Source organism: Ananas comosus, linkage group 9 (genome assembly GCF_001540865.1).
Source record: "Ananas comosus cultivar F153 linkage group 9, ASM154086v1, whole genome shotgun sequence".
Lineage (NCBI taxonomy): Eukaryota > Viridiplantae > Streptophyta > Magnoliopsida > Poales > Bromeliaceae > Ananas > Ananas comosus.
Window position 1 is genome coordinate 9,668,674 of NC_033629.1, and position 72,089 is coordinate 9,740,762.

The 72,089-nt window shown below is 35.0% G+C and overlaps 3 protein-coding genes across 4 annotated transcripts in view; 1 reads left to right on the forward strand and 2 right to left on the reverse strand.

The window, feature by feature from the left end:
* LOC109715190 (nucleobase-ascorbate transporter 11) overlaps positions 1 to 9,363 on the reverse strand; it is a 16,036-nt gene extending 6,673 nt beyond the window's left edge. Inside the window, exons 1-7 of the mRNA XM_020240082.1 lie at positions 8,539 to 9,363; positions 6,964 to 7,061; positions 6,702 to 6,872; positions 5,455 to 5,555; positions 4,872 to 5,007; positions 3,613 to 3,663; positions 387 to 674 (exon numbers count right to left, since the gene is read on the reverse strand). Coding sequence (XP_020095671.1) covers positions 387 to 674; positions 3,613 to 3,663; positions 4,872 to 5,007; positions 5,455 to 5,555; positions 6,702 to 6,872; positions 6,964 to 7,061; positions 8,539 to 9,274 — 1,581 coding nt within the window. The 5' untranslated portion in view covers positions 9,275 to 9,363. The remainder of the gene's footprint in view (positions 1 to 386; positions 675 to 3,612; positions 3,664 to 4,871; positions 5,008 to 5,454; positions 5,556 to 6,701; positions 6,873 to 6,963; positions 7,062 to 8,538) is intronic.
* Positions 20,039 to 29,482, reverse strand: LOC109715616 (ceramide kinase). Of its 2 annotated transcripts, none has more exons than XM_020240724.1 (13): positions 29,228 to 29,482; positions 28,400 to 28,558; positions 27,503 to 27,670; positions 27,311 to 27,403; positions 27,115 to 27,207; positions 26,255 to 26,510; positions 26,147 to 26,173; positions 25,592 to 25,679; positions 24,557 to 24,706; positions 22,234 to 22,335; positions 21,466 to 21,816; positions 20,931 to 20,997; positions 20,039 to 20,469 (listed from the first exon to the last, which is right to left on the reverse strand). In XM_020240724.1, the coding sequence occupies exons 1-13, from the start codon at positions 29,333 to 29,335 to the stop codon at positions 20,332 to 20,334; spliced, it is 1,800 nt and encodes a 599-aa protein (XP_020096313.1). In that variant the 5' UTR covers positions 29,336 to 29,482; the 3' UTR covers positions 20,039 to 20,331. The 2 variants fall into 2 exon arrangements, 1 of the variants encoding a protein (XP_020096313.1); XR_002217706.1 differs by having other exon boundaries at positions 20,332 to 20,469; positions 20,931 to 21,056.
* Positions 67,503 to 70,523, forward strand: LOC109714974 (photosynthetic NDH subunit of subcomplex B 3, chloroplastic-like). Its single transcript, XM_020239745.1, has 4 exons — positions 67,503 to 67,733; positions 69,762 to 69,824; positions 69,920 to 69,982; positions 70,245 to 70,523. The coding sequence occupies exons 1-4, from the start codon at positions 67,638 to 67,640 to the stop codon at positions 70,290 to 70,292; spliced, it is 270 nt and encodes an 89-aa protein (XP_020095334.1). The 5' UTR covers positions 67,503 to 67,637; the 3' UTR covers positions 70,293 to 70,523.

Consider the following 72,089-nt stretch of genomic DNA (forward strand, 5'->3'; position numbering starts at 1 on the left):
AAGGAAGCCAACACTTACTATGAATTGCTCTAATCAAACAACACTTAGATAGTGCTCCAGCTATGCCAAGCAGGCCCTAATCCAATAAGGGGATTCGACTATGCTACAGGTCTGTTGTTTGATGAAGCATTACTTGATTAGTGCTTTTAGGAGAAGCATCATACCAAAATCCCCCTAACAGCTTCACTTTGTAGCAAAAGCAAAACAACCAAAATTGGATATTTCGCTTTGAGGGCTCAGAATCCTATTTTAGCTTCTTGACACAATAAACACTCCGGACACACATTTTTTTGTCAATTATTGCTAGAAGGGAACATGGTGGAAAGCGAGTCCCGAAGCAGACCAGAAAGACAATAAATTAAAAAGCTGCTTCTGAAGTTACTCACAGAGTCTACCGACACAACCAGTGAAACAACGACCATAATCATAGAGGTCTTGAAGTGGAAAGTCGGGGAGCCCCACTGGAAAGGATAAGGAATCCGAACCCACGCGGCAGTCCTCCATGCATTAGAAATATCGGTTCGACAATGCCTCATAATATCTGCACGCCTTCTGCATGAATCTAATAAGATATTCGAACTAGGTATGTTTGAGCTGCAGCCCTTGTAGTTGTAAGCTCCACCAGCTGTCAAAAAGAACGCATACGCCCATATGATAGCAATACTAAGGGGAACCTGCAAGAATGTTGGAAACCATAAGCAACAATTTAAAATATTCAGCCCTCCAAATCATTCATTTGCACGTATGTGTGTACCCCTTATAAAATCTGAATTTTCATATATATATATATATATAGAGAGAGAGAGAGAGTGTGTGTGTGTGTGTGTGTGTGAGGCTTGTATGCTTCTAGAAGCACAAAGCGTTCCGTGCTTCCAAATCGTTTTCGATGTTGGAACTTTTGAATCGATGATTGGCTCCGTTAGACTTGATCTAGATTATTTGAAGTACCTAGAAAATAAATTTTGTGATTTTTCGATATCATCTGCCTAGTGATCGAAGGGGCTCAAAATCAATAATTTTAATGGCCGTGGTGAGCCGTTTGCAAGTTTAACGGTGTAGAAATATCCAAATGATGTAAAATTTTAATAGAAAATTCTTTATACTATATAAAACAAGATCAATATCTTTGATCTAAAATTTTAATGTCATATCATCATATTTTGTAAGATTTTTATTTTCAGCCGTTAATTTTGAGCCCCTTCGATCAAAATGGTAGATCTAACGGCGGAAAACTTGGTAGCACCAAGTGCTTCGTGCTATTAATAGCATAGTAGTCGGACTATATATATATATATATATATATATATAGTGAGAGAGAGAGAGAGAGAGAGAGAGAGAGAGAGAGACTCCTATACTTTCAAAAGTACGGAGGCCTCCGTACTTCTAAGTTGTTTTCGATGATGGGATATACGATTCGGTGATCAGTTCCGTTAGACATGATCTACGCTATTGGAACTATCTAAAAAGCAAATTTCATAATTTTTTGACTTTATTTGCCTAGTGAATGAGTAGCCTCAAAATGAACGACTGAAAATAAAAATCTCATAAAAAATATTTATAAAAGACTCAAGTTTCAAATCAGTAGTATTGATCTTGCTACTGATGTTAAGTAGAATTTTCTATTAAAGTTTCATATAATTTGTAATGTTCTACAATGTTGAACATAAAAATGTGCCACATCAACTGTTAAAATAGTCATTTTTGAGATATTTTGATCACTTGGTAAATGATGTCGAAAAATTATGAAATTTGTTTCTAGATAGTTCCAATAGCATAGATTATGCCTAACGGAGTCGATTGTCGAATCGGATATCCTATTATCGAAAACAACTTACAAGCGCGGAGGCTTTCGTACTTTTGAAAGCACAGGTTATCCTTCCACCATCATTGTCTTTCTTATTTGCCCTTAAAGTCAGGGGCACAAAAAGTATTTCAACTTTTTGTCTTTTCCAATATACCCCTCTAGCGTAACCAACCTTTCTTATTTGCCCTTAAGTTAAGGGCAAAATTGGCATTTTAATTTTTTTTAATTGTGATAGATATTTAACTCACGTTTAACTCAGGTTAACTTAACAGGAGATAACTGCGGGGGTATTTTGCAATAATGGTGGAACATATGAGGGGCATTTTAGAAAGAAAAAAAAAGTAGGGGTAGATCGGATATTTCCAGACGCATGAGGGGTATATAGGCAATTATCCCATATATATATATATATATATATATATAGTATTGATCTTGCTACTGATGTTAAGTAGAATTTTCTATTAAGGTTTTATATAATTTGTAATGTTCTACAATGTTGAACGTAAAAACGTGCCACATCGACTGTTAAAATAGTCATTTTTGAGATATTTTGATCACTTGGTAAATGATATCGAAAAATTATGAAATTTGTCTCTAGATAGTTCCAATAGCATAGATTATGCCTAACAGAGTCGATTGTCGAATCGGATGTCCTATTATCGAAAACAACTTACAAGCACGGAGGCCTTCGTACTTTCGAAAGCACAGGAGACGTACTCTCTCTCTCTCTCTCTCTCTCTCTCTTTCTTTATATAAATATATATATAAAGAGAGAGAGAGAGAGAGAGAGCTAGGCTGGTATACTATCGGTAGCACAGAGTCCGCGCTACCAAGTTGTTTTCAACGATGTGGCTTCCAAATCGACGATCGGCTCCGTTTGACTTGATCTACACTATTGAAAGTATTTGGAAACTAAATTTTATAATTTTTGGGCATCATTTACCTATGAAACAAGTAGTCTAAAAATGAACGGCTGAAAATAAAAATCTCATAAAAAATGATGATAAAAGACTTGAATTTAAGATCAGAAGTACTGATCTTATTCTAAATAATGAAAAGAATTTTCTATAAAAATTTCATTAAATTTGGATTGTTTTACACCGTTAAATTCACAAACACATCATATCTACTATTAAAATTGTCAATTTTGAGACCTTTTGATCACTAGCCAAATGATATCAAAAAAATTATAAAATTTAGTTTCCAAATTCTTTTAATAGTGTAGATCAAGTCTAACGGAGCCGATCGTCGATTTGGAAACCGTGTCATTGAAAACAACTTGGTAGCACGGAGACCTCCGTGCTACCGATAGTATACCAGCCTAGCTCTATATATATATATATATATATATATATATATATATATATATATATATATATATATATACACCCCTCAAATTCAAGTTTCTTAAAAGCATACCAACATCTTAGATTGGGAAGTTATCCAATTCACAGGGGATGATGTTTTCATATCAAAAGAAGTTTTGCAAGAGGGGCATTGTTGTATGTACAAGGGTATATATGTAAGCCACTGTTTTTCAGGAGTATATATATGTAAATTTCTCAATTAATTGAAGTTAATTATGTTGATAAATTAAATAGGCTTCTATGAATATAGGTAGGGCAAGGAAACACATGTATTGGCCAATATAACGAAACTGCAAGATATAATACATACAATCATATAATGATATATGTAATTTGAAGGTCAAATTAGCAGATGCCTAAAGAAGTAACATAGGCTAAGCACGTCAATGTTTGAAGTACAGATAGCAAAAAGAACTAGCAAAGAAAAGGACAGAGAAATACCGCATAAATTAGAAATATACGATGGCCAAATAATGAAATTCTTCGAAGATACTGCAATGAGAGAAGAATGTTGTATCAACATAGAGCATTTAATTATACAATTCAAGAATGAAAAGAATAAGTGGGTATTGGGCCTAGCTTATGGAAAGTGATTTTTGGGCCAAAAGTGATTTTTCTGCTAATAGAACGTTTGGTAACCTCTTATTCAAAATCTAATTCTGATTTTTTGAATAAGTTTTCAGATTTTAGAGGCCTAAAATCAAAAGCAGCTAAAACCTGCTTCTTAAAATCTGATTCTAATTTTGGACTCAAACTCCAAATTTTAATTTTAATTTTACATTAAAATATTAAATTTAAGCTCAAATTTTTAAGTTTTAAATATTAAATTTCATATTTTAAGATTTAAATTTTAAATTTCAAAATTTTAAATTTTAAATTTAGATATTAAATTTTAAATGTAAAATTTAAGATAAACTTTCAATTTTGAAATTTTAAATTTTAATTTTTAAATTTTAATTTTCATTTTTCAATTTTCAAAGTTTAAATTTTAATTTTTAAATTTTATTTTTAAATCTTAAATTTTATTTTTAAATTTTAAATTTTATTTTTAAATTTAGGATTTTAAACTTTAAATTTGAAATTTTGAAATTTTTAAAATTTAAAATTTTTAATTTAGAGTTTAAATTTCAAATATTAAATTCTAAATTCAAAATATCAAATGTCAAATTTTAAAATTTAAAATTTAGATTTAAATTCAAATATCAAATTTTAAATTCTGATTCAGATTTTTAAATTTTCAAATTTAAAATTTTTAATTTAGATTTTAAATTTCAAATAATAAATTCTAAATTCAAAATATCAAATGTCAAATTTTAAAATTTATTTAGATTTTAAATTCAAATATCAAATTTTAAATTCTGATTCAAATTTTTAAATTCTAATTTTAAATTTAAATTTAAATTTAAATTTTGAATTATTTTAAAATAAAATTTAGTAAAAACATTTATTATTTGCCGACAGCAAAAAAATATTACCAAACAGCTTTATAAAATTAGTTTAGAAAGATCGTTTTTCATCTAGACTTAAACAAACGCTCTACAACTTTTAACCAAAATCAATTCTGCAGAAATCACTTCTCCAACAGCCAGGCCAAACAGTAACCAATGAAAATGATACGAATTCTTCAAAGATACTGTAATAAGAGAAAAACCACACAGTATACCATTGAACTGGAGTTTTATTTTTTGCAAGTTACTTACCAAAGTGAAAATAAGAACTAATACAATCAGGGGAATGCTGATTTCTACGCAACTACCAGCTTGAGGAAAGCCATAACTGAAAAAAGCCAAGCCTACTGCAGCTACAGTTGGTGCTACCACCACTGGATTTATCAATCTGCAGCACCATCCAAAAAAAAGGACAAAAAAAAAACCTCAGAACCAAAAGAACATTGAACTGAAATTATACATGACATTAGACCACATCAGTTCATCTAAATGGATTTACATAGTAACTAAAATGGTTGCAACCAAAAAGATACTTCGTCAGTAGGAAACCTTAAAATTGAAAGGCCTGGAATCATAAATAAATTTGTTAGCAATTTGTACAGTTATTCACATGTGAATTTCAAGAACTTTCCTTCGCTTAAAAGAGTTTAAATCACATATCGCACTCTTAAAGTTGCACGTGAAATAGTGAGTCAGATAGAAAGCAAACATCCGGGAAATATTAAATTTGTTTATTTTGTTATTTAAAAGAGAGTAAAATTTAATATTTATTTTAGTATTGGAATTTTGAAATGTTTGGCCTATTAGTCAAATTTGATCAGGCTTTATTAGATACCTTAGAAGAAGTGACATAAGACCGCTGTATCCTAAGATTGTTTGAAAAACTGAACCAACAATTATAGCTCCCTGTAATTCCCTCATAATGTGCTTGAATTTCTGCAATTGATTAAAAATTTATTAAAGGAAAAGGAATAACAAGTTTACAAGTTTAATCAGCTAAAAAACAGCCAAAGATATCCATGTATAAGACCTAATATTTTACAACCAATTGTAAGTAGGTACGAAATTCAACATCCAAAGGTAAAAATGAAATCGCTAAGATCAAGCATTGTCAATCTACAGGATACACATTTGTGCACCAAAACGATGTCATTATTATATGGTTAAAATGTATGGAACCAAACCCCCCCCACCCCCCAACTATATGGCATTTTGAAACAACACCCTTAAATCTAGTTTTGATTTTCTTAAATTGCATTTCTCGAGTTGCTAAGTTAAAGGTTTTTCAAAATTCCACGGTTCTATAAGCTGTTAACCATTAAGTGTTCTATTTTTAGTAGCTAAATAGTGGTTAAAACTATTAAATTTGATGAAACCATTGATGAATATTATAAAAACCCCTAATTTAATTCACTATCGTCACTCAATTCTAAAAAAAATCAAAAGTTTCAAGTTGAGGGGGCCATTTGAGAATAGGCTATAGACGATAGTTAAAGGGATCTCCATACATTTTAACTTTGCTATGCAAAAGATGGATGTCGGATTGACGATTGAGGTAGAGACAGAGATTTAATCCATTGAGTTATGCTGAAGGGATTTAACCCATTAAATATATATGGCTGCGATTGAAACCATGATCTCGCAGAATTGAAGGATGTTAACCGGCTCAGATGCAATATTAGCAAAAAGAGCGATCTGATAGCAAAAGGCATCATGAGTTCTATTTTCACTACCTAAATAGCACTAAATATCACATGAGTACCAGCTCGATTATAGACTAGACGCCAAGATACAGAGAGTAGTTCTAACAACAAAAAGAAATAATTCACATTGTTATTAGACAAAAACTTTACACTTCTTATTGTTTTCTTTTCTTCCTCAAATCAAAGCTTGCTACTGTGAAAAATGGTTTCATTTAAACATTTATTGTTGTTACCGATATAAGAATTATCCCAATCCCAGTGAAAGAACTATCTCTATCAGACGAATATAAATATCCAGATATGTAGATATGTAGACGCATATTAAGAGGAGAGGAAACTCGAGATGCAACACAAATCAGTACAGCAAATACAGACTTACATTTTCACTGAGATTTCTGAATTCTTCCGAGTTTATAATTACCAAAGCAGGAGCTAAGTACACAAATGAGCTTCCCTGGACTAAAGGAAGCCTGGAACCTAAAAAAGAATGAAGTATTGTTGTGAAGCCTGAAACCAGTAGCATGGTGGAAATGACGTTCGCAGTCTCCTCCTGTCACCATAAAAGAAAATTAAATTCAAACTGATGTACTACAATTTGAATTTGAACTTATATTGGGACAACCACGAAGGAAAGGTCTTACATCAGTTCCACCCATGGCTGGTACCATTATCAAAGGGATGAAAACAAGCGAACCAGCCAATGATAAGTAATGTTGTAAACCATACAAAATGAGGGGCACTGCAGATGGAAGAACAAATGCCAATAATGGTCAGTGTTGAGAAAAAACATTTGCCATCTACTTGAAACATTAGAACTTATTCAATGTTCAACTATTTTCAAAACAAATTACTTATTATTCCAAATTCAGTAAATCAGAAACAATATCCGAAGTTTGGGAGAAGGTTTATAGATAGTTTATAAGGTAAACTCCATACCACCTTCAAGATTATATAAATTTGCAAAAAAAAAAAAAAAAAAAAAAAAAAAAAAAACCTTCTTTTGACATTTTTGTCCGCTTATTTCACTACAAAGCGCTAATAGCCTTTTTACTACACTCACCCAAAATTTCTGGCACAGCCAAAGCAAAAGCTTCCAACTGGAGCTTCTGCCTTTAGCACCTAGAAGCTCATTTTAGCTCCAACACAGTGAAACCTCCCTACTTCAAAGAGTAGATATGCAATTTAAGAAGCAAGAACTCTTCTGCACATCGAGAATATTAAATTTCAACTCTAGCAGCTCAGTTTTTCTTCAAGTTTATCAACCAGTCCAATTCAAAGAACCCAAGAAGGGAAGAGCAACTTTTATCAAAGATTCAAATAAAAATGAGAATTCTGCTCCAAGAAGCATGCCATTAAATCTAAGTAGATTACAAGATGAAATGTTAAATCATTATGGATTTGTGGACCCGACAGTATGGATGTAACGATTTAGCAAACTTCCCTAGTACAAACTCAGAAGATATAAAGAGAAAGGTACAAATGTCCAGGGGTACTTCAACTACAGGCCAATTAGAAATTGACCCCTCAACTACTCTTCCATTGAGACCAAACTTTTATGTTTTCTGATTTGTGTAAATCATAAGATAAAAAGAGAAAGGTAAAAATGTCAAGGGGTTACTTCAACTATACACCAATTAGAAATAGACCCCGCAACTAATCTTCTTTTATTGAAATCAAACTTACATTTTTTCTGATTTGTATTACTATCATCAATTAGTTGGGGTCTTTGTCAAATTTAATGACAATTCTATTAATACAGTTGTTCTAAACACTTTTTCAGCTTATGGAATTGTGGAATTGTTAACTGTTAATGGCTGATAGCTAACCAATTTGGCAATTTCATTGAATGCCCAATTAAATTTGGGGAAATGACCCAAATCAAAATAAATAAAAGCTGATGAATCTATTAGAAGGCTCAGATCCAGCCCAAAATCTTAAGCCTGGATACCATATTAAAAGGTTCCGAGCCTGCAAGCCAACCCAAAAACTTAAGCTGATTGGTAAAAAAAAAAAAAAATTGAATCACAGTAACTAAGAGTCATCATAGTTACTGATCCTGATTTGCATCCAATATGGGACTATATGTTAACAATGCCAATCAAAAGAAAATCAGTATGAGGGATCTATTTCAAACTGGCATATAGTTAAGTGTGTTCTCCATACAATTTTTACCGGTAGTAAAAAAGAGCAACCCAAAAGAAAAGGAAAAATCTTACCCCACCCTGGATTTTCGGTGACACCACATCTCATCCCAGGAGAACTACACCCAGAAAAATTCTCAGCCTCCTGAGAATCCGGAAAGAAGCCGATCTCCACTCTCCTCTCGTCGTCTTCTTCCTCTTTTCCCAACTCCTTCTTCACCTCCTCCTCCTCCTCCTCCTCCTCCATCATTGCCCGCGGAGCCGCCGCCGGAGGTGGCGGAGCAACTCCGTGCCCCCCATTTTCACGTAATCTACCATTCAAGCCCTCATTCCTAACCCTAACCATCGGCTCCTCCTCCTCTCTCTTCCTCTCCTCCTTCTCAGCGCCCACCACCTGTTTGATCTCGGGCCTCCTCCGCCCCGGCGCCGGCTCGATCTCCGCCCGCCCGAACAGCCCCTCCCCGAGGAGGAGGCGCCGCCGCCGGCCCCCAGCTCCGGCGAGGCCCTTCTCGAGGTCCAGCGCCGGGGGCCGCGCCGGCGGGGGAGGAGGGGGAGGGGGAGGGGGCTCGTCGGGGTCGCGCTCGCTGGGGGCGGTCTCGCCGGAGAGGTTGGGGTTGAACCCGGTGCGCTTGGCCCAGGATTTGAGCTCCCTAGGGTTGTGGTCGGTGTTGGGGACGAAGGGCTCTATCCGCGGCTGCCACGGCCCGTGCCCCGCCCCCGCCCCCGGGCGCGGTGGCCGAGCCTTCTGGGGGCCGTCGCCGCCGCCGCCGCCATTGCCGAGACCCTTGGAGCTCGATGTTCCTACGTCCATTGCCGAGGGAGAGAGAGAGAGAGAGAGAGAGAGAGGAGTGAAGGGGAAGGGATAGGGAAAAAGGTAGGAGAGTGGAGTTGTAAAGGCGAGGGGAGTGAGAAAGAAAGAGAGAGAGAGAGAGAGAGAGAGAGAGGAAGGTGATGTGTCACTTTCTTCAGTTTAATCCGGTGAAAATTAAATTTGGGGGTTTCTACTTTCTATAGAGGAACTACTCCCTGCACCTCGTGCACCATACGTTTGCGCGCATCATGTTGTTACTTCATCGGATTTGGAGTCCTCAAAAGTCATAACTTCAAAAAAAATAAAAAATAAAAAAAGCAAAAAAAAGAAAAACTTCAAATACCGCCCCTGTGATTTCGCACTTTCTCACTTCAATACCCTATAATTTAAAATGTATTAATTTAGTACCGTGTGGTTTTAATTTTCTCTTTTCGTCAGCTTCTTCATTAACATTTCGTTAAATTATATAAAAAAAACGTAGATACCCCACCTAGGTTTATTGAATATTCACTTTAATATTATTTTAGTTTTTACTTTGTCACTAATTTTACAAAAAAAAAATTAGTGACGGGAATAATAAATAGAGAAAAATAAAATCATGGGGTACTGAATTGATACACTTTAAACCACATAATACTAAAATAAAAAAGTGTGAAACCACAGTTTGAAGTGTTTCCAAAAAAACACCCCTTCTCTCATTGTTTGTCATTTGTTCGTTATTTTAAATTTTAAATAAATTTTTTCATTAAAAAAAATATAGAACAAAGTGATGGATCGCTCACAATTTAAAAAATTTATCATTCATCATTCGGCTGGAGTATATTGTAAAGTAGCTAACTAATAATAGCAGCAATCTAAAATAGTTTCGCCAGTATATCAAATTACATAAATTAATATTTTATAAAAATAAAAAAATGACAATGATTTCACATAAATAATTCTGTTTGATCGATACATAAAACAACAGCATATATTTAAATAGACACATAATATTTTAATATAGCAACTTAGTATTTTTGCTGATTTGTTTTGTATTACTTAATTTTTAGTTTTCAAAAAATTATAAATTTCAGTACATAAACAATTTAGATGGTATCAATCGCATTTATGGAACACCCAATTCGAGAATGATATTGGGCCCAGAAAAAGGTGCGGTGCGTAGATGTAACGGTGCACCGGGTGCACGCAAAAAATAGTTTTTGGTGGGTTCGTCGTGGGAGATGCTGTGGAGGAGACGTTGAAAGAGGGTGGTTGGATTATTACGCCCTCTTTAAATCTAATTTGGAATCTCCACTTTGGATTTTTATTATAAAAAAAAAAAGAAAATTATTCCATGCACCCGGTGTATTCACATGCCTCATGCACCGTAACTTTTTATAATGATTATTAATAAATTAAAATTAAATCTAACTAAATAAATATGATCTATAAATTAAAGAGCCCGTATATGAGAAACAAAATCACAATTTTAAAAATATATTATTACGGTATTTTTCAAATATATTTTTAATATATATAGTACCTCCTTTGGTGAAATATTAAATATAGATTATGATTTAAAAATCTTAATCATGATTTTGTTTTAGAACAAAAAATAGTGTTTTCCATAAAAATTTATGGATAATTAATATATTCTTTTAAATTTTAAAAAAAGTCTAAATTTTAAATACCTTACAAAATAGTACTACTCCATTAACTTTCCCTCATTCATCCATTAAAATTCTGTTTTTTACCGCCGCCAACAATTATACAACAAAAAAAAAAAAAAAAAAAAGTTGTGCTAGATCTACAACCTAATTTAGATTATAATCCTACAATAATCTCAATCCAATACTTATCTTTTTTTCGCTGATTTTGTTTTTTATATTTACTAAAAATTAAAAATGGTTGGTAAATTCTCAATACTCTTGAATAAAGAATGTAGCGTCAGTAAGCTAAGTATGTTTGTAAATTAAAATTATAAGTGGTATAGAAAATAGGTAAAAAATTGAAATGAAGAAAGGAGGTATTTTCGCCGGATATTACAAATTCGAGAGAATACGTAAATTATCTTAAAATTTAAAAGAATATATTAGTTATTTGTACATTTTAAAGGATATACCTACAATTATTTATCCCCTTTTTATTTACTTATTTTTTTTAAGAAGGTGTATGAAGGTAATAACTTCTCTTTTAAGAGAGAGAGAGAGAGAGAAAGAGAGAGATGTTGACTTGAGGGACTGAAAAATCAGTAGGTTGGTGGATGAGGTAATTAATTTAAAAAAATGAAATGGAGCAGTGTAAAACAGATAAATTATCCCCTGCACCTGGTGTATAAATATATTTTATGCACCACACTAAATATTTTGACTACTAATGTTTCAAAATTAAAATTTAATTTGATAAATATTTCTTAATACGTCGAAGAAAAATTATAAAAATATTATATATAAAAATAATGTATTTTAAAGAAAAAATTGCTTATATACACCTTAAAACCTTTGAAATATCTTATTTATTCGTACTTTTTTTATTTCAAATATATCCGTTATATATTTTTCCGTTATTCAAAAATATCTTTAATGCTTGTTAAGTCATTCGGATTAAATCTAAGTTAAATTTCTACCATAGCTAAAAAATAGTAAAAGTACATATTTTATCCCTAACTCAAAGGCAAATAAGAAAAGTTGGTCATGGTAAAATGATATATTTGAAAAGGCAAAAAGTAAAAATATTTTTTTGTCCCTAACTTAAGGACAAATAAGAAAAGTTGATAACGATAGAATGGTATATTTGAAATGGCAAAATGATAATTTTATAGAGATAAAGACTGTTACTAACAATTCACTATAATAGAATTTAACTCTAGGGATAAATATGAAAGGCTTTGAAATCTTAAAAAAGTATTTTTAATATTAACCTTTTATGCGGGATAAATAAGAAAATCGAAAACCTTTCAGGGTATATAAGCAATTGTTCCTATTTTAAAATATCTATTATTACGGGTCAAATAGTTTTTTGATTATGTAAAGAAAACTTTTTGTTCAGTATTTATAAGTTTAATATATAGATATTTTAAATGTCATAAAACTCAATCCAACGAATTAGGTAGCGGTTTTGAGAATTTTAGATTAAACAACTTTACGTGGAAAACAATTCAAAAGTAGCAATTCAAATCATATTGAGTAGAAAAAAAAAAAGGTAAATTTCAAATACCACTTCTGTAGTTTCGTACTTTCTCACTTTAGTACCATGTGATTTAAAATGTATCAATATAGTACCCAGTGGTTTCATATTTTTCTCTTTTCGCCGGCCACTCCGTTAACTTTTTGCTAAATCATATACAAAAACTTCAGATATCCCACATATAGTTTATCAAATATTCACTTTAGTACCTTTTAATTTTAATTTTGTCACTGATTTAACAAAAAGTTTTAGTGAAAGGAATAAGAACAAGAGAAAAATAAAATTATAGGGTACGAAAGTGATACATTTTAAACGACAAATTACTAAAATGAGAAAGTGCGAAATTACAGCGGTGATATTTGAAGTTTTTCCAAAAAGAAAATACCGTAAGAAAAAAAAATCTTTTTTGGACATCCAATTCTTTTGTAATTGTCTTGATGAAATCAGGTTTAGACACTATTTTACATAATGTAATGGGCTGATAAGATTAGAACTATAAAATTTGATTTTAACAAGATTGTATGAATTTCTCCTAATTTAGCACTTAATTTTAAATAAAAGTAATCTACTGATTTATTATGAATGTTCTCACGTCATAAGTAATAACTGATCCTAATTTTTAAATAAAATTCTTTATAAAAAAACTAATCGTTCTTAGCGCAAATAAAGACGAACGAAGCAGCTAGCATACTACAATCCTCACTCAAAAAAATATATTAAAAAAAAAAAGAAATTCAATCACAGGGTTTTAAGGGGCATGGTGTATGAGATGAAGTTATACACCTGGTGCAGGAAAATAATATCTCGTGCGCAACGGGATCTGTACGGATCTAGCAGTAGTTAAATATCTTCAAAAAATAATACTAAATAAATTCATTGGAGATCCAACGGTCAGATACAATTTAAATTTTCAGTTGTGATTAATTCCTGTGAGCTATTTTTTAATAATAATAACAATATCTAATATTTCCTAAAAATTTTAAAAATATCTAATTTATTCCTCGGATGACCAGAGTTATTAAAAAAAACTTTTGAAATATCTCTACGCCCTTATTAGAGTTTAGAAGGATATTTTAAAAATAGAGAAATAAATTTAAAAATTATGAATAGTAGCGACACTACAACAGAATTAAGTTATAGGAACACATGTTTAGAACACTTTTATGTAAGTATCCCATTTATACCAAAACTTTAAAAAAATCTACTAATGCTTAAATATAAATTCCAATCCAATCAAAAATAAAATGTTACTCTATTCAACTCACCCCATCCAGCCCATTCGACCCGATTACAAACAGAAAAGGAAAAAAAAAGAAAAACCGATTACCATTTTTCCTTCTCCCCTCATTCAATCGACTCAAATCCTAGACGAAGATTCCTTCCCTCGTCCTCCTCCTCTCGTCCTCCTCCGCTACCACAGCGAACGAGGTAGAGTTCCGGCGGTTGCTAAATACTTAAATAAGTGTTGGTAAATTAGCAGCACTCTTTTTAGGTTATAGCGACACTCTTTAACTGTCACTATATATCTAGCGACCCACATATAGCAACACTTTTTAAAGTGTTAGTAATTTAGCCAGCAGTACTTTTTTTGACCTATACCGATATTTAAAAATGTCGCTATAGACCGTCTTTGTTATAGTGGCGAGGTATATATAAACAAGAGAAATTTTTCCATACATGTTATCACAATTGAGAAGTCACAAAATAAAAGCAATTTCCACCCTTTGAAAATCATGGTATAATAATTATTGTTGCGCCAAATATATTTATTCATTTTTTTGTATATTACATGTTTGGAATTATTAGTTAGATCTTAAATTTAAATTTTAATTCAGTATGTATATTTTATCCTATTTAGAAAGTTTGTTCATATTAAATTATTAATTTTGAACATATATTTCTTGTGAAACAAATAGTATTATTTTTGTCGTCAAGGTAATGGGATTTTAAAATTTATAGATTTTATATTATATATAAATTCCTTATGTATTATATATGCATATTTATAAATATATTTTAAAATAGAAATAATACCGAGACTATATTATAGAATAAATTTTATAAATTAGATTTTATTTTTAAAACTCTCATTATAACTATTTTAAGATGTGGTGCATGAGATATACTTAACAATCTTATTAGAAAATTGAATGATGGCTCCAGTAAAATAAGTATAGGACCAGTGCTGTAAAAACAAAAGCTTCCTCAAAAAAAGGTAAAAATATTTAGAACTTATTTCGACTATTGCTCATTTTAATTTAATTATCGTACTTTTAAAATTTTAATTTTACTACTGACTATTCTAATTTATTTGATTTGGACTGGTTAATGACTTCTTAATTTCAAAATTTAAATGTAATGTTTATCATTAAAGATATATATTGTTAAAGATAATGGATAAGGATAAACCTATTCTACCTGTTTTGAGAAAATATCTCAACCAACTATATCTATTGATTTGTTATTCAGTTTTGAATGTAACAAACATAGTCATCATACCTGTATATATGTATCATAAACTATGAATGAATATCAGAGTGGAGATTTATCTCTAATCCTTCTTTACATGGTATCAGAGCCCCCAAGTTTAGATGTTGAATCTGTCCCTTCTACAAATCCTGTTGACACCTCCACAAGAACATGTCATCCCATGATAACACGCAGCAAAGATGGTACACGCAAACCAAAGGTTTTTCATACCTCTCGACACCCAGTGCCCCAATATTGCTTGCAAATTACTAATGATGAGCTTCTTTTTGAACCTACATCATATCCTGAAGCCTCTAAAGATCCTCAATGGCGCCATGCTATGGCAGAAGAATTCAATGCTTTACTCAAGAATCATACACGGTCACTTATTCCTCCACCGTCAAATTGCAATATTATTGGTTGCAAGTGGGTGTATAAGGTTAAACAAAAATCTGATGGCAGTGTTGAACGCTTCAAAGCTCGTTTGGTTGCTAAAGGATATCATCAACAAGAAGGACTTGATTATGATGATACATTTAGTCCAGTAGTTAAACCACAAACTATTCGCATCGTCCTGTCGCTTGCACTCTCCAAAGAATTGCCAATTATGCAATTAGATGTTAAAAATGCCTTTTTGCATGGCACATTAAATGAGGAGGTATATATGTTACAACCTCCAGGATTTGTTGATCCTTTATACCCTTCACACGTATGTCGGTTGCGCAAAGCAATATATGGTCTTAAGCAAGCTCCACGAGCTTGGTTTCAAAGCTTCAATGGCTATCTTCTTCACTTGGGTTTTCATTCTAGCACTGCAGATTCCTCTTTATTTATTAAGAAATTGAATTCAGGCATTCTCATATTACTTGTTTACGTGGATGATATTATTGTCACCGGAAGTAATGCGACATTATTGGCCAATCTTCTTACAGATTTACAAGTTCGCTTTGATATGAAAAATTTAGGAACCTTGAATTACTTCCTTGGAATACATGCTATGTTGGACCGTAAGGGGTTATTTTTGAATCAAACAAAATATTCTCTTAGTCTGCTCCGTAAATGCCATATGGATGGCTGTAAACCAATTTCCTCTCCAATTGCTCCTGGATCGAAATTATCTCTATTTGATGGTGATCTACTACCTGATGCTACTGAATATAGACGTATAGTTGGAGGCTTACAATATTTAACCTTTATGCGACTTGACCTTACTTATGCAGTCAATAAGGTGTGTCAATTCATGCATGCACCTCGCACTTCGCATTTTAATGCTGTCAAAAGAATTTTGCGCTACCTAACAGGCACTCTTGATTCTGGAATTCACATTACGAAGAATTATTCCTTCGATATCTCTTGCTATTCATATGCTGATTGGGCAGGTTGTCTTGATGATCGTCGCTCGACATCTGGTTATGCTATATATATTGGCTCTAATCTTGTATCATGGTCTGCTAAGGAACAGAAAACTGTTTCACGATCAAGCACGGAAGCTGAATATCACGGTATTGCAAATGTTGCAGCTGAAATCCAATGGCTTCAATATCTTCTATCAGATTTAGGGATATCCTCCAACAATTCTCCGGTACTATATTGCGACAATATTAGTGCGACTTATATAACTGCTAATCCAATCTTTCATTGTCGTACCAAACATATTGAGATTGATGTTCACTTTGTTCGTGACATGGTTCGCCAACAAAAATTACGAGTTCTCTTCATCCCGGGTGAATCTCAAATTGCAGATGTCATGACTAAAGGCATATCTTCACCAAAGTTCAAGATGCTACGTTCCAAGCTTACCGTCATTCCTATACCGTTCAGCTTGCAAGAGGGTGTTAAAGATAATGGATAAGGATAAACCTATTCTACCTGTTTTGAGAAAATATCTCAACCAACTATATCTATTGATTTGTTATTCAGTTTTGATGATTTGTTATTCAGTTTTGAATGTAACAAACATAGTCATCATACCTGTATATATGTATCATAAACTATGAATGAATATCAGAGTGGAGGTTTATCTCTAATCCTTCTTTACAAATATTTCATATGATCATGTTACTATAAATTTTTTGAAATAAATAATTAACTTGAATTTTGTATCGGAAGAGCTACCAATTTGTTTGAAAAAAATCAGATTTTTAAAAGATTACAGTAGTCGAATCAAAATGATCTCTAGTTCAGATAAGTTCTATACATATTTACCTTTAGAAATTGATATATGTACGAAATAACGGAGGTTACTTATATATAATTAAACTGAAAATAAATTATTTTATTTATTTATTTTTATTTTTACGTAAAAATATGTGAAGAGCCCTCAACTATAGGTGCCCGGTCAATTATAATTTTGTAATGTTGAGAACTCCTTAGCTTTTGATTTTTTGGAAATAGATTATTTTAATCAAATAACTTGGAATTTTTATCAAATTTATCAATGATTTCATCAGATTTGATAATTTTAACCATGTTTTAGTAAATAAAACTAGACCAATTAGTGACGGATAGAGAACAGAGCCATTAAATTTAACAAAATTTTTAAACTTAACTAACTAGAAAAACTTAATTTACAAATTTAAAAGCTAAGGTGGTTTCAATCGAAAACAAATAAAAGTTGAGGAGGCTTTTTCTGGGGTGGTCTCTATACATTCTTTAGAAATGCTATAAGGGATTATTTGATTCCTCAAAAAAAAATATAGAAAAAAAACTATTCATGAAAAAGAGATTTTTTTTAAAAAAAACCAAATGAAGCGTAAATCTCCAGCCAAAAAGAGTTGTATTCTTAGAATCGTTTATCCACGGTGTTGGAGGAGGATCTATAACTAACAACTTTTAAATTTTTAGTATTAAAAAAAAGGGAAAACTTCGAAAACTCCCCCTGTAGTTTCATAGTTTCTCACTTTGCACCCCTGTGGTTTAAAATGTATCAATTTGCCCTCCTGTGATTTCTTTTTTTTCTTTTTTTTTATCAATTTCATTATTTTTTTTTCTTAAATCAGTGATAAAGTTAAAATTAAAGAGTACTAAAGTGAATATTTGATAAATCTAGATGGGTATCTGAAGTTTTTTGTATATAATTTAATAAAGTATTAACGAAAAAGCTACCGAAAAAATAAAAACGAAACCACAGGGGAGCAATTTGATACATTTTAAACCATAGGAGGGCAAAGTGAGAAACTACGAAATCACAGGGGGGTTTTTGAAGTTTTCCCCCAAAAAATATAATAATAACATAAAAAATGGTTTTTTGGATAATAACGGAAAAAAAAGGCCTTTGCATGAGTAAGGTTATAAAATTGTAAACCCAAAGTGGGTTGTAACTCTAATATTGCTTTATCGAAATTAGATTTTAGGTTTAAGTGGAGTTATGTGAAAATTACTTCTTTTTTTTTTCTGCTGTTTGTTTCATAACTATAGAAGTGAAGTGAAATTCCTTTAGTTTGTTTAGCAGAAAGTGAATAATATAAAACNTTATCATATTTTAAATACGCAAACTGAATAAAAGAGTAATTAGTACCATAATTAAATATAGAAAAAGGTCATTCGTATTACCGAAATAGTTTATTATTGGAAGAGTACATACATTATATTAAATTGTAACTTGAATATTTTATTCTCGCAATAATAAAGATTGTTTTGGCAACAATAAAAAACAATCTATATATCCCACAAAAGATCTCTAATAAAAATTAACATAATTTAAAGATGAATTCATGCAGTGTACGAGAGAGTGTCCATAATTTAAGGGTAAACTACAAATTGCTCTCATTTTCGTGTTGCCACACTAGAGTTCAAAAAATTGTCACTTTATTTTCCAATAATTTAAGTTATATTTTATCAAAAAATATTTATATTAAATAGGATGGCAAAGTAGAAATTTTTTAAAAAAAACACAGGATGGAAAAATGAATAATGCGCTTAACCATAGAAGGACATAGCGCAACTTTTAAAACCATGGGGGGTTCAAAGTAAAAAATACAACTGTACCATAGAGGAGCAATTTGAAATTTATCATATCAGAAATAAATCTTTATGAATTTTTTTTTTCCAAACTCGTGATCAGAGGCCGAGATATTAATTAACTACACTAGAGAGTGGTAAAAATAAAAGTATATCAATAGAAATTTGATATTAAACAAATATCTACTAAGGTAGATCTCTCTCATTTCCCACAGATTACTTAATATTTTTCTCTACCAATTCAATCTTCTTTTTCTTACAAATATTTTGACCTTGCGCTAATTTAATTAATTAATAGGGTATGTTGTTAAGATTGTGCACTAATTTTATTAAAAATATATAAAAGACAGAGAAACATGACCCTCCATACCAAAAAAGCCCTAAAAATTCATAACAGAGTTTGAACATAACAGTAATTGAACGTGCTACAAAATTTGAACGTGTCGTTTGTTTTAAATAACTTGATTATAATATCTCATACAATTCAATTAGCTCCGAATTTTGTGACAGAGATTTATTGACATGAATCAAACAAATGAAAGGTGAGGTAGCAAAATACAACACTTTAAGGTCGGTTTGTATATTTTAACTTACAAATAACAATTCTTTAATTCTGCCAAGTAAAAACACATTTTCATCAAAAGTGTACAAAATATTTGCCAGGAAAATAATCAGCTTTGCTATAGGCAAAAATAAATTACTAGTTGTCATCAATCATATCTTTTCTACATTTGAACAAGTTACTAGAAAAGAAATGAAAAGTTAATGTTATGTTTCTTTCATCTTAGAGAGAGAAATTCTGTTTTTATATGCGTGGTTATAAAGTCACATCCGAAGAAAAGGAACACATCACGTATTAGTTGTAACACCCCACTCCATTAGCAATAATAACTTATTAACCAATAATAACTCATTAACCGGCCCAAAATGCTTATACTCATATTATTATTATTAATAAAATTCTTGATCTTCATACTTTCATACGAGGTTTACTAAATGTAACAACTCAACACGCTAGCACTAAAACTAGCTGAATCCAAACCACGGGCCCAAAATACTTGAGCCTACTTTATTATACTTTATTATCGGTAGGGCCCTTGTCACTATATCTCCACACAATTTCTATGTGAGACTATTGGAGCGTCAACGTATCTGTCTTTAGATTTAATGTAGTCGTCTCAAGCAAAAAGTTTTTGAGTTTCTTCCTTATTTATAATTTGATACAGTTAGATGTAACCTCCAAAATTGGGTGATATGTCTAGATCTCGTGGCACATAAACAATAATTGATAGAACAGATACTGTATCAGAATATACACATTAACAACTACCCTAATCATAAATCAGATCCAAAAAGCTTGTTTAAGTTACCTATATTACCTATTATGTGCGTCGTATGATCCTCGCAACCCATCCTTCCCCGGTGCAGTATCTGTCTAACTTGGAACGTCCTCGAGAATGAAGTTAAACTACAGGTCCTGATGCAAATAGGTTGATGAGGCCCCGGAACACTTGTACAGAGACTCGGCATGCTTTAAGCATCTCTCCATCCAAGTTCCAAACGCTTTCATCTTGGGACGAAATGAAAGTAAATGCACGTGTCTACAGAAAAAACAGTTTAGTCAAAGTTATCGTCGTACAATTTGTTTAAGAAGACTTGAAGCTTCTGCAGAAGTGACATTTGAGAAGAGTTGCTTGAAAATAACTAACATCATTTTTAAAAAGCCACAATAGATTTCTGCTCAAGCAGAAGCAAAAGTTCCAATTGAATCTTTTGATTTGGGGGTTTAGAAGCATATTTCAGCTTTCAACCACAATAAAAGCTTTAGACCTAATATTTAAGCCAAAAACCTAACTATTGCTTCATAGAGTAGAGAAGCTATTCCAGAAGCTGTTTCAACTACAGCAGAAGCAAATGCTTCAAAAATGGAATTTCTACTTCTGAAGTGCACAATTAGCATTTCCGCCTACCGCCATAGTAGAAGCTTCGAGATAGATATTCAAGCCACACATAATTATTGTTTCATCAGATTACTTGGTGTTTAGCCAAATGGTAAAGTTACCTTATGATGCTCTACAAACTTGAAATTCAGTGGATCAGAACCCTTCTTCGTCAGTTGTGTGAGATGCCTGTGACAATATCTCCATCAGTTAGATGACACATCAACATCTGTGAGGTAAAAGTAAAGCTGCACAGAGTACGAAAGTTGGTAGAACACTTGGAATTTACATTTAACATATTTGTCTCTATCTTATTCATGGATCTTTGCATTGAATAATTTTCTAAACAAAAATATATAGAAACCCCCCATCATATGTCTTTTTTATAATATAGGCCCCCGAACTTGTTAGATGACTGTCATTGTTCAATAATATATCCCGACAGTTAGATTATATGTCATCTATTTGTTCTTCCGTCTTCACATTCTCACACAACCAAATGTAAATGGCATGCAGTTGATTGCACTGTACCATTATTATGTAAAAATGTAACAACATCAGTTAGTTCAATATCGTGCAGTCAAAAATACTTGCAAATATATAAGTTAAAGGTGCCTGCACATAAAAGGAAAAGAATGTAGAAGTTTCTTTCAGTACCATAGGTAGTAAGGCCGAGGACAATCTCTAACGAGTATGAGATGAAGGAAACCATCAGCCAGGTGAGCATCAGCAACTAAACCATCGGGGGCTCTTTCATTGCGGCACGACATAATAGCTGCGCCAATGCTTAGAAATCGTCCCTTGGATTTTACCCACCTTGAACTCTCAGAATATATGTTGGCAGTTGTGGCGGTTTCAGCACAAACAGCACAATTTTCACAGCAAATCAGCCTACTGGGACTTTTTTGCAAAGCTTGAGATGGTTGAGTCCCAGTTTCAGCCATACTTGTTGGTATAGTAACTGGATCAGCTTTCTCTACTAGATAAGCAATTTCTGCCTCATATGATCTGAGCAAGTAAGATCAAAAGGGGAACTGTTAAGGTCATAAAATGCAGGATTAATTTTAGCCTTTAAAATTTGACAACAATTTCAATTTTGTCTTCGGAGTTTTAACTCCAATAGTTTAGTCCCTAAAGTTTACACCATATGACAATTAATTCATCCGTTTATCATTCGAAGAAAGATGCTATGTCAGCATCATAGTAAAAGATTGCTAAAATGGCCATTTTTTTAGGCTTCAATTGTAGCAAGGATGCTGGCATGATATCGTTTTCTCTCTTTTAGCTTTGACTAACAATAGGGCCCAATTATTACACCAAGCAAAATTCAGGGACTAAATTATTAAAATTGACATTTTGTAGAAGTAACAGTAATCCGGATCTAAGTTCACAGAATAAATATATTCTGTGACAAATTACGAAAACCTGTGTTGCAGAAACACTATTGTTCCAGCATAATCATAGCGTATTGGGCCCATCCAACGATACTTTTCACTCTCCTTGATGACATCACCATAAAAGCCATACCTGATGATGAATTAACGGAAGAATTATCAGAAAAGTGCCTAAGAAAACATAGTTAACTGGCTTAAAAATGGGAAATTAGGGAAACGATTAAGATTAACTGTGCAAATAAATTTTGCAGTTCCATCCTATAAACTAAAATGAAGCAAGATGCGGAAATAAACTACACAGGTTTCCTCTCTATGAAGAACTGCAATTTATAGCTAATATTCAATCACAGTTGATAGTTAGATGTGAAAATAATCATCAGATGAATATTTCTCAAGTCGTTCAATGTAAAGACAATGATATTATGAGAAAAGTTGATTGCATATTGAAGTTCAACAAATTTTGCCACTACCAACTGCACAAAAGTCTTTGGTGGTAAAATACATGGATACTCCCTGCACCATCCCAATTTCGCGACTTGGTCCCTAAACTTGTCACCTAAGCACTCTACCTAAACTTCTTATATGCTGAGATTATATCCCTGAATATGAAAAAAGAAGACCTACTTGTTCTCTTAAATGGCCATTTTACCCTTCCACGGAATGACTTTCTTGTTTCACGCACGCACGCGTGTATGGTATAATATCTAATATACCCCTCAAAACTTTTGAAATATCTTATATACCCCTACTTTCTTTTTGTTTCAAATGTAGCCCTTGTATATTTCTACCAGAGTTAAAAAGAAGTCAAAGTACCTCTTTTGCCCCTAACTTAAGGGCAAATAAACAAAGTTGGTGATAGTAAAAAAGTATATTTGAAAAAAAAAGTCAAAATATTTCTTTTGCCTCTAACTTTAGGAAAAATTTAAAAAAAGTTGGTGACGGTAGAAGGGTATATTTGAAAGGGCAAAATAATAATTTCACAGAGATAACAATTGTTCCTAACAATTTACTAACAGAATTTAACTTTAGGGGTATATTTGAAATAACATGGAATGTTAAAAGGGTATTTTTGACATTATCCTTCGAAGAGAGATATATAAGAAGGTCGGAAACTTTTCAAGAGTACATATGCAATTGCCCTATACATACATACACACATACAATACATACATACATGTACATATATACATCTATAGTACTGGATCTCTGGTACTATAGTCTCGTTTTCGATCCTAAAGTGTTCAAATCATCGATCCACACCGTCAAATATGATCTAGGATATATGAAGTTCTTAGGAATAAACTTTTAATTTTTTTTCAACATCATTTACTTCGTAAGTAAATAATGTCAAAATGAACGGTAGAAATAGAACAATCTTTAAAATTTGAGGATGGGACTTTTGAATTCAAGATTAAGGATGTTGACCTTGATCTAGATAGTTTAGAGTATTTTCTATCAAAATTTGAATAAGTTTAGATTCTTCTACACCGTTAATCTACAAACTCGCCATTGTAACCATTAAAAATTGAGAAGTTTGAAATTGTTTGATCATAAAGTAAACTATGTCGAAAAAATATAAAATTTTATTTCTAAAAACTTCAAATACCCTAGATCAGTTTTTACCATGTGGATCGTTGATTTGAACACCCTAAGATCAAAAATAAGACGATAATACCAGAGCCCCGGTATTATAGATAGTATATGAGTCTCTCTCTCTCTCTCTCTCTCTCTATATATATATATATGTATGTAGTGTAGAGCTACTATGCTATCGGAAGCATAGAGGATTCGATACTTCCGACTTTTTGACCCTTGGATCAAGAATTGTACGGTTGTGATGAATGCGGTCCCCCCTAGGGTTGAGTAGTACCCCTAGGGTTGAGTGGTCTCCACAGGGTAATAGTACTAATCCAAAGGTTAGAAATGATCAAAGGGGTTGATCTAATGGCCAAAAAGTCGGAAGCACCAGATTTTCTATGCTTCCGATAACACAGTAGCTCTAATATATATATATATATATTTATTTATTTATTTATTTAATTTATTTATTTATACTAGAACAAAATTAAGGGGGGGAAATCATTTTACAGAAAAAAGGGTAACAGAAGTCAGAAACTTTTTTTAGTTGCTGGGATGAATTTGCGATAAGTGAGAAAGTTCAGAGTTGAAGTCTTTATGCACAAGGTTTGAGGACTAACTAATATTTTTCATGATTGTCTAGGGACTATTCATGAACTTTACCCAAAACCTTCGGGCAAAATATCATAACTTAATCATGACTTTCAAGATATCCAAGCATCACTAGGAAGAAAAAGATCACACATTATGCACTAAATATTCAAAAAATAACAAACCCTGCAAATGAAGCAGCATAGTGCACGGAAGGTAAATCCCGAGGTGAAGGGCTAGCTTTCCATCTGACCACCTGAGCTATATCAAGTAACATCTTTCTTCCAAGGACAATGTTCAAAGCCGATGTTACAGGATCCCTAATCCCAGTTGTGCTGCAAATAAATAAATAAACATATAGATATATAAGTTATCCTATAAACCCACTAATAAGACAAAAATGCCTGGTGTGATCATGCTGAATTAATCATCAGAGAGCCAAGCAGCTGCAAAGAACTTTGGTTTCTGCTAGACCCAGCTTCTACAACAGCTTCTCCACTCCAAGACGCACAAACAGGCTTAAGTATGATATATAGAGTACATGGTAGGGGTAAAATCAGGTTGGATACTATTCGATCTGACCCGAGTCCAAGTCTAGATATAACCAGATATGGGTCGGGATTTTACTGTCTGGCTTGGACTCAGATTTGGGTTTGGTTTCAGACAATATGTTTTCTTTGGATTCAAATTCAGATGCAGTTTCAATAAGATTTAAACTGGTTTTAATATGATTTTAAAATGTAAAACAACTGCTTTGTTTATATTCGGCATTATTTTTCAAGATTTCTAATTTATCAATGCCTTCTTCAATTTTTATGAAATTTGAAAGGTCATGGTATATTGGTCAATCTTTTTTACTTTTATTTCTATATTTTTATTCAATATCAGGTTCATATACATATCCTTTCAATGTCCGATCTGTATCCAAATCCATTTTTACCATATATGGAGACAGATATTGGTTGACCATTTTCTGATCCATTTGATCCACATCCAATCATTTTTAACCTCTAGTTTGATGTATTCACATGTCTACAGTACATATACATACAGGAAAACACACACATCCATATAAATTACATACACATACAGACATCTAAAAAGTATTTTGTTTCTTTGCTTATCTGAACTTGGGGACATACATGCAGCATTATTAAACTTGTCAAAAAATTGCAAATAAAGCAAGAAACCAAACAAACTGTTAAGAAGCAAAGACAAACCTGAGCACAATGGCATCAGTTGAGCCAGCAGGAATTATCCCGAGTCTAAACCAATCATTTGGGAAGGGAGTCGAAGGAGCTTGATTTGCTACAGAAGCCAATACAACGGCCTGACAAAGGTTAGTGACTCTAAGTGGAAACTTATATAGAAGCAATCGACAAACTTGCGGATATTCCAAAAAAATTAAGCATACATTCAATCACCTTAGGCCTCATTTGGTAAGGCGCTATGATCATGTATTTTTTCACTTTTTGTTCAAACTAAAATTCCCTACAATCGAATATGCCAGCAGATGGATTTCTTCTTGTCGTGTTGGTTAGCTCGAAAATCTTTTTAAAAGAAAACAAGTGAAAAGAAAAAAAAAAGTACTACATTTTTGTTTCTTGTTGGCAAACAAATTCGGTAGGTGCATAGATTGCTACAATAAATGTTCGCCAGCGTGTCCAATTGAAGAGAATTTGAAAAAAAAAAAAAATTTAAAGCACAGCACAAAGGAAACATATCAGGGTCTTCATTAAAAATTTTCTTTTTCAAACTTAAAATTTTTAACTAACCTGCATTGCACTCTTCATTTTTAGTTGCTGCAATTGAGAAGACAAACCATTAGCAACTAAATCTTGTACCTTAATTGCAGCACATAAAGGAAAACAACAGGTACATACTGGATTTTGGGATGTCTGTTCCATTAGGCATTGAAGAAGTGAGAAGAGGTTCATGGTCATCACTTGTTAATGAAGTCTCAGAAGCCATGTCATTTACATCATTAGAAGAGCACCTACCATTTGTATTATCTCTACACTGCTGACTTTGTTCACCACAACCAGCAAAGCTGAGTTCAGTTGGAGAAGGCGGATAAGAAGCTTCATGCCTTGAAGCCAGAAGCCCGTTAAGAACTTCATTGAAGAGGCCATCACCACCCTGAGACCACGTTACATTTAAAATAATCCCGAAACCACGAAAGAAAATTTATGCCCAATTGACGACTTGTTCAAGAAAAAAAAAAAAAGGCTAAGAAAAGATTATTTTCCTTGTTAACCTTAGAATAACTCCACTGCATATATGTAGTGCTACTTATGATAACAGGAATTGAATGTAGTAACAAAGAGATGTCTGTCATATGGACTTTAGCGCCGAACTTACCAACAGAGCCATTATATATTACACTAGTGAAGGAGGAAACCTACTAGCTAGGCCAAGCGAGTAGAGTCTTCAAGTCTGATACAAACCTAAACTATCTCCAGCAAATTTATGAGCTAAACATGTTTTGTGTGAGAACACTCCCAATGGTGTTGCACGACAAAAAGAACTGTGCAGCAGGGATTGTATAACATGAGTATCCACCAGTTATGGTTTTCCACAGCTTATAACTTCATCTAGTGTTTGCATCATCAGACATATCAAGACAAATACAAGCATCATAATCCTCTCAGATTACAGTGGCATTTCGAAACCCACTCATCAAATGAATAGAGCACAACAAAAAGAAATGTTGTTGCGTAACATAAGAAATTACTTGACATACCACAGCAACAATGCCATCAAAAGATCTGAGTTCTCTGTCTGACAATGATGATACTATATTATATGCATGCCCCGCCCTCTGAGTTACAGTCACCTGAAAAGAATGGAGAGATGCGAATGCGGCTGTAGTTATACTACATCTTGCTGGAATGATAACAAGATCCATCCTTACAAAACACATTTTATTACCATCATACCTTTGTTTGAACTTTAGCACGGCAAAATATAGGAGCAACTGTATCCCAACTTTTGCGGCCTTTTCCTTTTCCACATAATGGATGAACAAGTACCTAGAGGTCTACGGCAAGTTAGCCAATGTGAGACAACTTCTGTTTTAAAGTGCTAGAAAAAAAAAAATGGCGCACAAAAATTAGAAGTGCAGGCTCTACCAAAAGACTCCGCGGCCTGGCTGGTTCATTTTTTATACAAGCCTCTATATGTTCAACCCATTTTTGGCAAATCTTCAAGTACTTGTGCCCAAAGGTATATGCCACAAGAACCCAAGGAGAAGCGCTTCCTCTTTCTCCGAGGAATCCATGCACCACAAAACGATGTGCCTGCAATATCATATAGGTTTATGAAAAAAGTGATAGAATGTGCGAAAAGGTTATTTATTAAACACGTACCAGTGCTACTTAATTGCATATTCTACATGAGTACCTAAACTAAGTTCTCATGTCAGTACCTACCCTGTCATAATTTTTTATTGGTCCCTCTCCATCAGATTCTCTCAAAATTTGACTATTTCTGTTAACAAAATGTACAAAACATTCTACCAAGTAACAGAATATTCTCTTAGATTATGAACTATTGTCAAAAAAATTATAAACACCATCAATATCTGACAGAGAAGTGAAGTAAAAATAGTAAAGAATTGCATACTAATATCAACTTACAAAATTTAGAAGTCAAAATGCACAATTGTTAAAGTAGTGTTTGTACATTTTGTACAAACAAGTTATTCGATCCCAAGTTTGCATCTAACGGCAATATGATTGCATGGAAGAGGAAATGAAAGCATAGAAATTTAGGGTATGTTTGGTTCATGATCGGACTGAGAATGGAAAACGGAATTGGATTGCATAGTAGTTTACTCTAGAATGGCCAATCCAAGATTCAAAGCCGGGTTGGGCTACAAGTAGATTGGGTCATTTCCATTCCAGAGTGGTATAGGAACCGGAATCCGATTCCTATAAAACAAACAACAACCATTGGAATCCATTCCAACTCCAATTTTTGAGTCCAAATTAGATGAACCAAACAAGTCATAGTGAAGAACAATCAACCTCAGAATCACCGCCCCAACGAAAAGTGCCAATGTTCCAACTGCCATTGTGAACCAAGCCAGAATCAATAAGCTCCACACCATAAACATCTGAGAATTTGATCTCAGTTTGTATCTTGGAACGGAAGTCCATACCCAAGCAAGAAGACGCAACCACGCCCTACAAAGACGGGGAAAAATGTCAAAGAAAACATAAACCTCACAATTTGAGGTATCACAAGAAGCAGTTCCGTGCATTACGAAATACAGTTACATTTCGCAGTAAGTACCTGACTACCTGGGGATCTTGAGCTTAAAAATAAAAAAAAAGAACAAAAAAAATGCCATAATGTCAACATAAACTACCGCACAAGTCAAATAATCTGTTCCATATTGGTCTTGAAGCAAACCTCATCCTTTCATTTCTTAAATCATCCTAGTCACCTTATATAGTTATCAAACTAAACCATTCCATATAGGAAGAATAACATAGAGGTCATCAAACATAGATAAATATATATAGTTAATTAGACCATTGATCATTAAACTTTACTCGAGTTTTTACTTTGATCCTAACCTTCTCATTTCACGCAATTGGGTTAGTTGCTTCAATTAAGTTTCTTTTGTTCAATCAAACAGAATCTACTGCATCAGCACAAACACCATAGGAAGAGGGCAAAATTACGACATATAGGATTCTAAGATTCGCAAATATCGTCGAGATCACGATAAGACCAATAATTCATCGGGGAAAAAAAACACACACACAAAATTGAACAGGAAATTGAACACAATTGAGCTCAAATTTGCGGATCAAAGAGGAAACGCGCATGGATCGCTAGGGTTCTACCGCGTCGAGGGGCTTCCACGAAATCCCGTCGGGGCGAAGGGTGAGGACGACCTCGCCGACGCCATCCATGAACAGCGTCGAGCTCAGGGGAGGCGCGTCCCTCTCCATCGGGGAGAGATGAGGCCGAAGAGGCGGCGGCGGCGGAGGTGGTGGGGATCGCCGAGATCGATTTGTTCGTTTTTTTTGGTGAGCTTTTAATTTTTTTTTCAAGACCTCTCCCGGAGGATGGATGTCAATTGATACGGATATCCGACATTTTATTCAAATCCAAATACAAATTAAACGAATTTATTCCATTCTAAATAGTTTTATAGTTTTGAATATAAATATCAAAAATAAAAATTCAACAGATTTAAATTTAAGTATAAATTTTAATTATATCCCATCTGAACACGAACGTGATCCGAACCATAAATTATTTTTACATTACATATAATATTAATATATATATAAATCTTTGATATTATATTTAAATTTATATTTTAAAATTTTAAATTTAATATAATATATTTTGAAATACTATAAAGAGAAAAATTGTTTCAAGTTCGGGTTTAGGTTTGAATTTCAGATTGGTCAATTTGAATTTAAATATGAATTTTTAAAATTCGTCGGATTTGGATTCCGAATTCGATAGTCAGTTCGAATTTAGATTTTTTAAATTCGCTCCGTATCCGACAGGCTGACTTTTCTTTCCAGAAAAAATAGTTACATGGTGTCCATCCCCATTATTATTATTATTATTATTATTATTATATATAGATAAATATACATTAGAGAAATGTCTCCGAAAGAGAATTTTGGCTTGTTAAGACCCACTTTGTTGACATATCTAAATTTCATATAGAGTTTATATTATATTTATATATTATATAGTTTGATGTAGGTAAAATAAGAAATTCTATAATTTTAAAAAACTTCATGATTTTAATTTTTTACTGTTTGGATACATATTATATAATTTCACTAAATTTTTATAAATTAAAATTTTAGATTTTAAATTTTTTTCATTTTTTTCTTGATTAAAATTGTATGACGACGTCCTCCACTAGTAGTTTATTCTCAAGTGATCCCCGAAAACTTTATTTTTGGAACAATTGCTGGTATATTCCGTCGAAACTTTTAAATAACCCATATACCCCTCTAAACGCAAAGTAATTTTATATAACCTTGAAAAATTTTAAAAATCTGCAATCTATGACTAGTCAGAAATTTTAATATTTTAATCTAAAAGCTAGTTTATGCTTAGAAACTGTTTGCTTTAAAGTTTGTAATATTCCAAAAATATTATATATTTTATATTTGAAATGCTAAGTTTGTTATTAACTTATTATCAAGCCACTAGGGTTGTGAGATTATTAAGAACTAGTATATTCTTATTAATAGTATAAAAATAAGGATACCTTTTACCCAACAATAGTTAGGTATTCCTCACCTAGGAATTTACAATAATTTCACTACTTTACTAACACCTTTTACAACTGTCGATCTTAAGTTGAAAGATAATAGTTTATATATTTTTAATAGAATATATAAAAGGCTATCGGAATATTACATAACGTGGACCAAATAGGCTTTTAGTGTAGTTAACAAATACAGTATGATTACCGACCGTTCCTAGCGCAAGTGACAAAAGGCTTGATGGTTGATACCCGAGATCCCAAGTTCGAATTCTAGTTGATTCATATTTCTGGCTAAGTTTATTTTTAAATAAAATAAACGAAGCAGGTAGCGTGCTACCTATCTCTCAAACAAAAAAAATAATTAATTCGTAACAACAATATCAAGAATAGTGTGATAGTGGCTGTGGTGGCAATGAAACAACAATGGTGCACTAACAACAACAGCCATAGCCACGACAAGGATTATTATGATGCATAGCGCAGTAACCTGTACGATGCAACGGAAAATAATTGAAGAAAACATAGAAAACTTAGATAAAAAAAAAGTGATGATGAGGGTGGGATTCATCTTGCCGATAAACAAAAATAACAGCCAAAGGAAGAGGAAGATGAAGGACTTGAGCTTGTTCGGGGTGGAGTCCACTCTCAACCATAAAGGAAAATTTGTCATGTGGCAATTTTAAGAGAAATAATGTAGACGAAGAGATGAGGAAGGGAAACTAAGGAAGAGAGAAAAAAAATGGTATGATAATTATTAAGGATTGCTTTGTTGTATGTAGTTGCAACTATATTGCAAGTTGTAGTTAAATCAAAATTCAAGTTTGGTGTTTGGTTTGATGCGTTTGAATTAACTACTACGGTTGGAACTACATGATGAGGTTCAAGTGCAAAATTTAAAACTATGGCCAAATTTGCTGCAACTCTAGTTGAAGTAGTTGGTAATAGGAAATCTTACCTCCATAATCACTTTTTAAACAAAAAAAAAAAATTTTTTTTTTACATTGGAGCTAATCTCACTACCACATATATAAAATGATAAATTTTACAAATACACTTCTCAACAACATACAACCAAATAAATTATTTATAATTATAGTACTTTCTACTGCATCCAACCAAATGAGATATATGTAGTTGTAATTGTTGCATTGTAATAAACTGAGCTTTCGCAAACAGCAAGAGTTCTAGTAAGAAATAGTAATGTAAACTATTTAGATAATCTCAATAATGTTTAGAAAGTATCCAAGCGTTTTCGATGCTTAAATGATGCAAAAACAGATTTAGAGGAGCTAAATCTGTAAGTTATATAAGATTAAATTTTAAATATATATTTAAAATTAAATCAAATTTGATTGTTAATTAGTTGCAATCAGTAAAATATTAATATAACAACTAAATTTTAGTAGATAATATTGAGTTAATCTGAAAATATTCACTTAAAAAGAAAAAAATATGAAATGATATAAAAATATTTAATAAAAAAATTAAGAATAGTTTCTCTATTAGAAAAAAAAAAAGCGGAATTTAAAACCTATTTTGTGATGTAAGGAAAAAGAGTAATTAAAATTCTTTTTCCGCCAAATAAAAAAGGTCCGTCGACATATCCAAATTCAAAATACATATTTTTATATATAATTTGATGTTATATCTGTATTTTTATTTTAAATGTTTAGATTTAATGTAATATATTTTGAAACATGATAAAGAGAAATTATTATTTAGAGTTCAAATTTCGAATTTGATTTCGGATTTCGAATTTTTGATCGAATTTAGATTTGGATGTGGATTTTAAAATTTATTGAGTTCGAATTTGTGTTCAGATTTTGGATGCTATTCGATTCGATTCAGACTTTGGAAAATCCGCCCCAATTTCGACCACTGACATTTCTAGCCAACGAGTTTATCATGTGCTTCATGAGGTGTTTGAGTGTCTCATGTTTTCTCAATGTTGTCACAGTTAACAAATAAAACAATCATGACACGAGAATAATAATACCTATATAAATGTTAAGAAGTTCTCCAAATAAAAGCTTTAATTTATTTATTTTGCCTGTAATCTACTATACAAATTTATTCTTTGTAAAATCTTTTAATTTGAGATATTGGAGCATACCAAGTAGAAATATTGTACTTATTTCAAGAGAACAACGGTAATAAATGTCAATCTACACTAAAAAGAATAATAAATATTAATTAGAGATTTACGAATAAATATTATAAAACTTTGCTATAAATTTATGGTGATTTATTACTGCCGTTAATCTAGTATTTTTAGGAAAAGTTAGACTTAGAAATAATTAAAGATTTACAAATTAATGTTATGAAACTTCGCTTTAAATTCTCAATGATTAATTACTGTAGTTATAATAGTATTTTTAAAAAGCATGGTATCATATATTTATCATCTCTAAACTGCTTCATCAAGTACGAAGCCTAATATTTTAGATTTTCTGTTATCGATTTATTTTGGGATTTAAGTTGTATTATCTAATTGAGATGGCCCGGATTAAAGAATTAGATTGTGTTAGATAATTTTATTTTATTTTATTTTATTTTTTTGATTAAACAGGGATATAGCAAAGGAGAGAAAAGAAAGGAAATAGAGGCAAAGCCCAGTTCGAATTACATAGTCACATAAAATGAACTAAAGAAAGGGCAATCATAAAGATCCGGACGCCGCTTCAAACAGAGAGAAGAGACTAGTAGAAGTTAACAATCAAAAGACTAAGAAAGTATTGTCGATCTAATCTTAGCTTGGCTTCCGATCGCTGATAACCATTGGCAGATTGTGTCGTTGATTTGTCTTTCCAGATTTTCGCTCTGTTCTACCTTGTTGTCGAATAATCTCCTGTTCCTTTCTTTCCATAACTCCCAATATCCCGCTGCGACGCAGAGATCGAAATACTTTTTTGAATCCCTTGTTCATAGTTTTCTTGAACAGCACCAGCGCGCCGCTAACCCACCGGATAAAGTGAACATCCAATGTTGCGCTGCCGGAGTAGCTCGCAATAACAAAATCCATATTGATTTGGCGTAAGAGCAGTTTAACAGAAGATGCTCCAGTGTGTCAGCATTTGAATTGCAAAGCGCGCAAACAGAGAGACCGTGCCAACCTTGTTTGGCTAGAGCGTCGGCTATCAGCAGCTTATTTCTCACTGCAAGCCGTTCCATTGTAGATCAGGAAAAGTTTGTGCAGTAAATTTTCCAGTGGCATTCCATCACAAGGAGAGCGAGTCGAAAGAAGGCTCCGAAAGAACAAGATTGCTAATCATTTCCGCAAGCTGGTTAAGCTCTCGACGTGCTTCAGGTATGTTCAGTGTGCAGAAGCCCAAAGATTGTTGTGAACCAAAGTGTTGGATCCACTTGTTAACCGATAGCTGATTGTTGGTTGATCTTGCAAAAAGGTTGGGGAAGCGATTGTTGGTTGATCTTGCAAAAAGGTTGGGGAAGCGATTCCTTGGGTTAAGATCCCCACACCATCTCGCGTTCCAGAAGGATGTTAATTTTCCATTACCGAGAGAGAAATCAACAGAAGTAAGAAAAGGTGCAGCAAGCTTAAGCAAACCTCTCCAAATTGGGCTGATACCAGATGGAGGAGAGGCGGTTAGGTCCGGAATTCGATGTTTGTAGTGTTTTTGCATCAGAAGTTGGACCCAACAGCTAATTTTGAGCAAATTTTGAGAGTTGTAGAAACTCCAAAGACCCTTCATTAGTAAGGCGGCGTTTGCGACTTGGAGGTTTCGAATCCCAATGCCCCCCACCTTAGATAATTTTAGATGTGTTGAGTAGCAGCAGAGTTGGATGAGTAAAATACCACCCAACGGTGATTATCTTAACCTCTCACGTATTGACAACTCAGGAACACTTATACATAATACATGTAATCTTGTAAAATTAACTTTTTTTTTTTTAATTTCTTAATTTTCCTAACGAACAAAATTTTTAAATTAATACAAGCAATGAGAATATAGGTTTAATTTGTAAACTTTGTAAAAGCACTATCGATCTTGAAGCCTAATTATTCTTTTTTTAATCTAATTTTACTTCCTTTTAATTACTTAAGTATTGAAATCAACTTCTGCGGCTTAGAAGAAAATTGCGGATAGAATTTGGATTCATATAATTTTTTAAGAAAATCACTTTATGTAAGATCGCCTTAACTAACAATTAAGGATTCCACTTTTACCTAATATTTATTAATGACAATTTTAAATTGTTTAACTCTACTTTCTTTCTTTTATAAAAGTCGAGAAAATTTATATTTTGCAAAAATGTCATAAAGCTAATTAACACATACTTATTTTACCTAATTTTTATTAAACTAAATTAGTTAACTATACTTTTATATTTTTTTAATTACTCTATTTTTTTGTGAAAAGGTAATAAGATTTTATAGAATTAAGAAAATAAGCTGATCCAAATTTACTTTTTTTTTTTTTATAGAATTAAGAATATAATTGAGAAAATAAACTAATAGAATTTGGAATAGAATTTTGATCAAATAAAACATACTTATTTCTGTACATATATTCTATACTAAATAAGAAATAAATTAAATTAGAAAAATAGTAAAAGTTTAGTTTCATGTAAGATTTTTTGAAATAATTTTTTTTCTTAATTAATGGAATAAAGGATGTAATTGTAATTTTATAGAACTTACCGACAACAAAAAGAAAATTATAGCTATTATTTTAATGAAAGAGTCGATTTCGAAATTGTCTATAAATTGGGTGTTTCTTTGTTATTTTGACTTTTTTTTTTCAAAAAAATTCTCTAGAATCTGATTTAAAAAACAAGTAACGCTCTTTGATGTAACGGTTTATATCACGATTGTGAGACTGAGAAGCGGGACCCACATTATCTAGGTCAATATGATGGGCACCACGACCACGACCGTGATATGCATGACTTTTTTTTAGCAAAATTGCTAAATCGACCCCTATGATTTCTTATATTTAAACAAATTCAGCTTACGGGCTTTCGCGCACACACGACAAAAAATATAATAATAATTGGATAAATTTTATATATGTCCCCATAAAGTTTTAAAATTGCACAGCTTTTCCTATAAAATTATAATTATTTAATTTTATAATGAAAAATTATTATTAGAATATTTTAGTCCTCATATATTCAAATATAATTCGTTTTCTATAAAGGGTTATTGAAGTGTTACATTCATGTTATCTGTTATTATATATATATATATTGTCTGAAGCTAGGTTTGGGCAGCAAAATAAAATATTCAAGATAATTGATTTGGTATAAATATTTTCTTGCGTGATTGAATATTAACAGTTTGATTTTTATTTTTTAGTATATAATTTACTAATATAATATATTTTATCTGTAATGTGATTTATCTTATTTGAAAAAAATAGCTTATAGACAGAATATAGTATGCATTTTAGGTATTTGATCAGATTCCTCATTTATCAAATGCAGCATACTTTTTCTAGGGCATGTTTGGTTGCTCGTAAGTGAAACAACAAAAGTGGTATTTTGGCGAAGTGGAATTATTTCGGTTGTTTGGATTATAAAAGTAAACATGTAAATGACTTTTGAAAAGTGAACCCGTGAAATGGTTTATAACTAAAATCCACTTTTTTGACTTCGGCGAAAAAAATTCGATATCGTTGAAAGTGGGCTGCCTACTCCACGCGACTTACGAACTGCATCCAAAAACCTTTTTTCATACCATCTACAAAGAATAAAAAATAAAAAAAACCACCCTATCTTAACAAAAAAAAACCAACATATCTTTTTTAAAAAAAAAAAAACAAAGAAAGAGACGTGCCTTATTCCATACCATCTACATAAAAAAAAAAAAAAAAAAAAAAAAAAAAAAAACAAAGAAAGAGACGTGCCTTATTCCATACCATCTACATAAAAAAGGGAAAAAAAAAAGAAAAAAAACTATGCATGTAAAAAAAATCATTTTATTTTTTTATTTTCTTATATAGAACCAAACAATAGAAGTCATAAAAACTGTATTTTTTCTTTCACTTTTTTGAAACCAAACACTTGAACTCAAAAGTGACTTCTATAAAAGTCACTTTTTGAAAAATGACTTTTTTCACTTCGATCACTTACGGACAACCAAACATGCCGTAAGTAAAATAGTAAATCGAAAAAATATACCAAATGAGATGTTGATACATCCAATCAACCAAGGTCGAAATGAGACAGATGTAAGGGCTTGTTTGGTTCATTCATTTTGGGTATGGAATGGGAATCGGTTTGAACAAATCCGGTTAATTTTGTTTGGTTCGCATGAATCGATTTGGGATTCCTATTCCGTTCTGGAATGGGAATGGCCCATTAGCCTTCAACTTGATTTCGGTCTTCTAGCCCGGATTGAGATTTTATTCCGGAAGCCCACTAAGTTATCGAAGCCCATGTGACCATCTCACCCTCCTTCTCTTCACCCCTTTCTCATCAAAAAAAAAAACCTATCCTCTCTCAAAACCCTATCCCTAACCCACATCAATAAAAGTTTTTAAAAATAAATTTGATATTTTTTTTTGGAAAACTTATTAGAGAATAATATTATATTTTTCATAAATTTTAAATAATATAAATTTATATTTGAGAGTAAAATTAGTATTATAGTATTCTATAATTTTTTTAGTTTATACGAACCAAACAATGAAATGTGAATAACTCATTCCAATTCCCAATCCACAAATAAACTAAACGTCTTGAGGGAGTGGGCCATTCCAATTACCATTCCAATTCATTCCCATTCCATTATCCATTCCAATTCCACCCTTGAACAAAACAAACCCTAAGTGTAAATATATTATTATTTTCGAAATGAACATGCAAATACTTAACAAATTTGCATGAGTATGTACTCAATTTCACATTTTTGTAGGGGCTTGTATGCTTAAAACTTAATTTGAAATATAACAAATTAACAATGATCAATGCGCTCTTTTTCAAATGGCAGTTGACGTGGGGCACTGGGTGCAGGTAATACTTTCAGATTCATGCTCTCTTTGGTGTAGGTGTAAGCGTGTGAGATGGTTCGGCCGGCTCATGTTCGGCTCATTTCATAAATGAGCCGAACACGAGCTGATTTGTTAAAGTATCGAGCAAAAATTCAACTCGTGTTCTGCTTGTTAGCGGCTTCTTTTTTTTGTTTTTTGAGAAAAAGGTAGCACGCTACCGGCTTCATTCATTGGATTGGTGAATTAAGCTACAAGTGTGGGGCAACCAAGCCCCGAGTGAAAAAAAAAAGGCGTTTAAACCCTCAATTTAAGGTACTAGAAGAAGGTCCCAATCCATAACGAGGAGTTTGAGCCTGTGGACTGCTATCCCAGGGTTCGGGAGGATGTTCCGAAAGATTGTATCGTTTCTGATCTTCCAAATGATTCACCAGCAGCCGACTAGGTCAGTAAGATAGGTTCGCTTCTTTTGTTTATCCTTCCTAACCATCCACCTATCCCACATGAGATTGACGTCGCCCCCCAGATCTTGGGCCTGAATATCGTCCACCCCTGTCGTTATGATAAACTTGCAGAATACGCACCGGGTGAACAGATAGTCCACTTCTTCCTCATCCGACCCGCATAGCACGCAAGGAGGGTCGTCTATCCACCCTCTCTTAACAAGCTGATCGCGAGTAAGAATCCTTTTCTTGAGGACCAACCAGCAAAACACTTTTACTTTTAGAGGGATTTTAAGACTCCAGATGTTGATGGCACGTGCATCTCTCGTCCCGCCGTCCGTCAAAGCCCAATAGGTCGATTTGATCGAAAAGTGTCCGTCAATACTCCAACGCCATAGGATCGTGTCCGGCCTATGCTCAACGGAGTAAAAGGAGACCCTTTCTACGAGCTCCGAGAGGTTTGGTAACAGTCCTTGCAACTGCCCCACGTTGGCTCCCAGGATCTTGGACCAGTTCCAATTACCCCCCGTAAAGAAGTCACTAACTCTAGAGTATTTCCCCACGGACCTTAGATACGCTTTCGGGAATAATAGGTTCCATGATTTCTCCCCACACCATCGATCCGACCAAAAATCGATGGTGCTCCCGTTTCCTAGTTTAAAAGCCACTCCCCATTTGAAGATAGTGTTGAGGCTAAGAATACCCTTCCACCAGCTAAAAAAAGGTCGGAAGGATTTGCCTTCCCTCAGAGGTATTCTTCTATGATAATACAATTCTCGGATTAACTTATTCCACTGTAATTCAGGTGATGTGTGGAATTTCCACCACCATTTGGTCAGAAGAGCTTGGTTTATGATTGCAACATCCAAGATACCTAAACCACCTTCCTTCTTGGTCTTGCAAATGTTTTTCCAAGCCACCAAACATCCCGTGCCAGGGTTGTTGCGCCCGCTATTCTAGAAGAAGTCTCTTCTTAGTGTTTCAATAAGCTTAATCGCCCAAGTGGGGCCCTTGAATATGGATAAGAAGTGTAGAGACCTGAAATTTTAGCTGAAGCTTGTCGACAGCTCTGGAGAGTGTCGGGACAAGTCCGGGTCGCGTTCGCGCGAAGTGGACGCCAAACGGGCCTTGTGGGAACTTGAGAGCAGCGTGTATCTTGAAGATCTGCGAAATAGCAGATTTTCAGTNTCCCGCTGCAGGTAGTGACAGTTTTTGTTCGAACGTTTTTGTACATACAGTTGAACTCGGTGGAGCGAGTAGTGTTCTTTTGTATCCGTGGCTGATGTAGGTATATTAAGTTTGTTATTTCTACCTGCTTGTTTATAGTTTACTTCAGCTCTATACTACTGCTTGTAGTATTGTATGTTTATACAGATTCAGCTACGCTTCGTATACTGGAGAAATTCTCTTGTATACGGCGGATTTGTCGGCGTGCCCGGGGGACTGTGCAGCCCGGGGCGTGACAAGAAGTATAGTGGTATATTAGTTAGAACCGTATTAACCAAAGTAAGTCGCTCAAAGTAAGTTTGCCCCTTTCAAGAAGGCCGACTGAGTTGGGGATATTAGATCCTTCAAGACCTGTTCTAGCCTGTTAGCCAAAACCTTAGATAAGATTTTTTGGATCCCATTCAGCAAGCTTATGGGGGCGAAAGTCGTTTGCTTGCACGGCTCCCTCCTTCTTAGGAATAAGGCAAATGAAGGCGTAGTCGATGGGAGCTGTGGAGAGCCTCCCCTCATGCAACTCCTGGAATAAACTCGAGATATTTTCCTTAACGGTGTCCCAAAATGTTTGGTAGAACTTTAGCGGAAATCCATCCAGGCCCGGTGCTTTATCGCTCCCCAGATTGAAGACGGCTTGCTTGATTTCATCTAAACTGAAGGGTTTAGATAATCTCGATAGATCGAAAGCCACAACGTAATTGGATCGAAATAACCTAGTCCAGTCCCCAAAGGTAGATGGGTTCGAATCCTCGGGGTTGAAAAGTGCTTTAAAGGATCGGTAGAAGTAATTTTGTTTCTCCTCTTCGGATTGGTAGCTAACCTCATTTTCCACGAGTGTGCCGATCCAGTTAGCTCTACGTCTGCCATTAGCTATAGAATGGAAGAATTTTGTGTTTCCATCCCCCTATCGCAGCAAGTGCTGTTTAGCCCTAGTTCTCCAAAGTGAGGCTTCGTCGCTTAAGACACTTCTCAGATTAGCCTTTAGCTCCGCTCTCTTAGCAATTAAGTCTTGCGATAGGTCGCCCTGTTCTTCCGCCTTATCAATTCTCTGAATTTCATCCATAAGATGATTCTTAAGTCCTCTCACACTATAAAATTCTTTTACGCACCACTCCTTGATCTTGATATGACAGTGTATGAGTTTCGCTGTGAACTTTAAAACCGCCGACTTATTCTGCATACCCAAAGATCCCTCCCTCCACCATCCCGGAAGTTTTGAAATGAACCCCTTATGATTCAACCACGCTTCCTCAAAGCGAAAAGTTTTGTTCTTCACCCTGGAGCAATTCTCCATAGTTAGTAAGATAGGGCAATGATCGAAAGTAATTCTGGGTAGCACTTCAACTCTAGTGAGGGAGAAATCCTGGTCCCATTCGGTTGAGACAAAGAAACGGTCGAGTCTTGCCACCGTTGGATTCGCTTGCATGTTGGACCACGTGTACGATTGGTTGGACATGGGTGGGTCAATCAAGGCGAGTTCTTTGATTACATCATTGAATATAGCTGTGGCTTTAGTGCTCCAAAGCTTTCCCTCCGTTCCTCTTGCCCTCTAGTACAGTTAAAATCGCCACAGATGATCCACTTGCCCACACAGTGTTCCTTTAGCTGAGCCAATTCAGCAAAGAAATCTTCCTTGTAGTATCCCTGGTCTTTGGGTTGCTCGTGAATCTCAGCATCTGAGGCTTGTCGACACATCTGGAGAGTGTCGGGACAAGTCAGAGTCGTTTTGGCGCGAAATAGACGTAAAACGGACTCAGTGCAACGCGAGAGCAGAGTTTGATATTGAAATCTGCAAAATGCAGGTTTCAGTATTGAGTACCGGTACCATGCAGGGGAGTACCGGTATCCTAGTGTATTTTTTCGAACTGCTGCTCTCGGGTTGCGATAATTAATGCTGAGTACCGGTATGGCATCGGGCTGGTACCGGTACTCCAGCTGTAAATTGAGTTCGTGAGGGGCATGGATGTCATTTTGTTGGTGGTTATCCAAACCACCAACTCTCCCTCGTATTTATACACCTGAGGGAGAATAACTTGCTTAATTATGTTTCTCGCCCTTTCAAGTGTTAATTATATGCTTGGTGGAGGCCACGACCGCTTGAGCTCGGATCGACGTCGACGTTGCGCCAGAGAACCGTTCAAGCGTGTGGACGTCGTGGTTGCGCCGTTAGAGGCCGGGCGAGTGCGTGTTTTCCATTTTCTTGACTTCTCGCCGTAGTTGGATTAGCGTTTCTAGGTGGGTTGAAGTTTACCGAATTCTTCGGATTTCTTCCTGAGCCTAGTTGTTGTCAGCATGTAAACTTCATGTGTAGTATCATGTTATTAGCTCGATTCGCCGATTTGCATTGCTTTTAATAAAATCTGAATTGAAGCCTTAAATGCTAGTTTTGTTTTACATGTTGGATTTAGAATTGACTTAGGAGAAAACTATAGATCCTACACTGTCATTTTCTGAAAAATATTAGATTTAGCTTTAGGAGCTGTTGTTTGTTTGTATCACCGCAGTTTGTATGCGGTGGATATCCAGATTAGTGTAGGATGAGTTTACGCTCGTGCTCGGATGCCGAGTTTATTTTTACAGTAGTGTGTGGACTGTTCTGGACTGTCGGGTGCCATCGTGTTGGGCGGTGGACCCAGATTTCTGTATTTACATCAGATTGTGCCAAGAGCACGTGAATTTTGGTTGTTAGACCAGTTAGACCCATTTGTTTTGATTACAGCCTGTGAGAGCCTGATTGAGCTCGGTAGAGACACGCTTACATACTCGGTTGGGTAGCGCCCACGAGTGCCACTCCGGAGTCGGACTTAGTGCTTTTGCGTTGTTGTCATAGTGTCCTGGTTGGACTTGCTCTCCACCAACAACCCAGCATGGTGGTGGTTGGTGTAGCTTCGATAGGCGGGACGGGTGTGTTCACAGTCTCTAGTGAGATTTGGTCAGAGATTGCATCTTACTTATATCTACAGATAGCTAGTATTGGTTAGCGATAGTATAGTGGCATATAGCTGTAGAGTTTTTCCAGCTTCCTTTACTATCCTTGAGCATATTTTTTGTAGACTTAGTAGGTGAGCCGTTTAGGTCGGTAGCGGTACCTACTGAGGACTACTCCTTTTGAAGTAGTTCTTACACCCAATTGTTGACCCTTTTGTAGAGCCTTCGTCCGCGGCTGCTGCTATTGCTGATTTGGATCGTGGAAAGGGAGTCGATCGACCTAGATCCCTTCTAGTTTTGTTACTGTTCTTGAGGAGTACTAGCTACAGGTAGTTTTGCTTTTTCATTCTTGTACATACTGATGTTAGTCACTCGCTGGAGCGAGTAATGTTTGTATCTTGGAGACTATGTATGTATAGTGAACTTGATGTTTATTTATATATGTTTACAGTTCTGTTAGCAGCTTTATACTACTAGTTGTAGTTTTGTATGTTTACAGGTATAGGTACAGCTATCGCTTCGTATACAGAGGGAATTTTTTGGTATACGGCGGGTCTGTTGTCGTGCCCGGGAAAACGTGGTAATCCGGGGCGTGACAGATTAAGTTAGTATTAGAGCTTAGTATTAGGTAGTTTGGACCTAGAAACCTTAAGCTTGGCCAACCTTAGGAAGGCAAGATACGAGAGGCGTGATTTATCGCGAAAGGCAGCGATTGAATTATTTTAACTCATCCTAAAGTGGAGTAAGTGATTAAATGAATGTCTGTTTCGGCCAAGGAAATTATGTCGACTGCAAACGGCATAATTTTGAGGAGAAATAGGGGCGGCCTTCTAGACTTTCGCTTTATTAGGTCGAGAGTTGATTATGTTTTATATTTGACCCTTGTTTTGCTTATAGGTAGTCATGTATCAATGCCGAGGTCGACCGCCGACGCGGGATCGTACCGACCACCTGTGATGCCTGAGTAGGTAGGGCCGAGTGCACCCCCTGATCTGATGGAGCAGTTGGCTGCCTTGACTGAGGCGACGAGGCAGCAGGGGGCATTATTACAGAGGATGGGTGAGACATTACTCTACCGCCAAGCACAGTGCCTAGGGCACCAGAGCAGTCAGCACCACCATCGACTATTCCCGTGGCTGCACCAGCCATAGCTGTACCCCCACTAGTGACAGTTCCTTCGGCGCCAGTTGCATTTTCTAGAGAGGCGTCACAGATGTCTGAGGTGGAGCAAAAGTGGATGACTAAGAGGCTTGCGCGTTTCCGCCGATTTGATCCGCTACGTTTTGACGGCAGCTGCACGGAGCCCTCGGTTGTAGAGGGCTGGGTGAGTGCGATGGAGAAGTTATTTGAGGACTTATTTATACCGGAGCGGAAGCAGGTACATTTGGGAGTACAATGTTTGGCCGGCGATGCGCACTCCTGGTGGAGGAGGATGAGGCAGACTCGACGGTTGGTGGCATTGTAAATGAAGAGTGATGAGTTCTTCGGAATGCTGTACGGGGCGTATTTTTCAAACAGTGTGAAGCAGAAGCTCGAGGAAGACCTGAAGAAGCTACAGTAGGGAGAGCGATCAGTTCAGGAGTACACCCATGAGTTTACGCGACTTCTGAACTGTATGCCATTTGTAGCCAAGGATGAGGCCCACATAGTATATCTGTATGAGGGAGGTTTGAGACCAGAGATTTTTCGGTTGGTACAGACGCAGAGGTTGAGGACCTCGGATGCATCGATTTAGCAGGCGTTGTGGGTGGAGAGAGGTGATGTGTCGATTCGTGAGCGGGCTTAGGTGCCGGGGCAGAGTCAGGACAGGAAGCGCCCGGTTCCGGATGATGGAGGGCAGTCGAGCAGCATGCGTCCGCTAAGACCTCGACGATCACGCTCTCAGGGCCGTGGGTCTTCGCGGCGTCAGCGTTCTGGGGACCTCGCAAGCAGAGACAGTCGCAGGGGACTCCACAGTGTGTGATTTGTGGGGGACCACACTGGCCCCGACAACGTGAGCAGCGAGAAGGCCGATGTTTCACATGTGGACAGCCTGAACATATGAGGGCATCTTGTCCCGAGCAGCATCACCAGCACCAACGACGACGTCTGCAGAGCCGGCACCTCAGCAGTCTCATGGAGCATCACCGAGTTACCGCCAGGATGACAAAGTATCGGTGTTGCGACAGAGTGAGCGGCGACAGTAGGCCCCGAGTGGCAGAGTGTACACAGCCCAGGTGGAGGACTCTACAGCAGCCGACAGGATGGTGGCAAGTATCATTTTGATTTTTGGTATTAGAGTTCGTACCTTATTTAACACCGGCGCATCACATTCTTTTGTTAGCCGAGCATTTGCATCATTGCATGGTCTAGAGGTATGGCCGTTGTTGCATGCACGAGAGGTGCAGATTCCTGACCATGTTTTACAGTAGCAGAGTGTTGTTGGTCGTGTCCAGTTCAGTTGGACTCTTGGATTATGCCCGCAGACCTGTTAGTCTTAGGGCAGCTGCAGGACTTTGATGTTGTACTTGGCATGGATTGGCTAGCGCGGTACTATGCTACGATTGACTGTGGAGCGAGAACAGTGACGTTCCGCAAGCCAGGCCAGGAGGAGTTTATGTACAGGGGCTGCTGGAGTACATTGTTTGCCGCTTGAATTTCGTCGGCGAGGGCTCGACAATTGTTGAGTAGAGGATGCATCGCTTTTCTGGCGACGATTGTAGAGGATGTATCGCTTTTCTCGCAGGCCTGTCGACGAGGGCTTGACAGCCATTTTATTTTATTTTTAATAATAAAATATTTGATTCGATAATTAATTTTATTAGACATGATCTATAGTGTTAAAACTATTTAGAAATCAAATTTCATAATTTTTTAGTTTTCATTTGCCTAGTGAATTAGTAGTCTCAAAATAAATGGCTGAAAATAAAAATTTTATAAAAATAGTGTTAAAAAATAATTCTATATAGCGTAGATCATGTCTAACGAAATCGATCGCCAAATCGAATATCCCATCATAAAAAATAACTTATAAACACGCAAACCTCCATATTTACAAAAGTATAGGAGCCTAACTCTCTCTATATAAATACAACGGCGGACAAATGGTAGAAACTTACAAGCACCAAAGCCGATCTCTCTCTCTCTCTCTCTCTCTCTCTCTCTCTCTCTCTATATATATATATATATATATATATATATATATATAGAACTAGGCTACTATACTATCGGTAGCACGGAGCGCTCCGTGCTACCAAGTTGTTTTCGATGATGCGGCTTCCAAATCGACGATCGGCTCCGTTAGACTTGATCTACACTATTGAAAGTATTTGGAAACTAAATTTCAGATTTTTTCGACATCATTTGACTAGTGATCAAAAGATCTCAAAATTGACAATTTTAATAGCCGATGTGGTGTGTTTGTGAGTTTAACGGTGTAAAACAATCCAAATGCGATGAAAATTTTATAGAAAATTCTTTTCACTATTTAGAGTAAGATCAGTGTATCTGATCTTGAATTTAAATCTTTTATCATCATTTTTCATGAGATTTTTATTTTCAGTTGTTCAATTTTAGACTACTTGTTTGATAGGTAAATGGTATCGAAAAATTATGAAATTTAGTTTCTAAATACTTTTAATAGTGTAGATCAAGTTTAACGGAGTCGATCGTCAATTTGGAAGCCGCATCATTGAAAACAACTTGGTAGCAGGGAGGCCTCCGTGCTCCTAAATTGTTTTCGATTATGTAACTTCCGAATCGACGATCGACTCCGTTAAATTTGATCTAGCGTATTTGAACTATATAGAAAATAAATTTTGTTATTTTTCGATATCAATTATCTAGTGATCGAAAGGACTCAAAATCAACGGTTGAAAATAAAAATCTCATAAAAAGTTATAATGTAGCATTAAAATTTTCGATCAGAGATATTGATCTTGTTGTAGATAGTATAAAGAATTTTCTATCAAAATTTCATCTGATTTGAATACTTCTATACCGTTAAACTTGTAAACGGTATACATCAACCATTAAAAATTGTTGATTTTAGCCCTTTTGATCGCTTGGTAAATGATATCGAAAAATCACAAAATTTATCTTCTAGATATTTCAAATACGCTAGATTAAGTCTAACGGTGTAAATCGTCGATTCGAAAGCTCTATCATCGAAAACGGCTTAGCAGCACGGAGGCCTCCGCGCTCCTAATAACACACAAGACCTACTTTCTCTCTCTCTCTCTCTCTATATATATATATATATATATATCTCTCTCTCTCTATATATATATATAGATATATATATATATATATATATATATATAGAGAGAGAGAGAGAGAGAAAGTAGGTCTTGTGTGTTATTAGGAGCGCGGAGGCCTCCGTGCTGCTAAGCCGTTTTCGATGATAGAGCTTTCGAATCGACGATTTACACCGTTAGACTTAATCTAGCGTATTTGAAATATCTAGAAGATAAATTTTGTGATTTTTCGATATCATTTACCAAGCGATCAAAAGGGCTAAAATCAACAATTTTTAATGGTTGATGTATACCGTTTACAAGTTTAACAATGTAAAAGTATTCAAATCAGATAAAATTTTGATAGAAAATTTTTTATACTATTTATGGTGAGATCAATATCTCTAATAAAAAATTGTAGTGCTATCTCACTTCTTTTTGTGAGATTTTTATTTTCAACCGTTGATTTTAAACTCTTTCAATCGCTAGGTAAATGATATCGAAAAATCACAAAATTTATTTTCTAGATACTTCAAATGCACTAGATCAAGTCTAACAAAGTCGATCCTTGATCGGAATCTCCATCATCAAAAATGGCTTAGGAGCACGGAGGTCTCAGTGCTCCTAATACAAGACGTACTATATATATATATATAGTCCGACTACTATATTATCGATAGTATTAAGCTCTTGGTACTATCGAGTTTTCTGCCGCTAAATCTATTCTTTAATAATTTCCACCCGTTAGATTATACTATTCAATCAACCATCCACTCAACCTTAGAGGATCATTATCATCCTAGCCGCACAATCCTTCAAGCGTACTCTATATATATATAGTAGGTCTTGTGTGCCACTAGGAGCACGGAGGCCTCCGTGCTCCTAAGCCATTTTCGATGATGGAGCTTCTAAATCGATAATCATCTCTATTAGACTTCATATAGCATATTTGAAGTATCTAGAAAATAAATTTGTAATTTTTCGATATCATTTACTTAATGATCAAAAGGGTTCAAAATCAGCTGAAAATAAAAATTTCACAAAAAGTGGTGATATAATACTAACATTTTCGATAAAAAATATTGATCTTATAGTAAATAGTATAAAGATTTTTTTTATCAAAATTTTATTTGCTTTGAATACTTCTACATCGTTAAACTTGCAAACGATATACATGACCCTTTAAAAATTGTTGATTTTGAATCCTTTCGATCACTAGATAAATGATATCAAAAATCCGCAAAAATTATTTTCTAGATAGTTTAAATACGCTAGATCAAGTCTAGTGGAGCCAATCGTCAATTCGAAAGTCCCATCAGTGAAAACGTCTTAAGAGCACAGAAACCTCCGTGCTCCTAATAGCACACAAGTCCTACTATATATATATATATATAGAGAGAGAGAGAGAGAGAGAGAGAGAGAGAGAGAGCGCAGGGCTACCGTGCTATTAGGAGCACAACAGTCTTGTGCTCCTAAATTTCTAACCACTGATTAATTTTGATGGGTGGTTAGAATGAGAGAGAGAAGAGAAATTGGGAAGAAATTGGATGTTTCAATTTATCTTCTTTTTGAATTTATCTCCAATTTCTTTTCTCTCTCTCATTCTAACCACCCTCAAAATTGATGGGTGGTTAGGAAGCTAGGAACATAAGGACTGCTATGCTTGCACAGTAGCTCTAATATATATATATATATATATATATATAGTAGGACTGCTGTGCTCTCAGGAGCACGAAGGCCTCCGTGCTCCTGAGCCGTTTTCAATGATGGAATTTTCGAATCAACGATCGGCTCCGTTAGACTTGATCTAGCGTATTTAAAGTTTCTAGAAAATAATTTTTGCGATTTTTTGATATCATTTACCTAGCAATCGAAAGGATTCAAAATCAATATTTTTTAACGGCTGAAAATAAAAATTCTATAAAAGGTGGTGATATAGCACTAAATTTTTCGATCAGAAATATTGATCTTGTTGTCGATAGTATAAAGAATTTTGTATCAAAATTTCATCTGATTTGAATACTTCTACACTGTTAAACTTGAAAACGGTAGATATCAACCATTAAAAATTATTGATTTGAATCCTTCCGATCACTAGGTAAATGATATCAAAAAATCGCAAAAATTATTTTCTAGAAACTTCAAATATGCTAGATCAAGTCTAACGGAGCCGATCGTGGATTCGAAAATTCCATCATCGAAAACAGCTTAGGAGCACGGAGGCCTGAGAGCACAGCAGCCCTGCTATATATATATATATATATATATATATATATAGAGAGAGAGAACTAGAATTCGACGAGGAGGGGAAGTTGGGAGAGGTGGTTGCCCGAAGATGAGAGAGAGAGAGTTGACTAGAATACTATCGGTAGCAAACGGGCTCCGTTGCCACCTATTTGTTTTCGATGATGGAGCCTCCAAATCGACGATTGACACTGTTAAACATAATTTATACCACTTGAAGTATCTAAAAACCAAATTTCAAATATTTTTGACAATATTAACCTAATGATCAAAGGGTTTCAAATTTATAATTTTAATGGTCGATATTGTCACACCCCGCATTACCACGTTTCTCCGGACACGGCAACAGACCCGCCATATACAAAAGAATTTTTCCTGTATACGAAGCGATAGTTGTACCTGTACCTGTAATCATACAAAACTACAACTACTAGTATAGAGCTGCTAATAGAACTGTAAACATATATAAATAACACCAGGTTCACTATACATATATAGTCTCCAAGATACAGACATCACTCGCTTTAGTGAGTACCAGCATAAGTATGTACAGGAACCAAAATCCAAAACTACCTGTAGATGGTACTCCTCGAGAACTGCAACTAGGGAAGGGATCTAACTCGCGACTCCCTTTGCATGATCAGTATCAGCGACAGCAGCAGCCGCAGAAAAATGCTCTACAAAAAGGGATCAACAACGGGGTGTGAGAACTACTACAAAAAGTAGTCCTCAGTGGGTACCGCTATCGACCTCACCGGCTCACCCATTAAGTCTACAGAATGGTATGCAAGAGATAGTAAGGAAAGCTGGAAACCCTACAGCTATATGCCCCTATACTATCACTAACCAACTCTAGCTATCTGTAGATATGCATCCCCTGCAACAACGACTATACTGTCAAAGTACTGCCAACAGGCCCATCCCGCCTGCGTTTGAGCAATACCGCACACTACCATTGAGGTAGCTGGTCCTAAAGCACCGTCCAAACAGGACTACTGCGACAACAACGCAAAAGCACAAAGCCCGACTCCGGAGTAGCACTGGTGGGCGCTACCCAACCGAGTATGCAAGCGTGTCTTTGCCGAGCTCAATCAGGCTTTCATAGGCTATAATCAAAGCAAATGGGTCTAACTGGACTAACAACCAAATCTCACATGCCCTCGGCACAATCTGATGCAAATACAGAAATCTGGGTCCACCGTCCACCGCGACGGCGCCCGACAGTCCGGAACAGTCTACACACTACTGTAAAAATAAACTCGGCATCTCAGCACGAGCGTAAACTCATCCTACACTAATCTGGGCATCCATCACATACTAACAACGACGATACAAATAAACCACAGCTCCTAAAGCTAAATATGGTAATTTTCAGAAAGTGACAGCGTAGGATCTATATGTTTTCTCCTAAATCAATTCCAAATTCAACATGTAAAATTAAACTACTAGCTTAACTCCAAATTCAGATTTAAACACTAATCTATGAATTCGAGTACTAGCAAAGAAAATACACAAATAATACATGTCGACGCTATAAAAACTTAGGAGGTATTCCGGCGAATTCGGTAAACTTCAACCCACCTCGAAACGCTAATCCAACCACAGCGAGAAGTTGAAAGGAGAGGAAATCACGCGCTCACCCGGCCTCCAACGGCACAACCGCGACGTCCACACGCTCGAACGGCTCTCCGGCGCAACGTCGACGTCGATCCGAGCTCAAGCCGTGGCCTCCACCAAGCACACAATTAACACTTGAGAGAGAGAGGAACTTAATTAAGCAAACTACTCTCCCATAGCTACTCTCCCTCATTTTCGGAATTGCTCATATTGAGCAACCCGAACTCTCAAATCGAAAAGATTTGAAAAGTATTTATCTTCAAAATAATTTTTAATTTTGAAATGTAAACCGTTAAACGTCATTTTGGCAAATTTTGACTCCGGCATTATTACAAAGCAACGGCTCTTAGCTGTTTTGAATCAGTTTAAATATTCTTCAACCGATTCCCCTGTTTTTTGCCTAAATTGGGCAAGATCAGCTACTGACAATTCTGGCTCTGATCTATAAAATTGTTCATAGAACTTTCTCTCTAATTCATCCCAATCTTGGACAGAATTAGTCGGTAGACTCGTATACCAAGTAAAAGTTGTCTTGGTTAAAGAAGTATTAAATAATCTTAATTTTAAAAACGGATCCGCCGCGGCTTTCCGGCACTGTGCCGTAAACCGTGCAACATGTTCGACCGTATTTTCGGTCTCATCACCAGAGAATTTGTCAAACTTCGGAATCTTCCAATTTGCCGGATATGGATGATCTACATCAATATTTGCAGGATATAGAGATCTGAACACAGGCCGCATTGCCGGCCTTGCACCTACTCCGAAAGTATTTCAGATAGTTTCTTCAATCTGTGCATATATTTCATTATTGTTCCTCTGTAAGGGAACTTGTGCTTGTGCTTGTGTTATATTCGATCCATGTGGTAGACCGAAATTTTGTACTACAAGGTTAATCCCTTATACATTCGGGGCTTGCCCCTCAGCCCTAGTCCCTGTGTTTTGGGGCTGATATGCTGTCATTGGCGGAGGAGGTGGTAACCCCCACGCCATCTCTGGTTGTTGATCGGCATTGGCAACGGCCGGTCTGTTAGTTGCCTGGAATGGTGCCCCCTGGTATTGGAGTTGTCCATTTGCCGGTATCATAGGATTTTGTAACACTGGTATTATTACAGGCCCTTGCAATTCTGCAACAGGTTACTCGTTACGAGTCAATAATTGCCCTATTCGAGCAATATTCTCGTTAGAGGCTGTAATTGCGGCCAACACTGCATCTAACCGTGCAGTGCTTCTATGACTATTTTGATCCAAAACTTGTAGGAGCCGTGTCATTTGTCCAAGCGCTTGAGCCAAACTAGACTTTTATTGGTCAGACTGACCACTAGTCTCGCTTTCAACGGGCAAGACTGCTTGGCGCTCTCCATCATTACCTGAATTACTGGGTTGTTGATCGCTCCCGGAACTTCTGGGAATGACCCTATTGCGCAAATTCATGGCGTTATCGTCAGCCATTATCTTAATACAGAAATAAATTTACCTAAATTGTGTCCCATCGGGCGTGCCAAAAATTGTTACATGCTGATCCTCCTGACCATTGACCTAGTCAAAGATCTTTCTCAGGGAACGTGTAGGGATGCGGAACGGCTACGAATGGTGACCCTCGAAGTTTACGCCCTTCGACCTGATCAAGCGATTCGACTGATGAGAGATCGGATCAGCCGAGTTCGTAAATCTTTACTGTGGAATCAGTTCGGCTGGATGAGCCGAATGTATGAACTGCTTAAAGACTTGAGTCAGCAAATGAGCCGAATGGAAGAAATACACAAAGATTACTCGGCCTAAAGAGCCGAATGCTTTTTATATATTGCAGGTAACTTGCTAGAATAGTACAAAGATTGAGTATGCTTGATGGCATACAGACTCGGTTGATTTAATTAGGAATCTACTTCTAAGGAAAAATAGTAAATGCAGGAAAGTAGAAAATTACAAATAGACTACTCCTAGAACATGCGAGAAAATTACAAGGAAAATAAGGGTGGTCTTCTATTCTCGGGGAAAAGACCCTTTTTAGGACGTTATTGGCCTATTTATAGATCGCCCTTATTAATAAGTTATTGATCGGCCACTACTTCTATTTTCCCGAGCCACTTTCAGCCGATCGGAACCGCCTGCAACTGCTTGCGGTTACTATAACTTTCCTTAAATCGCGCGGTTTAGGACTCCTCCGATGCTCTTGGTGCACAGTAAAATTACTCTTAATCAATAAAACTGAATGGAGTACCGACGTATCACATGTCCGCGCCTTATTGGCCCAACACTATCGATAGAACGGAAGCCTTCGTGCTACCAAGTTACTTTCGATAACGGGGCTTTCAAATCAACGACCGGCTCCATTAGACTTGATCTACACTATTGAAAGCTTTTTCGCCGCCCGTCGGGCGCCTTGGTGTGTGGATTGAAAGCTGAGGTGCACGGTATGTTCCTCTCCTCAGGCCTGGATGTGGGCGGTAGTCCGCTGATGATTGACTTAAGACCGAGTCGGGTGGTATATCTTGGCTAAGGTAAAAGAATCTTAAGAATGGATTGTGAAATAGAAAGTAGAAATGGTAAATCTACTTGCATGGATTTCATTTTGCATTTAGTTGAGGTATAAGCATGATGTTTTTTAGTTGCTTACAGTTATATGTTTATATATATTGGACTAACTTGCTATGTTGCTTCCTTTGAACATGGAGAGTCGAGCTCTTCCCTTGGGTGGCCGTACCTACTGGGAACTATTTTTATAGTTCTCACCCCCATATTTTTCAGGTCCACACGCGAGCGGCGCGACGACGCGAGGAAATGGCGTAGCTCGATAGATAATGCCCCATCACTTGAGACCAGAGATAGATGTACCCGGAGTACGCATAACTTAGGGTATAGAAAGGAAGAAACAAAATTGTAATAAAGTTGATTGTATTTGGAAGAAAAGAATGTAAATGTTATGTGAAATGTGACGAATGCTTGTAATAGTTTAGTAATTATGTTTGATGCCTTCTTTATGCAATCGGTGTATGAATTTTGTTCCTATTTGGAACCACTTGAATTATACTGATTGTGACGTCTTGGGCAGACAGGGGAAACTCTGTCCGTTCGGCGGTCTGTCGGGGCGCCCGAATCCGACCAAAGAAGCGGATCTCGGGACGTGACAGCCGCCGCCGATCATGCCCCGGCTGGCCAACCGCCATCTCAGCCGCCAACTTTTTTCTTTCCTTCTCCTCCACCACCAACTTCATCTCCTTCTCTGCCAGAGTCAAGCCAGAGAGCATCTCCACCCTCGGGGCCCCCTTATGGCACCTTCCCCAACTTTCGACGAGGCTCTCTCGTCAGCTGCAGCCGCCCCCGAGCGCCGCCACGCAACTCCTACAAAGTTGGTTCCACTTAGGGTAGGTGCGGTCGCGCCGTGTTGCATCGCCTCCACCGCCGCCGTCAGCCACTTCCTTCCCTCCCTTTCGATCCCAGAGAAAGCTCGCACCCCTTTCCTGGTTGCTCCGTCCATCGCCATGGCCGGAGAAGGAAGACGAGCCTGATTTGAGGCTGTGCTGGTTTGGGTTGTCCCCGCACCGCCACCGCCACCGGCTAGGGAGAGCGCCGACCCTTCCCCGTCTCCCACACCCCCTGCAGCCGGGGCACCCACTGCTGAGCCGCCGCCAGTCGTGCTCGGCCCCTTTGCTACCAGCAAACCCGGTTAGGGCTATTTTGGGTAGTTTTCACTCTTCCGGCGATCCAAGGCGGTTCTCACACCTTTGGAGGTGAGCACGGTGACCCTAGTCAGTGTTGATCACAATGCTCACCTCATTTGCTGTCGGCGAGTCCCAGATCAGCGGGTTCGGTCTTGTTGCTCCCCGTGCACATCGATCGATGAACTTCGACTCACTCTCACGCATCCCACAGTGACCCGCGGTGCTTCGGACAGTGAGCATAGCCTCCGCTTTCTCGAGACCTGTCAGCCCGCGTCTCGGCTGATCTCGAAAGCACTCGGTTAGCGATAACGAGCCATTAAACTCTACTAAGTGCATATATTAATGTGATTATATGTAATAGTAAGGCCTTTCATGCAATTTGTCACTTTGCGGCTGCTGTAGGCAGCATGTATGTGTGGTTTATGACCTCTGAACTGATCGTCCAAGGCCCGAACCTTTCACGGAGACCGAATATCGGTTTCGGTGCATTTTTCAGCGAAATCTGTCGGTGGAACACGGTTTTGGGTCGGAATACTGCCACTGAGCATTGTTGGCTGGTCACCTACATCGTCTAGAATGTCCAAAGATGTCGGGTGAGCGGCGAAGGATTTCGGTGTCGAAATTGACACTTTCGGAAACCCGGATCGGAGTGATTGTCTGACGATAATCGTTTCGACGTGTGACCTTGGTGTTTGTTGCTAGAACATTCAAAATGATATATTTTGAGGCAGCGTATGACTCGTGACATGAGTCAGTGAGTTTTGGGACACTTTGTGGGTGCTGGCGGTGTCCCGATGCGATTTTCGGAACTTCTGGCAGATTACGGGGATCGGTCCTTGGGAAACCAATTCCGTGGTGAGTTCTGGGGATTGTGAGTACTATGATTTGAGTCGGTGGGTTGGACCCTGACCCTGTGGGCCTTTCGTAGGTCCGGTCGACGATCTTGCGCGATCTGGAGACAGACGCGACACTATAATGGGTAGGTACTTCGATCTGAAGTCGTACTAGTGGTGCACGCTTGGTGACGTTCTCTCCACCCTCTCTCTATATGTTTCTCGTAGTACTTCGATTATAAAGCCTAGCACCGTGTGACTTTACTTCATGTTGCTCTACTCAGTTAACTTTACTTTATGTTGCTCTACTCGGTTACCCTTATGTTTGATTATCATGACCTAGTTGGTTGGTTTCGAGATTCTGGTTGTTTGATGACCTATTCGGTCGGCATACCCTGAGAGTTGATTATTGGCTACTTGCCGACGGCTACTGATCATATTTGTATCGATCGCCACTACTCGTATGCATTTCACGTACACCAGCTGTGTGGCCAACGCAACGGTGTTCTTTTCCGAAAAGGTGGTCGAACTTCCGACCCGTGAGCCCAGGAACTTATGCTAGGATTATATGCCATTTAGAGCGGCGTGGAACTTGCCTGAGGTCCTTAGACAGACACGGCGGATTCTGGGTTGCGTATTTTGGATTGACCGTCCAGTTGATGCATATTATTTACAGTAGTGGTAGTTGCATATGTATATATATCTTGTTTCCTTTTGGCATTGCTACTGTATTACTTTTTACTGTTATATTTTTTGTTACCAGTGAGTACACTCAACCTCGTCGACTTTCGGTACCCACTGGGAGATCCTTGTTTGGTTTCTCACCCTCGCCCCCTCTATTTTGGCTGAACCAGATTATACAGCGGGGAGAGCGAGGCTCTCATATTGTTGACTGTTGTGGGTGGAGTGCAGCTCACGACAAGGTCGGTTTAGGCTAGCGAGATAAGTCTCACATCACCTGGTACTTGTGAGTCTAAGCCTGATGAGGACGTCAGGGCTTAAGGGGGGAAGAATGTGAGACCCAAGATAGTCCTATATATAAGATATAGTAAGGCTAAAACTCTTAAACCGGCTTAAGCATTTTGAGCGGTGGCTAAGCCTAAGAGGTTAAGAGAGTTAAGTGTGCTAAGACGGGAAGTTGGGGTGTTACATGAGAAGAACGTTGCACTCTTTGAGATGAAAATTGTACTTTTTGAGATGAAAGTTACACTCTTTGGTGAAAGCTCACTAATGACGTCTAAACATTATTTGAATCCTTGGAAGTTTTCGACTATGACATTGACATCGACATCGACGATGAGGAAGTCGTCGGCGACCACAAAAAGAAATTCTACTCGTTGAAGAGATCGACAATGCGGCGACACCCAGAAGTGCGTGCACCGTCGAGCGCCTAGAGAAGCGCCTCGGCCTTGGCGGCGCCTGGACACGCGCGCGCCATCGAGCACCCGGAGAAGCGCCTCAGCCTTGGTGACGCCCGGACAACTGCGTGCCGTCGAGTTCTCGGAGAAGCACCTCAGCCTTGGCCTTCCCCCTCCTGCCGCTGTCGTTGCCCCCCTCCGCTTGCTCCCGTACGAAAAGAAGAATAAAAAATAAAAAAAATTCTTCTTGAAAGATCATTATGTATCATCGTTACTACAGGAAAAGCAAAGAATCAAAGAACAAAGAAGAGAAAGATGAAGTTGCACTTTTAATATAAAGTTACAATGTTTCAGAAAAAATTGCACTGTTTGAGAAAAATGTTGTACTCTTTAAAACGAAAATTATATTCTTTGAGACGAAAGTTGTACTCTTTGGGCGAAAATTGCATTAAATTTTTATTATTTGAACCATTATATACTACTAAAAAAAATTTTTTTTTTGTAATTTTTTTAGTATTTATCATTTTGGATCATATTGAATGGTACTAAAATTACTAGAAATAATAAATACTGTTAAATATAATTAAAGTTTATTTATTAAGGATAGAATGATTATTTTTTAATTGATTACCCTTCAAACTCTAATAATTTGGCTTTGCGTTATTTTTTCTGAAATTATATAATTTGCGATCCTGGTAACTGGCCGTCATTCACAGCTTTAATGAAATTTACAGCTTCATTAGCTGAGATAATGTTCAAAATAGTGAAATTTAGGGTAGATTACACTTTTGGTCTGCAAGGCATGCGATGCGATGCTTTGGTCCTCTAAATTTAATTTGTTATAATTTTTGGCATGAACTTTATAAATTATTACAATAAAATTTCACAATCCGATTAATTTAGTTAACTAAATATTAATGTATTGCTAATATGGTGGTGATATAGTATTGCTGTAATAGATGATGTGACAATAATTAAGATGCCATATCAAGTTTATATCAACGATTTGTCAATATTTAGCAAGTTAAATTAGGTTGTGGGACTTAATTGTAATATTTATAAAGTTTAAGTTAGAAATTACAACAAGTTAATGTTTGATCACCAAAATGTCACATGTCTTATAGTGTGAGAACCAAAAATGTAATTTACTTTTAGAATTTAATATAATCACTATTGAATTTCAAAAATTCCAAATTATTTGATGAAAATGATTTGGAAAAAAAAAAGAAAAAAAAATAAGTTGTAGTGTGATGGGAAAATAAAAACATATAAATACAAAAAAAATTGAAGGTATGCTTCAAAATGGCCTATATTTACTTGAGAGTTTCTTAAACAATTTTTTTCTTTTGACCTTTCAACTATTAAGGGCCCATCTTGAACAAAAAAGCGTGGGGGAAAATGCATACATATAGATGATAGGGATAATTTTATACAGCTCTCTGTAAACATATCAAATAGCATATATATTTCTATAAATTCATGTTTTTAAATTTATCCCTTCAAAAGTTCAGTGATGTTCATATTTCTCTTTCTGATTTATTATTGTTAGCCCACTGTTTGTTTTTTAATAGAAGTTAAGTGAAATATCAATTTTGTCATTATAAATATGTTCCTCCAAAAGTTTGTGCAAAATGTTCTCCCCCAAAAAAATCCTCAATATTCATCTTCTTCCTTTACAAAAACTAACCCAATCTACTATTGTTGCAAACTCTTCTCTATCTCTTCTCTTACTTTTTTTCTCCTTTAGCTATCTAATACAGATTCTCCGGTGCTCAATATTGGGCAAAGTAACACATGTCGTGGATGAATGAGGATGAAGAAATCATAGTTATAGATTCAAAACTATCATGAAGGAGAGAGAGGAAGAGGAAGAGGAAGAGGAAGAGAAAGAGGAAGAAGAGTTTTCATTGCTAGGATTTTAATTGAGAAAATAAGGTATAATATCAAAGGATGAAAGATGAATTTATTTCACTCACTAACCAAATTTAATTATTTTATCTATGGTTAATTACATTTTTCTACTGAACATTAACAGCAAGGGTATATTTAAAATCATTAGAACTTTTTTAGGGATAAACATGAAAACTTGAACTTTGTAGAGATATATCTACTATTCGATATATTTATAAAGAGATGTATGAAAATATCCCTAAACGATATGCTATTTTATTTTCTAGTGAGATTGTAAAAATTATAATGTGGCCATCTGCATCATGTAATATTTTGTAGAAAAAAAATAAAGAAGCTTCTCAATCATACTTTCTCATTACGCATAGTGCATCTTTTCTGCAATTTCAAACAGAATTTAAGAGCCTATTTGGTATTGAGAGACACTTGATATTAAAATAAAAGAAAATAGGGTTAAAAGAATACAGCGTTACACTTCTCCATTTCCCAATAGAATCTGCATAAAATATTTATTAATTGATAATTTAAATTCACGTTTTGGGCCTATTAAAATATTACGAGTCTAGACATGAGAAGTAAGGTTACATATAAATATTAAAAATATCATTTTCTATTAGTTTAAGTTTATAGAATACAATGATTGATTCATATAATTTAAAAATGCGTAAAATAAATTAAATAATTATTTATCGTACTTTTTTACTGTATGCAATATATGTGAGTAGGGGTGGAAATGAGCCGAGCTCGAGCGAGCTTACCTCAGCTCAAGCTTGGCCTGAAATTAATTTCGAGCATAAATTTAGGCTCAAGCTTGGCTTGAAATTAATTTCGAGCTGAGCTCGAGCGAGCCTAACTTCGAGTCGAGCGAGCTCGAGCCCTAAACGAGCTGCTTGAAATTCTTAACATCATGCAATCTATACTTTAATTTTTATAAAATATTATCTAAAATTTGATAAAAAAAAATCTAATAGTTTAACATATAAAATAAATGCATGAAATACGATATTATAATACTANGCATGTATATATTCTAATGGGATAGCATATAGTTCTCACTGTGGGCTTTTAATTCTATATAAAATATATATATATATATATATATATATATATATATAGAGAGAGAGAGAGAGAGAGAGAGAGAGAGAGTTTGGTTACTATATATACTTTTATGAGTATAAACCTCTTTATACTTATAAGTTTTCAACCGTTAGATCTATTCTTTTAATCATTTTCGTTCATTAAATCATACTATTCAACGAACCATCCACTCAATTTTAGAGGGCCACTATTATTCTAATCGCACATCCAACGACTGAAAATTTATAAGTATAAAAGGGTTTATACTTATAAGAGAGTATAGTAACCCGAGCATATATATATATATATATATATATAGAATTAGGCTACTATACTATTAATAGCAAAAATCGCTTGCTATTAGGTTTTCGGCCCTTGGATGAAAGGATGTGCGAAGTTAGGATGATAGTAGCCTCCTAGGGTTGAGTGGATGACTAGTTGAATATTATGATTTAACGGATGAAAATGGCTAAAGGGATAGATCTAACAGCAGAAAACTCGATAGCACCAAATGCTTGGTACTATCGATAGTATAATAGCCGGACTCTATATATATATATATATAGGCAGATCTAACGGCAAAAAATTTAATAGTACAAAGCGCTTAGTACTATAGATAGTATAGATAGTATAGTAGCCGGACTATATATAGAGAGAGAGAGAGTCCGACTACTATATTATCGATAGTACTAAATGCTTGGTACTATCGAATTTTGTGCCGTTAGATCATATTATTCAACTAACCCCACCCACTCAATCCTAGAGGATCACTGTCATTCTAACCGCACATTCCTTCATCCAAAGGTCGAAAACCTAATAGGAAGTGGTTGGTACTATTAATAGTATAGTAGACTATATATATATATAGAGAGAGAGATAGAGAGAGAGAGAGAGAGAGAGAGTTGAGCTAGAATGCTATCGATAGCAAACGGGCTCCGTTGCCACCCATTTGTTTTCGATGATGGAGCCTCCAAATCGACGATCGATACCGATGAACATGATCTATATCACTTGAAATGTTTAGAAATTAAATTTCATACATTTTCGATATTGTTCTCTTATCCATCGAGTGGACACAAAAATGAACGGCTTAAAATGAATATTCTTTAAAAAATAATGATAGGAGTCTTGTAATCAAGATCAAGAGTATAGCTCTTGTTTAAAATAGTTTAAAGAATTTTCTAACAAAAATTCAATTGATTTGGATATCTTTACGCCGTTAAACGAGAAAACGTCTCATATCTACCCTTAAAATTACAAATTTTGAAACGCTTTGATCATTAGGCAAATGATGTCGAAAAGATTTGAAATTTGATTTCTAAACACTTCAAGTGGTATAGATCATGTTCAACGGTGCCGATCGTCGATTTGGAGGCTCCAGCATCGAAAACAAATGGGTGGCAAAAGTGCCGGTTTGCTATCGAGAGTATTCTAGCTCAACTCTATATATATATATATATATATATATATATATATATATATATAGCAGGGCTGCTGTGCTCTCAGGGGCATGGAGGCCTTCGTGCTCCTGAGTCGTTTTCGATGATGAAATTTTCGAATCGGCGATCAGCTCCGTTAGAGTTGATCTAGGGTATTTGAAGTTTCTACAAAATAATTTTTGCGATTTTTTTGATATTATTTACCTAGTAATCGAAAGGATTCAAAATCAATAATTTTTAATGGTTGATATCTGCCGTTCTCAAGTTTAACGGTGTAGAAGTATTCAAATCAGATGAAATTTTGATACAAAATTCTTTATACTATCTACAATAAGATCAATATTTCTGATCGAAAATTTTAGCGCCATATCACCACTTTTTATAGAATTTTTATTTTCAGCCGTTAAAAATTATTGATTTTGAATCCTTTCGATCGTTAGGTAAATGATATCGAAAAATCGCAAAAATTATTTTATAGAAACTTCAAATACGCTAGATAAGTTAACGAGCGATCGTTTCGATTGCGAAATTCATATCGAAAAGGCTCAGGGAGTATGGAGGCCTCCTGTCTTAGCAGCAGTCCTTCTAGTATACTTAATAATATAATTATTATATATATAGAGAGAGAGAGAGAAGATGAGTGAAGAGAAAAGAAGATGGAGAGATGAGAGAGAGTCAGATATTGTGCTTGTAAATACAAGATTTGGTTTGTTAGTTTTTTACGTTAGATTATATCTCAGGATACATTTCAACATTAGATTATATATTCAACCAATACCCACTTACTAGGGGCCATCATCTAACGCATATCTTTATCCATGTGTTAAATTCCAACACCAATAATGTATTTTTAAAAAATGAAGCTAATTATATTATATATATATATTATATATATATATTAATAATATATATATATATATATATATATATGTTTATATGTATATATGTACGATAATATATACATAATATCATATATATATGTTATTGTATATATATACATATATATGTATATATTATATATGATAATATTTAATTATACATATAACAATATATAGATATATGTTATATATGTATATATGGTATAGTCAATTCTATATAATTATATAATATATATATATGTATATATATATAATGTATATTATATATATATATCATATATATATGTATAATATGTATATATGTATATTGCATATAGATATACATATATTATATATATTATATAATATGAATAATATATGATTAGTATATGCTATAAATGCATAATATATTATTACAGTTACATGCATATTACATATATGTATTATGCAGCTATACATGCATAGTATAATTATTGTATATATGATATATAATGATCTATATACTTATGTATATATATGATGTAGTACTGATTATAATATATGTTATATATATACATTATATATGTTATATGTTATATCTATATGTTAATGCATTATATATGTTATTACAATATAATAAATAGTTATAATGCATGATATATGCATTATATACATATATATATGTAGATATATATATTATTAGTAGCATATATCATGCATATATACATATATATATATATATAATATATATGCTATATATATATGTATTATATATATATATAAACATATATATATGCATAATTATATTTATAAATATATATATTGGTATAATATATATGTATATATGTATATATATATGTTAAGTTATATATATATATGTATATGTTATATATATAATATACATTATAGTATATATGTATATAATATAATAGTATTATATAATATATATTATTATATATTATATATAATTGGCTAGAATACTTTTAAGAAGCATCATTTCTGGTGTTCTAAATTTTAGCCTTGGATTACTCCTTGATTACTATAGCCTTTGGATCCAACACATTCAGCTTACTACAACTATAACCACCGTTACACATCATTCAACTCATCATCTCCATTAATAGCTAAAACTCAAAAAGACACTATGTGTTTTAAGGTATTTAGTCACTTATTAATTTACTAGTAATATATATATATAATATATTATACTCTATATATATATTTAGTTTCGAGAATTAATATCGAGAGCGAGTCTGAACAATATAGCTGTCGGCTTGAAAATTAATTCGAAGCCTAATTTACGTTCAGTTGCTTGAAATTAGTTTGACTAGAGTCGAGCGAGGATATCAGCCGAACACGAGTCAAACCAGCGTGATGCAACTTTGAAACCCTTTGTGAGGGATGTTTTCAACAAAGCTAAATTTCTTTGGTTGGCCAAGTTTCCAGACCCAAACTCAAGAGTTGGTCAGACTCAACAACCACAATAAACCCAAAAACAGCTTGAGAATTGAGAAAGCAAATGAAGGCATTATAGCCATGGGTTCAGATAAGATATATCAACATGTATAATAGAAATTATGTGCAAATAAAAAAAGACAAATGATAACAAAAGAGAAAACAACATTAACACTTATCTTAATTTTATTTTCATTTACACATGACAAACATTCACTTTCTTCTTAATATAAGGGGGAAAAAAAAAAAAAAAAAAAAAAAAGAAGAAAGGAATGGAGTTCCTTTACTTTCCTCTCTTCTATCCTCCTCAATCTCACCATGCTTTCAGTACAACCTGCAAAGAAGACCCAAAAATAATATCTCACCTCTTCCTCGCAACTGAGCAATGTATCAAGAGGAAGCTCGCGCCGTTCGAAACGAGAGGCGCGTGACGGGCGATGCTGCGCAGAGTTCAAGCTGCACGCGAAGAACCCGTCTCGATTCGCGTTGGAATTGATTAATTATGTAATTGATGTATAATTTAATTTTAGTTTATCTTTCTTTTTCTTTTTTTTGAAGAAATGATCTTTGTGAGATAATCTAATGGCATGCTGGATGGTGTGGCGGTGCAGTGCGGTGCGCGATGGATCGCTCGAAGTGCTAACAGTGTCAGGCCCCTGGGCAGAGCTAAGGGAATGCTTTGTTCACATGATTTTATGGCCTAGTAAGATATATAAATATATATAATATAGTATACTATTATATATATAATATATATATATAGATATATTATATATTAATTATATATAATTTATATAATATTATATTATAATATATATTATTATATATATATATATATGAGAGATGTAAAGTTATTTCTTTGCTAAAGCTTTGCAAGATATGTTCTTTTATAAATGTTCAAAAAATATTTTTGTTTGTTAAAAAAATTATCTTAAATTTTTCGATATAGAGAGCGACTTTTATATTAGAGTTTGCTTTAGAGTATGAATACTTTTCATTTAGTCCTTCTAGTCTATCAAAGAAAAAGATACGGGTCATTATTGTATGTGCTTAAGTTTTAGAAGCTTTATTTTATTAAAGCAAATTAAGAAACCAGTGCTTGAATGAAGGTAAAATGAACAATACTATTCGATAGCAAATGAGCTCGTTGACCACCATTTAGTTTCGAGATAGAGCCTCCAAATCGATCGATCGGCCACCCGTTGAATATGAAATCTATACACTTTGAAGTATTTATAAATCAAATTTCAATCATTTCGATAATCATTGCCTAAATGATCAACAGGTTCCAACAACTCTTATTAATACATGCCGTCCGACCTACGAGGCGTTGTTCTCGAGTTAACGCGTAAAGAATATCCTCAATTGAATTTGTTAGAAAATTCTTTTAAACTATTTAAAACTTCATATAACTCTTATCTTGATTAAAGGCTTTCTGTATCATTTTTAAAGAATATTCCATTTTCAGCCAGTGTCATTTTATGATGTCGACTCGATGGTTGAGAGAACAATATCGAAAATGTATGATATTTGATTTCTAAACACTTCCAAGTGGTATATGAATCCATTATCAAACGGTGACCGATGCGTACGATTTGAAGGCTTCCATCATCGAAAAAAAATGGGTGGCCCAAACGATACCCGTTTGCTATCATAGTATTCTTACGTCAACTCTCTCTCGTCTCGCTCTCTCTCTCTCTCTTCTCTCTTCTCTCCTATATAACCTATGAGTATATATAGTATATAGTATTATATATATTTGTTCATTTGTAGGCCTTTCCCTTCGAGGAACTGCTTCTTAATTTTTGCTTTAATATAAATAAAGGCCTTTGGACAAGCTTAACGCAATGACTAATAAATGACCCGTACTTTTATCTTTGATAAGAACGTAGAAGCTAAACATGAAAGTAGCTTTCATGCTCTAAGTAAGGCAGAACTCGTCATCAAAAATTGTCTAACTTCTACTACGTACTAGAGCCGAAAAGTTTTAAAGATATATTTTTTTTTAAAAAAAAAATGGATACTAAAAATACTTTTTTTGAAACACTTTACAAAGGAAGGCCATATCTTGTGCGCAAAAGCTTTTAAGCAAGATGAAATAAGCTTTACACTTCCATATTATATATATATATATAAGGTATATATATATAGTATAATATATATGAATTTACTTACATTAAGGCGCCATAAAGATCAAGATGGGAATCAACATTACATCCTTAGCTTCTGGCCGCCGCGGCGCTGATACCTGTAGTGCACGTCCGCGGTGATCCATCCGCAGCAGCGCGACGCCGTCACCGCAGCCGACACCAGCATGCACATTAATTACTATCTCACAAAGATATCTACTTCAAAAAAAAAAAACAGAAAAGTCGAACTTCAAAAATTAAAAAATTATACATCAATTTACATATCAAAACTCACATTCACGAACGCGAAGTCGAGGGACGGGGTCTCTTTCGTTCGGTCTGCAGCTTGATCTTGCAAGCAGCAGTCGCCGCGCGGATCGCACGCGCTCCGTTTCGACGGCGGAGCTCCTTCGTTCGACGATCAAGGCCTCAGTTGCTGAGGAAGGAGGGGAGATATGAGTTTGGGGCTTCTTTTGCAGTGTACTGTGAGTGAAGCATGGTGAGATTGAGGAGGATGAGAAGAAGGAGAGTTGAAGGGGAGACTCCCATTCTTTTCTTTCTTTTTTTTTCTTTTTTTTTTTCCCCCTTTTAAATAAGGAGAGAGAGGAGTGTTTTGTCATGGTAAATGAATATTATACAATGGATTAAAAGATGAATGTTATTAGTGTCTTTTGTTTCTTCTATTTGTGTTCATCATTTTGTTCTTTTTTTTTTATTTGCACATAATTCTATGTATATAGAGTTTGTAATAATATCTTATCTGGAGTGCCCCATCGTATTATGTGGCCCTTTCATTTGCTTTCCATCTCAAGCTGTTTTCGTTTGGTTGTTTGGAGCGTTCTAGTTGAGCCTAACTCTTGAGTTTGGTTGTCTGAAAACTTGTCAGCACCATCAACGAAACTTTAAACTTTGTCGTTGGAACTAGCACCACGCGTCACATATAGGGTTGGCCAAATGTGCGAGCCAGTCGTCGTTTGACTGTGGTTCTGACTCGATATTCGGTCTCGCTCGAGCTCCGGCTTCGAAACTAATTTCAAGGCACTTGCTTGACCTAAATTAGGCTCGAAATTTATATTCAAGGCGAGTTTGAGCATACTTGTCCGGCTCGCTCAATTACCTCGCGAAATGCTCGAAAATTATATATATATAGTATATATATATATATATATATGTAGAGAGAGAGAGATGAGAGAGAAGAGAGACGAGAGAGAGATGAAGTAGAGAGATAGAAGAGACGAGAGAGAGAGAGAGAGTTGACCTGGGGCTTGGCTATTAGTAGCAAGAATCCCATTATTGCACCAGCCCAGTTTTTAGCCTTTGAGATTCAATCTCTTTCATTATTTCTAACCCATTGATTAAATACTTATAACCCAGTGGGAACATCAAACCCTAGGGGATCCAACTCAACTCTAAAGCGACTAATATTATCTGATCCCACAATTTCATCCAAGAGTTAAAAACTTGATAGCCACAAAAGTGCGTTTTTACTATTAATAGTATATTTACAGCGCAATTCTCTCTCTCTCTCTTCTCCTCGTCTCTCTCTCTCTCTCTCTCTCTCTCTCTCTCTCTCTCTCTCTCTGCTCTCTCGTATATATATATATATATATATATATAGTTGAGCGCTAGAATACTCTAAAAAAGACATGAAGGTGGTGCTTTTGAGTTTAGCCATTGGATGCAGAGGTGTGTAGCGTGAGATGATGGTGATTAGGTGGTGCGTAGGTGGTATGTGGTGAATAGTGTTTGATACCAAAGGCTATGTGTAATCAGGAGTACGATCCAAGGGCTAAAAACTTAGAAGCCACAAGGAATTGGTGCTTCTGAAAGTATTAAATATATATATATTATATAATTTGAGCTTCTATGCTTTTAAACGAGTACCAAGTTATTGGTGTTGTAGATTTTTTAGCATTGGATTAAGAGAATATGCGCGTTTAGATGTAATATGGGCCCCCCCTAGGGTTGAGTGGGTGGTTGGTTGAAATAGTATAATCTAATGGTTGTGAACATGATCCGAGGAGTAGTATCTAACCGGTTAAAAAAACTAAAGCACCAAATGCTTTGGTACTGTTTACACACCATACTGGACTCTCTCCTCTCTCTCTCTCTTCTTCTCCTCTCTCTCTCTATATATAAATAGATATATATATAGCAAGACTGCTGATGCTCTCAGGAGCCACGAAGGCTCCTGTGCTCCTTAGCCGTTGTTCAATGATAGAATTTTCGATATCGACACATCGGTCGTTAGACTTGATTTTGGCGTATTTGAGTTTCTATAAAGATAAATTTTACGATTTTTACGATATCATTTACATAACAATCGAAACGGATTCAATCATATAATTTTTAACTCTGAAAATAAAAAATTCTTAAAAGTGTGATTATACCACTAAAATTTTTGATTCAGAAATATTGATCTCTGTTGTAGATAGTATATAAGAATTTATGTATCAAAATTTCATCTGATTTGAATAATTCGTACACCCGTTAAACTTGAGAACGGCAAAATATCAACCATTAAATATATATATATATATAGCGAGTCTTACTGCATAGAGACAGTTTAATCGATTGTTCATCACATGCAGCATACGAATATGAAAGGAGTAACGAAAAGTTGATTAAACCGTCTCTCCGCATATGAGGCTCCCCCATATAATTTATTTTTTTGGACTAAAATATGTTTAATTAGTTTAATGGCAAAGAAAAATGATACATTATTTTGGTTTTTGCAGGATGCTCCACTATCAAACTGTGGGGGAGGTGGTACATGTGGAACTTGTATCGTAGAGGTAAATCTAATTAATGTTTCATTTCCCCCCCTTAAGAAACAAATAGTTTCCATTTTTTTATTATTTTATAGCTATTTCTAAGAAGGATTTTAGATAACTTAATGTAATGTTAGTTCTTGTTATTTTGAGTTTCCTTTTCTTTTATTTTTATTCTTTTTTTTTTCCTTGCAATGTTCACAGGAGAAAGTTAGATATATTCCCTTACTATTACATACATGCCCTTCAAGTAATTAAGGAAAAAAAAATGATGAATAAATAGGAATATGATTAGTTTAGCATATTTTAAAAAATTCATGACCAGAAAGAGTTGATTCCAGTGCTGGTGAATTTTTATCTGTTAATTAATGCAATTGCCTTTGTGTTTTTTTATAAAATTTTTTTAAAAAAATTTTGGTTCATATTGCTTACTCTATCTTGTCACAAATGAATGGACTTCCAAATAATTCAAGAGATTATTCAACCCTCAGAAAACATTTTTTTTTATTATTTTTCTTAATAAGTATGTTTTAGAAAAACAGAGTCCTCTTTAATTACTGAAAAGAATTAGATACCAGTAAGGTACTGGTTGGCTACTGAAGTTTAATTAACTTAGTAAGCTTCTCCTCATTACATTTTTTTTTTTTGAGCAATGCTCCTATGCACCAACTAATTTTTAACCCTTAAATATTTCAAGATGGACCGTGGCGATGCATTTTTAAAAAAGGGGTGACCAGCTTTCGTTGCCATCGGTGTCGGTCATTGGGTGTCAATGGCAAAGACTTTTTTTTTCATTATGTAAAGTTAGCACCAAGAGCTTTTTTGATAAATTTCCATCCTCATAATGTCTCATTTTTGTAAATTCAGAATATTTCATCTTTCTCTATTCTCATCCTCCCAATATTCCATTTTTGTAAATTAAAATCGGAATTATAATTTAAAGTTAATTTTCAAACATAGGAACTCTAAGTTTAAATAGTTAATAAATTTTATTTTTTAACTATAATATAAATTAAATCTAAATTTAAAATTTAAATTGGATCAATACTTTTGAACTTCAATGCTGTTTTCACTATCAACTAAACAATTTGAATTTAATTTGAAAAATAGAAGCCTTTTATTTAAATAAATAATAAAAGTTGGGTTTAGAAATATAATATAACTTACAATTTAGAATAGATTAATATATTTGAACTTTAATGTTATTTTAATATTGAATTAATAATTTGAATTGAAATGCACTACTCATTTAAATATAATTTTTTACTTTCTAAAAATTAAATTTAAATTTAAATTTAAATTTAACGTATACAATTATAAAGTTTAAACTCAAATTCAATTTTAAATTCAATTTTACGAAGGTTTGTTACTTATCAAATTAGCCACTATATATCTAATTTGGTAAGTAATAAAATTAAATAAGAAAACAAAGATTTGTTTGGTGTTATCAAATTTGGTAATTGGTTAGTATTTATTTTTCAATATTGTCCTTACTATTGATCTTAATTGGTAACCTGTTAAGCAAGTTACTAGTGGATAAAAGTCAATATTAACCTTAAAATATGAACAGTTAAAATTAAATAAGCCGATGCATTGGAACATTTCTTTTTTATTTTAATCTCAATATCTAGAAGTAATCAACTTCTTGCACTAATTTCAAAGAACAAACTTCCACTAATGTCAAATACTATACACTATCACCATTCCATCTATATTTTAAGACTACTAGACCATTATCAAAATTGTTGAATAATATGATATTAGAGCCGATCCTAAGTTTCTTTTATTCAAGAAAATCTTAAGTGCATTTTGTGGCGATCTTATTCATTTATTATCTTTTCAGTCAGCGGATGTGGTATGATTCACTTGATATTCACTATATACTCAAAATGAAATTAACTCTGGACCTTTTTTTTTAGGACATTGCAATAAGATATATATGCAGTCTAAAAGTCCAAATTATAGTTGCAGAATCTCTGTAAACTTAATTTGAAGAGATTAATTAATCAAGCACAATAATTTTTTTTTTTAAATTTCGTGACAAATTGTTAGGTGGTTGAAGGCAAGGAATTTCTTTCTCCTCGCACAGATAAAGAAAAGGAAATACTTAAGAAGGTAATCACTGCACCTCTTTATTTATTTATTTATTTTTTGTGTGCAACTTACATTTCATATTCAGTGCATTGGCATTTATTTTGTGTTTTCTTCAGAAACCCAAGACTTGGAGATTAGCATGCCAGACTGCAGTTGGTAAACATGACTCTAGAGGCCAAGTGAGTTACTACAACCTTGAGCTAATTTTCTTTATAAAACATATTAGTACTCACTTTGATCTCTTTCTTAATCGAGATTTGTCAGATATGAATATTAAAAATACCATTTTCTAGTAGTTTAAGTTTTCAAAGCATTTTACACGATATAATGGAAGAGCATAAAATATTTGAAATATTGTTCTGCAGTAGCTAACGTTTTAGAGTCACAAGTTTAATTTGATTTAAAATGAAAAATATTTATCCTTCTGCTTAATTTGTGCAGCTTATTATTCAACAGTTACCCGAGTGGAAAGCGCACGAGTGGGAATAGCCTACAAATATCAAAACTAAAATTTTTATGGTTTTGATTCATGGAAGCTATCTTTATTTTTGACTAAGTTTGGAGCTTGAAAGGAGAATCAAGTTAGAGGCCATCAAAGGATATGTGCATTTTGTTTCTTGAAACTTAACTATGTGCTCTTGGAATATGAGATATCAAAGTGCTAATGTAGCAACAAATTAATACTGATGTTCAATCTTAATTAGAGACATTTAAACTAAAGTGTGGCATAGATTGGTTCTACCTTAAAATTTTTTAATGAATAAATACTTTAAAATTTATATTCATGATTGAATTGGATTCTTTTCTGATGTGAGAGATGGAGGTTTAACAAGTTAGAGATGGAACTAATCATTATAGAAATATTATTAGTGTTAAATGATACCAGGATGAGATTAGGATCAAACAGACATTAAATTTGAAAATTTTGCTGCATCTCTCTGTCTTTGCCTCTATCCATTCTAATCTCTGAGTCATGCAAGTCGCGCTAAATCATTCCTCTCTCCAACATTCTTCTTATCTTATTCTATCTAATACAAGGCTTAAAGAGTATAATTGAGAGGCTCTGTATGTTGAGAGTTTTATGTGATGAACCAAGTCTTTTATCAAGCAACTCTTTGTCTTTTCTCATCACATACAAAGACATTTCAATTAAAAAATAAAGTGATTTAAAATTATTATGGAGAGAGAGACTTCACAAACAATCAATGATTTAAAGATCGGGTCAAACTGGCCAGCTCGATTGATCCGATCGTGACTCAGTCTACAAAGCAGTTTGGTTTAACTCTTGAACCAGATAAGTCTAAAAACTATTTTGAACAATTCGAACCGATGGTTTAACCATCAAACCAGTAAAAACGGTCAAGTTTTAACTAAACTGGCAAGAGTTTTTTTTTTTAGTAAGCCATATTAAAATCTAACGACTTAAAATCAATCTAGCTGATTTTATTTTCTATTAGAACAGACTAGTCTTATAAAAAGCGAAATTTGAAAACGTATATCTATTTAATTTAGTCTATAAATTGGTATCTTATAAGTAAGTATGATATACTAGAATAATAATATGAATATATATGCACCGTTCCATTTAATAAAATTAAAAATAATACTTAAATATTCAAAATGTCATGCAGACATTAATGGTTCAATCAGTGGTTGGCCCATTGGTTGAACGAGTGATCCTTGACCCAATAGAATTATTGGATCGCTATTTGATCCGATTTTTAAAACATTACAAACCATCAAAAATTTTAAAAAAAATCTCAGTAAAAAAAAATATAAAAAAAAATTTTGAAAAATGGAGTGGACTTCCCGTTCTTATGGGCCTCACCACTCACTAATCCAAGCCCAGGCCTAGCCCAAGTTCTGATTGAAAGATCTACTCCTTCAATCCAGCCCTACCAGTAATCCGGACTTACTCAAATGGCAGTGGACATCCAACCAACTATTTACGGTCAAATCCCTCTACAAGTTTATAGACTACGCAGAACAAAGGGACCCGACGAATCAACAAATCTAGAGACTAAAAATTCTAATTAAGATCAAAGTATTCATCCGGGTGCTAATCCGTAAGAGACTCCTCACTGCTGATAGATTGCTTACCCGAGGGATGCAGGTTGACGAACATTGTGTTTTCTTCGTGTTTTCCACGGAAACCTGCGACCACCTATTCTACAACTGTATCTTCGTCGCTTCCTATTCCTCAAGGCAGCCGTACCTATTGGGGATGCGAGTGACGTTCAGGATCTTTGGACCATTATTACTGCTATCAAGGACACAGCGAAAAGA

Coding starts and splice junctions, on each gene's coding strand:
- LOC109715616 (XM_020240724.1), bottom strand. CDS start 29,335: ATGGAGAGGGACGCGCCTCCCCTGAGCTCGACGCTGTTCATGGATGGC. Junction 26,511..27,114: donor TTGATGGCATTGTTGCTGTG/GTATGTCAAGTA, acceptor ACGTGGTCTCAG/GGTGGTGATGGCCTCTTCAA. Junction 26,174..26,254: donor AACAGACATCCCAAAATCCA/GTATGTACCTGT, acceptor TCTCAATTGCAG/CAACTAAAAATGAAGAGTGC.
- LOC109714974 (XM_020239745.1), top strand. CDS start 67,638: ATGGCAAAGAAAAATGATACATTATTTTGGTTTTTGCAGGATGCTCCA. Junction 69,825..69,919: donor AAAAGGAAATACTTAAGAAG/GTAATCACTGCA, acceptor TGTTTTCTTCAG/AAACCCAAGACTTGGAGATT. Junction 69,983..70,244: donor AACATGACTCTAGAGGCCAA/GTGAGTTACTAC, acceptor TAATTTGTGCAG/CTTATTATTCAACAGTTACC.